This window comes from Vigna umbellata, chromosome 4, assembly GCF_029865625.1.
Source record: "Vigna umbellata cultivar VRB3 chromosome 4, Vumbellata_1.0, whole genome shotgun sequence".
Lineage (NCBI taxonomy): Eukaryota > Viridiplantae > Streptophyta > Magnoliopsida > Fabales > Fabaceae > Vigna > Vigna umbellata.
The window spans coordinates 52,620,441-52,692,529 of record NC_142168.1 but is presented as its reverse complement, the minus strand read 5'-3'; the positions used below and the strand labels follow the sequence as shown (position 1 = coordinate 52,692,529).

General features: G+C 35.7%; 3 protein-coding genes and 1 pseudogene across 3 annotated transcripts; 2 read left to right on the top strand and 2 right to left on the bottom strand.

The window, feature by feature from the left end:
- Window positions 1–28,360: 28,360 nt before the first annotated feature.
- LOC148200582 (ABC transporter B family member 15-like) lies at window positions 28,361–29,630 on the bottom strand. Its single transcript, XM_088112993.1, has 4 exons — window positions 29,346–29,630; window positions 29,177–29,231; window positions 28,897–29,075; window positions 28,361–28,630 (listed from the first exon to the last, which is right to left on the bottom strand). Exons 1-4 carry the CDS (start codon window positions 29,628–29,630, stop codon window positions 28,361–28,363), a joined length of 789 nt encoding a protein of 262 aa, XP_087969119.1.
- A 2,318-nt stretch (window positions 29,631–31,948) lies between these two features.
- Window positions 31,949–34,856, top strand: LOC148200581 (uncharacterized; the record flags this gene model as incomplete). Its single annotated transcript, XM_088112992.1, has 3 exons — window positions 31,949–34,564; window positions 34,637–34,721; window positions 34,797–34,856. Coding segments are annotated over exons 1-3 (1,053 nt in total), but the record flags the coding sequence as incomplete, so codon positions are not given.
- On the top strand, window positions 34,857–35,579 carry LOC148200580 (uncharacterized; annotated as a pseudogene).
- Window positions 35,580–68,778: 33,199 nt separating this feature from the next.
- Window positions 68,779–70,856, bottom strand: LOC148200579 (sucrose transport protein SUC8-like). Its single transcript, XM_088113295.1, has 4 exons — window positions 69,624–70,856; window positions 69,482–69,545; window positions 69,287–69,330; window positions 68,779–69,160 (listed from the first exon to the last, which is right to left on the bottom strand). The coding sequence occupies exons 1-4, from the start codon at window positions 70,818–70,820 to the stop codon at window positions 68,978–68,980; spliced, it is 1,488 nt and encodes a 495-aa protein (XP_087969421.1). The 5' UTR covers window positions 70,821–70,856; the 3' UTR covers window positions 68,779–68,977.
- Between the last annotated feature and the right edge of the window lie 1,233 nt (window positions 70,857–72,089).

Here is a 72,089-nt window from a genome sequence, read left to right as displayed (position 1 = left end):
GTTTATCATTGATAATTGATATGGTGGTTGTATCTTATGACTGTTGATGGAAGTGCGAGACAGTGGAGAAGGGAAGTTTCACCTTGGCTCTGGCCTGTTGTTGAGTATAGTGCCCGGTGTGCGATTCGTCGTCATTTTTACTTGTAAGTCCGTGAGGAGTAGGGAAACGGGACCTTTACCCATGAGGACGAGACGAATCGAACCACCCTCTTTGAAAGAATATGTATGTGTGGTAGGGTACAAGAGATAGACAATAGTCCTGCATGCTTGGTGATGGTGATGTTATTTAGATGTTTGGTTTGATATGTTATGTTTATTACTGTTCTTACATTTTGAGTTGTTTTAATGGTAGCTTATCGTTGTTTGTTATGTTTGTGTTTGTGAGATGATGGTATGACTGTTTGGTTATACGGGAGTAGATGACATTGTAGATGTTCGTGATGCAGTATAGAGATGTAAGTGGACAAGGAAGACAACACCAACCTTTGTCCAAAAGCTTTAAATAAAGAAACATGGAGAAATAAGAAGGAATCTTTAAAATTATCTAACCAAGAAGGATCGTTTAAGCTACATTTATGAAAGGATTGTTGCCCTACATAGTAGAATTGAGATTGATCAAGCTATCAAAAAAAGCTATGAAGCCTATCTTGAAATCTACTTGTTGTCCAATGATAATCTCTCAAGAAAGTCCATAGAAAGAAGATCACCTAAAAAGATAAGAAGAGTGAAAAGGTGAAAAATAAAAGACAAAAAGTAGGACAGAAAACGAAGAAGAGTATGTTTAAGAAAGATCATCATTTATTTGCTCTACTTCATCTTAAGGCTTATATCATTGGATAATCTTCAACCCAAAAGAAATGATGAAAGCTAGCTCAAGCACTACAAAAATAATATATTATAGTGGAGGTTTTCTTCCGACAATTTTAAAAACCTTGGTTAATTTTCGGTGACTATAAATTAAAACCACAACTATATTTTATTTTATTTTTTTAAAAAAATTTCTGACGATTCATTATAAAAACCGTGACTAAGATTAATTTATTTATTTTTATTTGGAAAAAATTTTCGGTAGTTTTTAATGAAACTGTCAAAGTTGCAAATATTTTTCGCAACTCTACTTCTTCGCGCTTTCAATTCATGTTTTCATCTTCTCCACATTTTCATCTTTTCCACTGCCTTTAGACTTCACTTCGCGCCTCCATAGCTTCATTTCGAGCGTCCATATCTTCGCATCTCAATTACTTCTCTTTGCATCTCAATTTCTCATTTTTCGTAGTGTATGACTTATCCTTCACAACCTTCACTTGAGTTTTCTTCTGGAACGCGCCGAAATAGGGCAGCACAACCGTTATCTCTCTATTTTTCACTGACAACCCTTTTAGAGAAAACTTGCTCCACTTTCTGACTAAACCAACCAAGCTCATATCCCTAACCATGGTGATGCCGAGAATGATGATGTCGGCGACAAGAAGAAGCCTAGAGGAACAAAGAACAAAAGTGAGTCCTTGGAGTAGAAGGAAGCTTCAAGCTCTACCGCTAATCGTAAATCATTGTGCACTTCTAGCTTCGACTTGTAATACCTATTTTTCCAAAACCTAAATAAATCCTCATCTATTTTTCAATTAGGACATCCAATTTGCCGTAAACTTTGTGCCTTTCTTGTTTGTAGTGTCGGTTCACCAACTGTAGTAGTATGACAGGCTCAACGTTCCTGACAATTATTACCGCCAATGAAAAGCCATGGTTGATTGCTTAATGGTCAAAACCAAACCCTCATCTGAAGTCCAAGTTGCCCCCTACTTCTTCCTCATTATGTTATTTTCACCAATTATGTTTATATTATGAGAAACTCTTTAGGTGTTAAATTAATGTCATTTTTTTTCTTTCTGCAATGCTTCATCCACTTATGAATCTAATCTCGATGGTGTTTTTTGGTATGTTATGGGCTTTTTGAGAATTTTTCCTCCAAGTTTAATTTAATGTAAGTGAAAAAGAAAGGAAGAAAAACTCCTTTTAAAATGAGCATGTATATACATGAAGAAATCCAATCTCATATTCCCCTACATTGATATATGTCTAGTAATGGAACAAAAGAATATGAATGATGTCTGGGAAAAAGTGGAAAACATAGGGCAAAAAGAAGGTGATATTATGGGGATATTTTGGCTTCTTTTTAGGTAATCGATGAATTGCTAATATGATGTAATTGGGCTAAATGTCTTGGGTTTAAGGGGAGCTTTATTGAGTTGTGTGTATAGTTGTTGATGTTCATGCTGTTAATTGTTGTGAATCTGTTACCTGTGAGAGTATTATGTTTCATGGAAACTAATTATACTTTCTTTTGTTAATTGATACTATGAAATTGTTATATAAGTGATATGTTCTATGCTTTGGTTGATCATTCATAAAAGAGACTGTTATGTGTGTTAGAATATGACTAAACTATGTATATGTGATGAATTGACTACATGAGTCAAGAAATATATGTGGAAAGTTACTCTACTTTTAAGTGTAGAATTAAGACATTTCATAAATTATGATATGTGTATGGTAGCCTTGAATTGATTAGGAAATGCGTATAATGTCGTAAGCAACATGGTATGAATGGAATGGTATCATGTGTAAATTAGCTACGTAATCAGCTACTGGAATTTTTAGGGGTAACAATGATATTGTTTCTATCAGAGGATCCTGGCATTGTTCATCAACATATACCAGTACACGTTATAATTAAGAAACGATATATTCATGATCCACTACTTCCTCAAGTAAACAACAGGTTCCTGTTGTGTGTATATATAATTTTAACATATATCACATACTTTGATCATCAGTGTACTAGTGGAAAATATACTTTTTATAGCAATTTTTTATACTTGTTAAAATCCACTACATATAGAAAGTGGCGCGGTGGTAGTTTTTGTAAATATGAGAAACCTTTCTACACCGATTATAATAAAAACAGGTATAAAAAGTAATACGATGACAATATTGTAATAAAATACAAATAACTTTATACCTTTTACAATCAGAATAGGTATAGAAAATCCTTTGTTTTATACCTTCACCCTAAAACAAGTATAAATTATTGATCTATATCGATTAAATATTATAATAGATATGGATTACTTTACATATTTAGTTTATTTTTCTCGCATTACTTTCTCTTCTCTTCTGTTGTGAAATTATTTTTTTCGTTCTCCCTCCTTCCTTCTCCTCCATTCTCATTCATTCTCAGAGCCAAACCCTAACCAGTTCCGTTCCGAACTGGAAACCAGAGAGAAACATTGAGATTCATTCAATCACCTTAACTTAAATGCGTGTAGCTACGCATTGCGTCGAGGGAACTTCGATCTTCGTTATCAACAATGGATGCGTGGAATGAAGATTTTGTGGAGAAGGAGATTGGGAACTCTGCGGAATTGTTCCAAAAGTTTTTTCTTTCATAGAGAGATCTCTTTCATAGCCAGATCAATGAGTTGCAGGAAATTCTCGTCACACAATGCAAACTCACTGGCATCAACCTTCTCTCTCAAGAAATGGTGCTTGGAATCATTTGAACTCTTGAAGCGTTCATAGAATTAGTGGTGAACACATTCGGGTTATAATTTTTCTTTTGTAGTAAATTATTTTAAGGCATCGTCATTTAAGTGTCTGATTTTGTGCAAATTTTCGTTTGTTTTTGGTGCAGGTAGCTAGTGCTTTGTCAATAAAATTTGGTAGGTTTTTTTGGTGGTACAAGATTTTTTTTTGCAGGCTGGTACACAATTCTACTCTTTCACTAGTGAAAGAAATAGCATACTATGACGACCTATTATGAGTGGTGAAAACCATTCATCATAATAGGTCACTCATAATAGGTTGACCGGTGGCAGAATTGTAATAAAAGTTAGACATATTATGATGTACTTTTGTACATCAGTCATAATATGAAACGCGGTGGCAAAGTTGTAAATATGTTTAAAATATATTATTATGTAGTTTTGTACATCAGTCATAATATAAAATGCGGTGGCAAACTTGTAAATAAGTTCAAAACTTATTATTATGTAGTTATGGACACCTGTCTTAAGGTTGAAACTTTTTTAACGAAAATCAGTCATAATATCTCTCTCTCTGCCCATTTCCCTCTCATCCCGTTATCTCATGCCCCTAATTTCTCCTCCCTCACTCTCGTTCGCCGTTCTTAGAAACCATTCAACCATTCTTCCTCTATTCCTCTCTTCCTGTCTTCTTCACCCTCCATCATCTGCCATTCACTCCACCATTCACCGTCGTTCTGTCGTTCACTTGCATTGCACTCACTATAAAAGTTTTCTCATTCGCGTACCCTCACAAGAGGTTTTCTCTGGTCTCCATAATTGAAGGCTCTCGCCATAGTTCTCATTCGCCATAGTTCAAGTGGTAAGCATCTTTCATCCTCAATTGCTAGGGTTTCTTCATATCTTCATCTTCTCACCTTTTGACCGATTATTTTGCCTTTTTCTTCATTTTTCACTGATGGAAATCAGTTTCCTCAGTTTTTTTTCTGATCAAGCAATGATTCGACCAGTGGAGGTAGGAGCTAACCTAGCTAGATGTGGTTGATGCTGCAAGTGTAGCTGCGTGTTTGTTCCCCTTTCGAAGCAAGGGTTTTTATTTCGTAATTACTCTCTAAGGTAGGAAACAACTTCTTCTGCCAATAACTTATATGTCTTCTTAATAGCAATGTGTATACACTAGTGCATAAATCACTTTAGACGTCCGTTATTTTGGACTTTTTACGTCTGACCCGTATCAGACTTCTATTTGGGTGACATTGATGGGACGTCCGACGTGATTAGTCGGACATCCATATAGACATCTGAGTGCACAAGTCGGATGTCTAAGACCCTGGAACGAGTTTAGCCTCTATAATTCATTGGACATCTCTGTATACACAGACAAACGTCTATAGACGTTCGATGTGGTATTAACAGACGTCTAGTGGGTATTTTTTTTTTAAATTTATTTATTTTTTCAATAAAACCACACCTGAAAAGAAGAAAATTGTCCCAGAACATTATAATATAATATATCAACTCGTTTGAAGTTAACAAAGTACTAAAAAACAATCCAAAACCTAAACTATTGAAAGTTAAATTTAAACTAAATCTAAATATGTTGAACAACAATAATAAATCTTCCTATCTAAGTCCATCTTTGTAGAAGATAAGTTGTTGTTAACCCTTGGCAATTGTAACCGAATCGTATCAAGAAATAATAAATGGTAAGACCAAGTATCGTTTCCCAAAGGACTCACAGCCTAAACAGTTATGTGATTTGTTGATTAAATAAGTCTTGTAAAACAAATTCATGTAGTTTGAATGCAATTGCCGAAAAGAAAATATGAATGCATGTATTGATCAATTGGATCAAAAGAAGCAAAACATGATTAAAATATATGATGATGATGTTGCTGGGGGTTTTCAATTCATCCTATCCATTCTCATGTATTCAAGAATTCATCTTCTTCATTAATGTTAATGTCACTTTCTAATTTACCTTAAACTCAATGTCTTGGTGAAGAAAGCCTATTTCTAATCACTAGTTTACAATGTCTTGTTTACATTCGCACAAAAGTTTAAAGGGAACCAATCCTCCAATTCCTATGTCTAGGAAATACTACTATTGGGAGAATTTCTTCATGTCTAGCTTTATCTATATGTGTCCACACAAATAAAATCATTGATCATGTAATTGAATGAGTTAAAGAAAGCATGCATAGAGTATAGAAGAAAAACCCTAACAATTAATGAAAGAAAACATATGAATTAAAGAACCAATTCAATACATGAGAGTTTCAAAGGATTACATTGATTCCCCAACAACAATGAAGGTTTAGTTCACCATAATCATGGTGAAACTAGATGAAAAACAATGAAAGAATGTGATGGAAGACCATCTAAGACACACATTGGACCTCTTACTAGAGTCATGGCAAAGAGGATTCAAGAGGAAGAAGGATCACCTACCATTTTGCTTCTATGGAAGGTAATTTACATTAATCCTTCTTCCCATAATTAAAAGCACATTTTTTCTTTGCTTTGTAGGATTAATAAAATTGGAGGGAGCAGCTGCCAGCATAGCATTTGAGCACGTGAAAAGCGAGACTTGGAGGGAGAAGCTTGCTGCCAAAGCTATCAAAAAGCTCATAACCTAGCTAGCCCAGCTTTCACATGTGCTGCTGAGTTGGAATAAGAATTCAGAATTGGTGTTGTTTCACCTCTGCTGCTGAGTTGGAATGAGGCATGTTTGAAGCTGAAGCAAATTGGCGCCTTTTTCATTTGCTTTTGGATTGAATTTCATTTCAGATTTGAGGCTCTTATCTTCCTAAAAATAGGAGACCTCTTCCTTTTGTAGACACTTTTGGAGCTTAGTCTAGTTGCTGCAGAAATGAAATTCCAGCTTACCTTTGCTCTTGAGTCAACCCAATTCTTCACTTTCTTTCTCCTTACCTCTAGCTTCCTTCCAAAGTAAAAGGCCCTCAGAGCTGACAGGTTCTAACCCACTCCATTCTTCACCGAAACCATACCATTCTCTGCATCTATTTCAGAATTCCGCTGCCTTCATTCTGCTCACTGGAACATTTGCTATTTGGCTTCCTGGTTCAATGATTCTCACCCATAGCAAGCTTCCATCAGAATGAAAGATAGAACCCAAGAATTTGAAGAGTGGAGCTTGAGCATCCAAAATCCTCCTCCAAGGGGTGAAGAAAATGTGATTTTACTTCGTTCTGCCAAAAGATATTAACCCTAGGTTTGACTAAAACCTTATATAGACTCTCAGAGATTACAGAAAAGTGGCCCAAGGCCCATTAAAATGCCGCTCAATGGTAATTTCTGCTCAGCGGTAAGCGCGATTCTTTAGTTTGACGCTTAATTTTTGTTTTGCCCCTCAGTCGTGACTGCGAGTCTTCAGAGTGCCGCTCAGCGGTAATTTCCGCTAAGCGGTACTTGCGGCTCTTCTTTTATGCACTTTTTCTTCCTTTTCTGACTCCAACTTATGGCTACTTCACTTCTTCCATTCAATTCATCTTAAAACCTGCAAAAATAAGGGAAACCAAGCATAAAACCCATCCAACTCTCTTATTTCAAAAACATAAGCAAAAGCATGATTCCAAGCTAGTTTCTAAGTCATAAAGGTTGTTTTTGATGTCAAATTTAAGTATAAAAATAACATTTTTTCAACTGTTATCAGTTGTCCACTCCTGTCTTATCTTCTTAATTGTGTACTCTTGAAGCGCTACAAAATGAAGAAAGATACATTATGTACCTATCTTACAACAAAGTTAAGTTGTTACAAACTAAGAATCTAAATAAGTTAAGCATCATTACCTCATTCCAGTCATCTGTAATAATAACTTGAATGATGGTCTTAATCCAGACATGACATAGTAGCCACACTCCCATGAATCTAGCTGCTTTGTATGCTAAAGTGACAAACTAAATAGTCAAGCATTTAGATCATTCAATAACTAGTAAAATAAATTAGAACTATAAATGACTTACAACCTTTGGATACAGGACAGATACTAGATAACCTTGGTTTTTACCCATTACTCTATTTACATTGAAAACACAAGTAATATTAATATAACTATATTTATCATAAAACTTGAAGGTCAAAATGAATTTGAAACATAAAAGGAGAAAACACTTACCCTTGAAGCATGTTTCTCAAGTCATTTTTCATCTTCCTGTGCAGCGAATAAAACCATACAAATTTACATTGTTTGGGAATGATGAGCATCAGCTGCCAATGAGACCTATCATGATTCATAAATAGTTAGTAAACTAATTAAGAAAACTTTAGTGAAATTTTACATAAAGCAAACCCATACCCATCAATGTATGACACAAAGTATATGTCTCTGTTTGGCTCAACCATCCATGTTTCCAAATACTTTTGTTTGCTCTCAATTGTGTTACTAGAAGGTTGGATGATCTGAGGTTCAACAAATTCATACATGGAAGACCGCCTTGGTCCACAATGACTTTGTCCATGTACCTAAAACAACAAAGTTAAGTTGTTAGAAACTAAGAATGTAAATAAGTTTAATATTCAACATTAACTATGTTACATGCACCATAGTTTAAGGATGGAAATATTCAACATCCTGTTTCCTCCAATGATCTTCAGTGCATCATTGAATGTGATATATACTACGACATGGGGGGATGCCAAATACTTTATTATCCTAGTACACTTCTACTGGTCCTCTGTTCAACCTGGGTAATTTTGTCATGAGTTTTGCTAAAGGATCATCCTTCACTTCATCCAGGTCATCATCTTCATCTATGAGTGACTTATTGTTAACACTTCGGCAAGTGTATCGAATCATATCCAGTAATAATAATTGGTAAGACTAAGTATTGTTTCCCTAGAGACTCACGACCTAAACATTCATATGGTTTCTTGATTAATTAGGACTTGTAAACGAAATCATTGTGTTTATATTGCGGAAAATAAATATGAATGCAAGTGTTGATCAATTGGATTGAAAGATGCAAAGGTGATTGGTATAAAATATGGAATGATTATGTTGTTGGGGTTTCCGACTTATCCTATCCACTCTCATGTATTTATGAATTCATCTTCTTCATTAATGTTAATGTCACTTTCTAATTTACCGGTGAAGAAAGTCTACTCCTAATTACTATTTTACAATGTCTTGTCTCCCAAAAAGTTGAAGATCGGAGTTTCCGCATCCAAAATCTGCCTTTGAGGGTTGAAAATAGTGTAATTTCATCTCTTTCTGTCCAAAGATATGAACCCTAGAACATCCAAAACCTTAAATAGTTTGTTAAAAATACAGAAAAATGGCCCAAGCCCAAGTCATCAGCGCTCAGCTCCTCAAAATGGCGCTCAACGGTAGCTGCAACACTCTTTTGACCCTCAGCGGTGGTGCCCAAGCTTGAAATAGTGTTGTCAAAATCAAACTAGCACTCAGAAGTAGCGCCCAGGCGTCAAGCAGTGGTTGCACTTCCATACTGGCGCTCAGCGATGGCGCCCAGGCATGAAACAATAATTCTTCTATGTGCCACTTTCCAACCTTTCATGACTCAAGCTCCTTGCTACTTCAACTTCTTCATGCAATTCATCTTAATTCTTGTCAAAACAAGGAAAAATAAGTATAAAACTCATTCAACTCTCTTATTCTCACAACTTAAGCAAAAACATGATTTCAAGCTAGTTTCTAAGTCATAAAGGGTGTTTTTAATATCAAAATTAAGTATAAAAATAATGGTTTTTCAACTGTTATCACTCTTGCATCGGCTGCTTGTGGGGATGTATGAACTGAACATAAAAATTTCAAAGTTATCAATAAATATTTTTAAATTTAACATATAAAGACTAATAATAAAAATATTATACCTGTGGTGTAGCAATGTGTGACATGATCAATGCTTTAGGCCAGGCTATAAATGTTCCTATGGCCTTCCCCAAAAAATGAATTTCTAAAGTGGGTATAGCCACCTGAGCTTGGGGACCCCAAACCTGGTCAACAGTATAAGTTCTCATTATGCCAAACATGAATAGATGGTCACGCATATTGCGTAAGTCTTGGAGTGTTTGATTAAGACAACAAACACAAGGACAAAAATATGTTTTGTTCACAGACTTAACATTTTGTTCAACATATTGCAAGAACTTCGAAACAACCTTCTGATACTCTTCATTGGTGCGACGTTCTTTCATCCAGCTTCGATCCATACTATGTTCGTAATATACTTCATCAGTTTCAATTTTTTAACTCTCACAAGGTTAGGCCCTACCCATTCAGAAAAATTATTTTTCATAATTTGCTAAGACACATGCAAAGAAGTCTACATCATAAATTTGATAAGATTTCAGCAACATTTCGCATTAGTCTCCGATATACACGAAATGAGAGTAGTCAAGGATGACCACAATCAAATATGCATCCGGAGAACAATATAAATATTGAACCAAAATTTTATCAATTTTATCCATAAACTCCAACGTACATGTTATAGCAAATTATGAAAAATAATTTTCCCAAACTGTCAAATTGGACAATTCAAACGTTTGTGTTAAATTTCAAACGGGAACTAATTTTCACTCAAGTGATACTAATAATCTAACATACCAATCATAAAAACACAACAAAACTTTATCACATGCATATTCAAAAGCCAATAACATGCATATGCAAAAGCCAAAAACATGCATACACACAAGTCAATAACATGTATATATCCAAAAGCCAACAACATGCAAATCCAAAAGCCAACAACATGCAAATTCGACGGTTAATCATGCATATTCGAAAGCTAATAACATGCATATCCAAATGCCAAAAACATGCATACCGAAAAGCCAATAACATGCATAGGCAAAAACTTTTAAACAAGAATGCTAATTTTCTTAACCGATTACAAACGTAGTGGAGGAATTGGAGGAGTGGAAAACGCAAAAAAAATGTGTTGCCCAAAACGCAAGAAATCATCGCCCAAGGAAACGAGCAAAACTACACCAAAACACATCGAAAACTCATTTTAATCAGTTCAAATGGAAGATAATTCATCAAAGACTCATTTAATCGGACTAAAAGTAAGTTTAAACGGTCCAAAAGAGAGAAAACTTACCTGAAAATGCGAAGTCGCGAGAGAAAACGCGAGAGGAAGTTGATGAATAGTGCGCGTAACTGCCCCGAGTTCGCGCAAAGTGTAATAAAACAGCCTTAGACGTCGGGGCCCACCCCCATCGGACGTCTATAGAGACATCAGACGTCCAACATATGGGTTCGGACGTCTGTACGAACATCTAAAGCAATGGAACATGGCAACTTTTCACCTACTTGTCAGGTCATTAGGCGTCCGACATAGGGGCCCAGACATCTAAAGCAATGGAACATGACAACTTTTCACCTACTTGTCAGGTCATTAGGCGTCCGACATAGGGGCCTGGACGTCTACACTGCGAAATAAAATGACTTTTGGTATTCTTTGCCACCATCATACGTCCGATTTAAGGGCCCAGACGTCTAAAGCAATGGAATAGGGCAACTTTCACCTACCTGCCAGGTCCTTAGGCGTCCGACATAGGGGTCCGGACGTTTATAAAGAAATCAGACATCCGACATAGGGGCCTGGACGTCTACACTGCGAAATAAAATGACTTTTGGTATTTTTGCCCCCATCAGACATCAGGGACCATCTAGGTCGGACGTCTACGTGCCACCAGTCATTTTTTACGTGAAATATTCGAGGATCGGATGTCTAAAGGATGACGTTAAAGACCTTTTCTGCACTAGTGATACACACTTCATTTATACATACACAGGCACAAATTAATGTTTTGCATTAATTCTCCTCTTGATATTGTTATATATGGTTAAAGGAATGCTAAATGAAACATCAAATTGGGTAGCTAAGTAGAGGTTGTGGATTATTCTGTTCGTTAGTGACCGTGGTATCCCCACATTACATAAAATATGTTTTGTAAAATGATTAATATGGAGTATTGTTTTTACCATAATGTTATGTTGTAGCTGATTATGTTATTGATGGGCATTAAGATTTGGCTTGGAACAGATTCTGAACTTTCATATTGATTTTTGGGTTTTCACAAATGTTTTGATAGCTTTATTTTTCAATCAAACTGTTCTTTTATATATGTTTTCTGTTTTTTTATCCTATATTTTATTGGTTTACTTTGAACAGAAAATTATATTACTTTTAAGGATATTATAAATTAATTCTATTTCTATTTAGATGTGAGATTTTCAATGCAGAACCAAGTCTAAAATGAACTTTCTGGTTTCCAATTTTGCTGTTTTGCACTGTTAGAATGCTTGCATATATGAAATTTGCATTGCACCAACTTTGTTCTTATATCTTACTATGTTCATTAGTGCTCAAAGGAATTCTAGCATGTTATCATGAGCTCACAAACTATTTATGTAACTACTTGGATCTATTTTTTGCTGTATTTATCTTCTGTACAGTGCTCTAATGATAACCAGAAATGTTGGTCTGATAATCAAAGACCATTTTTGATCCTAAGATAACATTGTTTACTTTGCTCACTGTTATTTTCTCTTTCTTTTAATGTTTTTCTGTTTGTAAGCAAAGCTTTTTGATTTTTCCTCATTATTGTCTATGCTATATCTACTATTACTCATTGCATATTGGTCAGGAAAATAGGGTAGATATCACAGCAAATTCTCTTCATCCAGGAGAAATTATAACCAATATTTATAAGCTAGCGATTAGTGGCGCTGTGCCAACATGTACTTAACACATTGAACCATTCATAGATGAATTTATGGTTTTTCTAGAATTCATGCATATCTTGAATTTTGGGTTCAAAAATAAAGTATTTTCCATAATCTACCATATTCCTTCTATGAGTCTTCAGCAAATTTACAATGTAATGAGATCCAGTTCCTCTTTTATAGTTTAAGTTCAATAGCTAAGCCCCTTCGAATACTAATTCAGACATTCTCAACAGCGTCAAACTTTTAACAATGATTATGAATAATGTCTTGGAAGTTACAACCACTTCAATGCTTTTGATGTATTTGCTTCAAACTAAAAAAAGAATATTTCTTAGTAAAATAATTATTTTTTAACAGTTTTCATAACATAAACTTAATTTTAAAAGGCAGAAAAAAATTTGCAGTAAAAGAGAAGAAAAAAGTTGAAAAACACAAAAAACAATTGTTTAATATCTTTTCGGGTAAAAATGTTCATATAGAAATTTGCAGTAAAGCTAATTTTTTGTGTTTAGAAAGCGATGTATAGCCCGTGGGAGCCTTTTCTGAATAACTTCACCTTTTTTTACCTTTTCTATTGAAGATAAGCCAGGAATAGAGTCCATAATTCAACTGATTTTGTGTGGAAATCTTTTGGGGTTTGACTATATCTGGATCTGGAATTGGCTGGCTTGTTCTCAATGCAAACATCTCATAATCATCTCAATGCATTTTATATACAGTTCTTGAGTAATCATGTTCATGAGCATTGTATGTGTTGATTTGTGTGGTACTATAATCACTCTGTTTCTTTTCATGTCATATGCAGTCAAGGGGTTCAACTCGGGATGGTACTGGAGTTCACGACAGCATAGTAAATCAGCTTCTGACTAGGGCCAGTAAAGTTTTTGAATGCTTTTATTGATAGAAGAGATATTGTTTCTATAATATATATAGTCACTGTTGCTATAGTATTCATATCAATATTATTTAGTTTAAAATAAGAAACCACTTCCAAGTGTTTATTTGTTTTTGTCATCATCATTACTACTCCAATTGTCCAATAGATCCTAATCTAGATCACTCCCCCTTTACCTGTGTGTCCTTGTCAAATAAAATTAAAAATCCCAAGCCAAAGGAACTTGCCATGCTATCTGCCCTGTTTTCTAGCACCTAAGTGAGATGATGAAATATTAGGAAGGATAAATATGTTGATGACTTATTTCGACTTTAACTTATTAAAATGTCAAGACTATCTTGGGAATTCAAGTTTCCTATTGGTTGTCCAGATTACTCTTCTCATTGGATATACAACATGTTTTACTTGTTTTTATTTGTAGGGTAGTACTGTGATATTGTCTATAAAGTTTGGGATATTGTTTTCATTTCTTATCATAAACTAGAACGGTAAGATTAAGTGTATTTTACAATTGTAATAAATTTTTCTTACTTATATTTTACAATTTTAATAAATTTCTCTGGCCGGTAGTCTTGAGTTCATTTGGGATAGAGTAGCATTTTAATCTTTTTAGCTTCTTTATAGTGTTCCAATTTAGGGCAGCGTTTTTGTTATATCTTTAATGTGACTAATTGTGTTGTTGGTTTTGTGAAATTTGGTTTAGCAAAATTGATCAAAGTTACATTGTGCAAATGTTACCTAGAGTATAATATGATATTATGTGACTATAATTTGAATGAGTCTTGATTAGTTGTATTTAATTTGCAGTGTCGACGTCAATTGGGCAACTATGAGTGTGAGTATTATGTAATGAAACACATGCATACCATTATTTGTACAAACATTACTGAATCATGGAATAAGGTATTAAAAAACTATTCATTTGTTTTAACTCTATTTAATGATTCATCTCCCATGGAAGCTGCAAACATTGAGACATTAGACGGAACTAGGCTTCTTTTATTTTAAGTGTTACTAGAAACTTGGATACAATTCAATAGTGTATGTACATTAATGTAATATTTAGATTTAATATATCGTTTCATGTATAAATGATGTATTAAATATTATTAGACAATTTAATGTTTGAAATGAATTATATTTTGTTAGTTCCATTGAATTTGTTTATTTGAAGTTATATTGATTATAAATTGATTGGAATTTACATTTTATTAGAGTTGTCTTGTCTGTAATTTACATTTTTTTTTCGAATCTAGGAAGATTTTCTTGTAATATATAATAATAATTATTATAATCACTGTAGGCCACTATGAAGTACCATGATGTTGGAAGACGCCGCCTACAATTTGAGGAAGGTGTTTTCAGTGCTATTGGAAGTAACAATTCCCATGAAAAACTGAATGCAACTTCAAACAACGAGAAAACGATTAAGTTGGTTGAGTTTGTTAATTCCACCATGTATCCTAAGCAAGGTTGTGGAAACTTACCTTTACTAGATAATTCACCAGGGATGCACATGAAGAGATTCAAACTTTCGTATAACGTCAATGGAGAATCATCTACTGTATATTGGTAACATTTCCTAATAACTTAGAGTTGTTGGTTGTATGAAAAAAAAAGGCTGCTAGTATACAAATTAAAGATGAGTTTAATGATATATCACACAAAGGATTTTTATCCTGGTCCGAATCAATAGATTCTATTGTTGGAAGTTCCACATCGACTAGAGATAAGGCCAAATTATAATATATAAGTGGGGTGCAAACCTCACCATAATGTCCAGTTTTGTGGGGTTGATCTAGGCTTAAAGTCCACTTCTTAATATGGTATCAGAGCGATGGTTTGAGTCTTTCCTAGCGAGATCTATGTGGGCATTCTGTTCCACCCGTTGTCGGGCCACTATCGGATCACCCATTAATTTTACTCTCACACTTGAGATGTCTATACCTCGGCGTGAAGAGGGTGTGTTGGGAGTCGCACAACGACTAGAGATAAGACCAAATTATAATATATATATATATATATATATATATATATATATATATATATATATATATATATATAAGTGGGGTGCAAAGTTCACAATACAAGCTGGTTTGGTGGAGTTGAGTTAGGCCTAAAGTTCACTTCTTAATATCTACGTCGATTCGTTAAGCTATCATCACATCTAGCCTTCTACTTATCTCCAAACCTACAACGTCTAATGGTTCTAGAATGAAAGGAAGAGAAGAAGAAAAGAGAATAGGAAAAGAGAAGAGAAAAAAGAAGAAAAAGAAAAGAGAAGAGGAAAAGATGAGAAAAGAAGAGAGAAAGAACTTCATGAGCTTATGTCGTCTAATGCTCTTTAACATAAGAGAAGAAACCCCATGAGTTCATATATTATTAATTCTCTCAATGAGAGTTTACAATCTTTATTTGTAATCAAACACCAAGTGTTTTTGTTTTAAAACACTCATGTTATTCTTGTACTAGTCAGGTTAGACTAGAGAACTAGGAGTAGTTCACTATACCTAAGATTCATTTATAACTTCTTTATGTTTCCAACTATTTTTAAAATCATACGTACAAAATTTCTTATGCAAAACTATTTGTAAGAAATCGTTCTTAATATTTACATATTTTAATGCATAAATGATAATTATATTTTTATTTATGGGAATAAAACTTTGAAGTAAAAAAAAAAAGGTTTAAACCTTCGGATGGTCCTCTTATTTATATGGGAATCTCAAGTGGGTCCTCATATTTGCAAATGTCTCAACTGGGTCTATATATTTGCAAAATATCTCAATTGGGTCCAAATATTTGTAAAATTGAGCCAATTTTATCCTAACCGTTAAGTTGTTCCAAACGGCGTTAAATTGAGCTGAGCTGTATTTTTTGTTTTGATGGCATGGCATTGTGCATTAAATTAATCAAATCCACGTGACGACGGTGCTTCTTCTTCCCTCAAACCACTTATCACCATTCACCTCTTCCGCTCCTCCGTCCAAGCTGCTTCTTTCCCACTCCCACCCTCAAACCCTCACTCCCCAGACACACACCCTTTCTCCCTCTCAAACTAAAAAACGCCGTCGTCGGGGCCATGACAAACGTGCCCAGAACAAAACACCAAATATTCAAAATTTTTCCCCTTTTGCCAACAACGTCATTAGGACTACCAGTCACTTAAAAATATGTGATATTGTGCTCTTCAAAAGTGGCATAACAAACTATAATTGTTAGGAATAACGAAAATCCAACGATGAACCCGGCATAAACTGGGTCGTCCACAGTAACACCATTTAACTTACAGATAAAACAAACCCCTCAAAACAAAACGTTTCCACATATAACTTGCCTTCAACAAACAGGCTTAAGTATTACAAAAAAATCCATTTTAGCACTCTGATTTCATACTCATAGCTCCTTCAAAGCTACACCAGTAACCATCTCATGTTTCATGTTTACTCTGCCTGTTACATAAACTGAAAAACACGAAGAGGGTGAATAATCGATCCACATATTGAATGACACAAAAAAAATACATTTAATCTGATTCAGGAACCCCGAAGAAGAAAAATAATGAAAAAAGAAAAAAAAATAATAAAACAGAGCAAGGTAGAAGATGAAAGAAGTGGATCAAATTGATCAGATTGAACATAAACGAAACTGAAATCCGAAAACCCACAAGAGCAAAACCAAAAAAAAAAAAAAAACTTACCACAAAATAGCGGAATAAAGGAAACCAATAGAAAAGAAAGGGGGTTGAGGCATAGATAAAGGCTTTGAAAAAGTGGTATTTAAGATTAATTAATTCATCAACTTCTTCAAGTAGTTTTTTTCTGGGTCTGTGAAGAATAATTGATTGTGTTAGAAGGTGAAATGGTTTGCGTCTCAGCGCTAATGTCTCTACGGCGACGAGGATTTTCGTCCTCCGGCGTTTCAAGGCTCTCAGTTTCGATTGGGGATTTTTGGGATTGTTCATGTAAGGTTCTCTACAGGTTAGGGATATGATATTGGATGGTCTGTTGTTGTGTTTGGATGATGCAAGGATTGATTGCAAACTGTGGTTGAAGAGATGGTGAAAATGGTGACCATCGGCGGGTGGCGGTCATGATGGACCCTATAATTTGAAGATAAGTAAAACCCTTTTGTCATGTCATAATGTCTTAAATTAAATAAAAATTCTACGTAATCAAATACTTTGAAATCAGCGTGCAACACGTCATCCGCTATTAACGCCGTCTGTGAAGATTTGACGGAGAGGACTTAATTGGCTCAATTTTACAAATATTTGGACCAATTAGCTTAATTTTACAAATATTATGACCCAATTGAGATAGTTGCAAATATGAGGACCCACTTGAGATTTCCATATAAATAAATAAGAGGATCATCCGAGAGTTTAAACAAAAAAAACTAAATATTGTAAATTATTTATTATAAAACCTTTTGTAGATATAAACTTAGATAATACTAATAAATGATAAAAATTATATTTTCTCATATCACTACTAGAAAAATCCGTCTTACCTACAAATTTTCCCGAAAATGTTATCCATAAAAATTTTGCATCTTTATACAAATATTTTTGGTAAAAAAAAAATATTTACTTGAGTTTTTGTGTAAAATTATTTGTAGAAAATTGATTTTAATACTTGTAGGTTTTGTTGTACATTATTTAAAAAGTATTTATAATATCTCAAATTTTCTTAAAAGCAATTATTCATATAAAATTAGTTAGTTGAGAGGTGCCTAATGATGTGAAATTGAATGAGAAAAAGATGAGGCAAGTCGCGCCATTGATTGATGAAGAGGAAGATAGTATGTTACGTTGGGCCGGGCTACTTTTTGCTCATCCCCTAGTTTGGCTTCTCAGATCCCCATGTTTACGCGCTACACCTCACGACAGTAGCACTTTATGACTGTTTGCAGCCACGTTTTTGCAACTTGCATCCGATTGCACTTTCTTTGATTAGAGCTTTTATTTTAGGTTTATAACCCTCATCTTACTTTTCATATCTCCACCCTTTTTTACTATTTGGAATCCCAAGTTTTCATATACGCACCAGTTTTCTAAAAATTAAAAACATATATAAAAATGTAAAAATACTTTTTTCTTTTACTCTTTGGTGTTTCTACTGCAGTTCGCATTGTCTAATCCTTTTCAAACAATTTAAAAATAAAAAAAATATAAAATTTTCAAAATTAAAAATATCAAAACACAAACAGTTTTTTAAGGATTATATAATCTTTAGTTAACATAAGCTTAACTTAGCATTACAAGTTTAACCTTTTTAGATTATGAGTTATGAAAATAGAATATCAATTAATATATTGAAATAAATAAATTAGATGTGGTATTTTAGATGCCATATGGTCAATATGATGAGTTGAAGTGCATGTATCAATTGATCAATTCATAACTCATCATTTAATAAATATAACTTGTATTATATATAGTTTGTCTCTTCTGGATATGTATAGTCTAATCAGTGTAATTTAAACTCTTTCATCATTTTATAATCTAATTTTATATAAAATTTTATAATATGATCGTTGTAATTTCCATCATCTTATAAGATTTAGGCACTATAGATTCGTTTTCAAATAGAGCATAAAACTATTATGCAAAACCATAACAATAGCTAACAAATTATTACCTTCATCTAGTGTATTTGATTTTTAATGTATTTGATTTTGAACCAATTGATTCATTGAGGAAATTTTTTACCATATTCACATCATCATTTTGCCACAAAGAAGGTGGCAAATTTTGATTAAATGCACTCCCAAAATTATGCATATCATCCAAATTAATTTGTTTTGTGCAAATTGATTTGCCCATGCATCCTACACATTAGAATCTTGAATCAAAGGTTTATTAAATTGTGAAGAATTTTCTTAGTTTCATCCTTGCATAGTTCTTGTTTGTATCAACATCTTTACCAGATAAATTTTGTACACAACATTAACCTACTAATTAAAACATAAAGGAACATAAATTTGTTTAACATTGTTTCCCCCTTAGATTTAACATAATCAAATTTGATGTCTTTTCCCTTCAATAGTTTCCAAGAACATGCCCAACCATCTTACAAGAAGAACAAAATGGGCAATTTTTAATATTATAACTCTATTATAAAGACATAACAAGGTCTTTCCATTAAAATTTGATGAGGTAATTCAATCAACATACCTATATCAACCAAAATCTTAGTAAAAAAAAACTCTTGATTTATTCATAGTATTATCATCTAAAGTAAGGGAATACCAATTTTCCTAACAATATGCAAATGGTAAACTATATATCCTCACCCAACATTAGTTAGTTTAAACAAAATCTTGTCCAAACAAAAACTCTTAAAACCACATTGTTCAAATTCCAAAAACCAATTAACCTCTAATACCTTATGCATGTCTTCAAAAGAGACAAACTCAAACTCAAAAAAATATTTTCCTAAAGGAATAACTTTCCAAGGTTCTTAAGACAATATAAGTATGTGGTTTATCTCCATATAAGATACAATGTCTAGCTTCTTACATACTCCATATATAAGTATGTGGTTTATCTCCCTTTGAGAGAATAGTTCTACCATGAGGATGACTTCTATATTCTTCCAAAATTGAAAAGATAAACCTGTTGAGAGATTTGTACCAAAACCCTCCTTTATTACATAGTGAAGACAATTGAGATAAAGGAATATCATAAGAATTGTTTAGAAGATGTGTAAAATTTTTTCTTTGTACCGAAATAGTCAACGAAGACTTTGAGGAGGGAATCACTTCATAATCATTAAGATACTTCCCATGAGTATGAAACTCATAGTCAATAACATGAGTATGAGAACATGTGTCATGCATTCATGTATAAAATCACATATATAACACAGTGAAATGCAATGAACAACACAACAATCAACACAATCATGTTCTCATATACTCATATACTCATATAACATATGTAAGCATAGAACATGTAACACAAAATACACATGTGTTATTAATTATGTGTTGTCATCATCAAAAACTCAGATATTACTGAGATTGTGGGTTCAGCTAAACCAGTGCTCCCCCTATCAACAATCTCAATACCTAGATTCCATCACGAACATCACATACCTAGATCAACTATCTATCCATTCATCAACACTGTCAGAGCGGCTGCAACGGAATGGTTAGCGTGGGATAACAAACCAAGAGGGTTTTTAATACGAACGTGTGCCTTTTAATTTCTATTCAATTTAAACTTACCAAGCAATTAATAAAGAGTAGGGTTGAGAGAAATTTGCACAGATGATTTTATCCTGGTTCGAATCTTACCAATCCTACGTCGAGTCGCTTATCTCAAAACAAGATAAACAATTTACTACTCACAAAACAATTACAAATTACAATCACAAAGAAATAATTTATAAAAGTTTAGAAACCACCTCTCTTAATACCACAAGAGATGAACCTACACCTCCTTTGAGTCTTCACAAAGGATGAACACTTCCTCCGAATACTTCACGAAGGATGAACTTCCTCTTCTGAACACCTCCTCAGACACACCAAGGATGAACCGACTATTTCCTCTGTCACCGTAGCAGCACTTCACCAGCTCCACAAACACGAGTTTCACAAGCCGAACAAGAAAACACAAGTCTCAATGATTTCTGAGTACTATAGCACAAGGGAATAGTTACTGTTGATGGAAAATGAGAGCCTATTTATAGACTTACGCAAATACTCTTCCGTTCTTCGTTTCTAGCCATTTAACGCTTTTAATCGATTAATACACGTGTTAATCGATTAAAATGAGTACAACGACTAGTTTTCAAAAGTCAGAAAACTTCAACGGTCACCTTTAATAGATTATTTTAAGGATTAATCGATTAACTAATCGATTAAAATAGATATTAATCGATTATTTCTGTGCCAATTGAGTTTTTAGCACCTGCAACGTTTTAATCAATTAATACTTGATTTAATCGATTAAAATCGTGTGCTTTTGATTTTGAACAGCAAATACAAAGTATGAAAGTACAAGAATCAAAACCTACTACAAATCTAAGTCCTAAACATTAAACTACAATTATTACAAAATCTTTTAATAGCAAAACAAATCTTCAAAGGATGTTCTTGAATCTCAATATATCTTGACTTGATTTGGACATCATCAAAACTTCATCTTCATCATTTTGCTAACATTCTCCCCCTTTTTGATGATGATCCAAAACCATTTTGATTTAAAGCTTTTAGTAATAATCTGGATAGAAACACAACTTATGGAAGAAAAACGCATTAGTGAATAAACACAAATAAGCAAATAAGCTATAAACATTTTCTCCCCCTTTTTTATCATAATTAAAAAGTTGTGTTTAATGTTCTCCCCCTTAATAAAAGCATGTATGCATATGAGCTAAATATATTTCAAATTTAGATCCTGTAGGTTGTTTCCACATTTTGTTTAGATCTTCATCTTGAGGATTGTCATCATTCTTCGCTTCATTTGTTGTCTTCTACAAGTCTTCATCATTACCTGCATTTGATTCAATTGACTCAAGAGGTTTTGCCTTGAGGTCTACAATTTCATCAAAGACAACATGCACAAATTCTTCTATTTCAAATGTTTTCCGATTGAAAACTATATATGTTTTGTATGTTAGTAGATATCCAAAAAAAAAAATTGTTTCATCGGCCTTGGAATAAAATTTTCTTAAATTTTGTTTTAAAAATAAATTCTTAAAAATTAACAATAGGTACACAACTACTTGTATGGGTCCTTTGGGTTAGATTTAGAAAATTATTTTGCAATCCAAACATATCTACCACTTAAAATGCCATAATGCTTAATTTTACATTTGTTTGAAGTATGACCCTTTTTCATACAATAGAAGCATGATACCACATTTGTGTTTCTATAAGTTGTTCCTTTTTCTATCCACATTCTATGGGTTCTATTGCTATGTTTATTTTTAATTTTAGGTACGTACTTATTAACAACCTTATTTTCATATTTCTTGCTGCATTCTCCTAAGGTTATGTTATCTAGTAATTTGTTATGATTCACACAAGATGCACACTCATTACTACTAAGATATTTACCTTTTTCATAAAATAAAATTTTATTTTTCAAATTTTTATTCTCTTCACAAATAATTTTAAACTCTGATTTTAAATTTTCATTTTCTTCAGAAAGATTTTCAACATTTAATTTTAAATTTTCATTTTCTTCAAGAACGTTTTTATGATTAAATTTTAAATCTTTAAAATTCTTTTTCAATTTCTTATGAGCTTTATCTAATTTTTCACATTCTTCTATTAAAGCAGCATAAGTTTCATGAAATTCATCTTCACTAAGTTGACTATAATTGTCAGAATGGCTAGATGTACTTACTTGGCTAGTAGTTTTGTCATTTGCCATCAACGGTTAAAGCAGATGAAATAATATTTCGAGCTTTCACATCATTTTGAAGTCTCTTCTTATCTTCAGCAGTCCACTAAACACTGGGTTTTGGTTCCTGCATACTGTTAGTAGGAACAAAAGAGCCAAATGCAATAACTTCCCAAATATCAACATCAATAGACTCAATAAATATTTTCATTCTAACCTTCCAGAATGCATAATTTTCACCTATGAATACGGGTGGTCTATTCATAGAAGCACCCTCTCCAAAAGTTTGATATGATCTTGCCATTTGAATAACTATCAAATCGAGCTTTGATGCCAATTGTCAGAGCGGCTACAGCGGAATGGTTAGCGTGGGATAACAAACCAAGAGGGTTTTTAATACGAACGTGTGCCTTTTAATTTCTACTCAATTTAAACTTACCAAGCAAATAATAAAGCGTAAGGTTGAGAGAAATTTGCACAGATGATTTAATCCTGGTTCGGATCTTACCAATCCTACGTCTAGTCGCTTATCTCAAAACAAGATAAACAGTTTACTACTCACAAAACAATTACAAATTACAATCACAAAGAAACAATTTATAGACTTACGCAAATACTCTTCCATTATTCGTTTCCAACCATTTAACGCTTTTAATCGATTAATACAAGTGTTAATCGATTAAAATGAGTACAACGACTAGTTTTCAAAAGTCAGAAAACTCCAACGGTCACCTTTAATCGATTATTTTAAGGATTAATCGATTAACTAATCGATTCAAATAGGTATTAATCGATTATTTCCGTGGCAATTGGGTTTTCAGCACCTGCAACGTTTTAATCAATTAATACTTGATTTAATCGATTAAAACCGTATGTTTTTTATTTTGAACAGTAAATACAAAGTATGAAAGTACAAAAACCTACTACCAATCTAAGTCCTAAATATTAAACACTAGTGGAAAAACAGCGTCTAACGTCACGCGTTTAACGTCTAACCACTAAATAACCAACGTTAAAAATGACCGGTGGCAATTTTGTAAATAAATGCAATTATTAAACGTCGTTTAGAATTATAATTGGATGTAATAAGACGATATAAAACTCGAATGCTTCAATGTTAGACGTCAAAAGGCCAGTGAATTCAATAAAAATTTGAGCGGGAGATTGAAAATTCATTCACTTTGTCTTAGCGCGTGAGAACCACTTCTCTGCTCAAACTTTTCTCGAACGGAGTTTGACGACCATCAAATGTAATCTTTCTTTCATTTGATACAAATGCATGTTAATTAACTACTTTAGGTATGATTTTCGTTTGTTTTAACTGATTATTTTCGTGTTCTTGTCCTTCATAGGCACATTTTGCTTTCTCTCTCATTGGTAGCACCACTTTATTCCGATGAACCCACCTTTTAAAGGTTAGTTTCCGTTTTCGTTTTGAAGAACTTATTTGTTAAACTTGTTTGTTTTTCTTTGTTCAATTTGTTTGTTGTTGTTTGGTTGAACTTTGATTGAACTTGTTTGTTGTTTATTATTGTTATTTGTTGTTGATCCTATATTACCGTTCATAGTTCTGCTTTTCAGGTTTCATAGAGTTGTTAAAAAGGATTACAATTGATTAAAAAAAATAAAAATTGATTAACGTCGTATATTGACAAAATTCGAAGTTGAATTAACGTCGAATTTTTTAAATTTGACGTCAATTTAAAGTCTCCCGATATGACGTCATTCTCGAATTCGACGTGAAAGACAAAAAATATTCGACGTTGTACGCTGTTTTTGTACTAGTGAAACTACAATTATTGCAAAAGCTTTTAATAGAAAAACAAATCTTCAAAGGATCTTCTTGAATCTCGATATATCTTGACTTGATTTGGACATCATCAAAACTTCATCTTCATCATTTTTCTAACAAACACCTATGCTAACAACATCACCAAATTAAAAATCACTATCATAGCCACACCACTATCACCATGGCATACTAAGGAGCATCTTCAACACCATGATCATCATCATAAATATACCACCGTCATGAATATCGCCATCATGAAAACATCATCATGAATATCCTCATCATGAACAACACCACGAGCATCCACAACCTCATAAACTTTGTCATGAAAAGACTCAGTCGCATTCTTGTACCCTACCTCACACAACTGTAGTCCGCATACAAGGCCGCTTGGTGTCATCCTCCTTTTGCGGTAAAAGGATTTGTTTCCCTATTGCATAAGTACTATGCAAAACATCATTCTCCTAATGAAAAGAAGGTTTAACACTCAAACACTGCTCCCTTTTCGCACACAAGGAAAAAAAGAGTCGTTATCCCATATCTCATGGTAGATAGTCTTAGGATTTACTCGGTACAACAACCAGACACGTCCTTCACGTCTCATGCTCATCGATCAATCACACACCTTTATGCATCCCACCACTTATGCATGCTCCAATGTCAAACAAGAGTCTGTTTTGTCCCAAACTTACCAAATAGTTCAATTCCTTGCACATCAACGCTCCAAGCTGCCACATCTTCATTCAGCCATGCGTGATATTATCTCTCTTGCCACACCTTCATTTCGTTGACACGAGATCATATTCATTTCTCTCTCGAAGCATTCTCTCGAGCCACAACCATTTCACTCTATCGTTCTACTGTTCATCAACCTCTAGCATTCTTTTTCATTATTCTCATTACCGAATCACCTTTCGCGTCTCAAATCCTCCATATTCTAGCCATATCCCCTTCGATCTACCGTTATTCAATCACACTACTAGAAAATTGCAAATTACAGACGGCATATTACCGAAGGCTTTTAAGCCCTTGGTATTGAGATAATTACCGAAGGCTTTTAAGCCGTCGGTAAGGTTCGCGGTAATTTAAGTCTGAATTTGGGGTTTTCGTTCCCCAATTTGATTTTATTCACTTGTACGCTTTCGTCTCTGTCCTGCCTTTCTTCACAAACTTGCCTCTGTTTCTTCACACCCTTCCCTCCATTTTTTGACGCTCCCCACTTTCTCGGTTAGTGACTGGTGATGGTCGTTCACGGTGGTGACTGGCCTCCTTGATCGTGGTTCGTTCACGGTGCGTGGTGGTTTGGGGAGTCTCGGGCTACAGTTTTTAAGCGGGTTAGTCGCTACGTTGAGGGGTGTTGGTTCTGTTTGTTGAGGGACTTTGTTGGAGGGGCCGTAGTGGGCTTCTGTTGTTGTCGTGCTCGTGAAGGGCTATCTCGGTAGAGGTAAGTTCCACAAAATTTCATTCTCATGTTCATATTGTTGAAGCCTAGATAGTGTTGCTGCCTTCATCTACTTTTCATTCACTTGTTAGTATGTGATTGAAGGAACGTGGTTGAGGGATTTCGTTGGAGGGGCCGTTGTGGGCTTGTGTCAGTGTCGTGCTGTACAAAGGTTGCCATCGTCAAGTGCTATCTTGGTTGAGGTAAGTTGTGCGTTTAAAAATTCATTATGAGTTACAATGTTCTGGAATGTGTATGATGTTCTTCTGGAAGCAGTGTATGTGGTTGTTTGATTGAGAAAGTTTAATGTTTTGTAATTGAAATGAGGGGAAAGGCATTGGCATGCCAGTGAAAAGGTTAAAATAGCCTTAGCCGTAGTTTATTGTTCCATTGTATATGCTGTCTGGATTATGGACAGTGAATTGCCAGTCTGGAACATACATTCCATAAAGTAAAGCCAAGTAAACAGCAAGTATGCAAGCCCCCACTAGCCTGAAATATTAACAAATAAATGTTCAAAAGCATATAACATTAGCCATTAACCAGAACCATACTTTCACGGACTAACCAATGCCAATAATACAACTTCAATATTGAGAGTTGGGTGGGTGGATCTTTATCTTGTGCACTTCTTGAAAATATCTCCACAAGTGCCACAACCAAATATGCCAGAGCAATTCTCTATAATGGTTCAAAAACAAGTATTATTCCTTTTGTATCAGACTTATCAGCTAAAATATACTCTAATAGAAAATGAGGTGGAAAAAATTATAAAAATCACCTGAAGGATGCCACACCACCTTATCTGTTTCATGTCAACACCATATGTTAGATTGTCCGGAGCATGAGAGAAACCACCTTCATCATTGAGGTCATCCATCATATCAAAACAAGGCATGCCCTAGACTGTTACCAGAATTAGATTTGGTAAAATGAAATCTAGAATCAATTATTATTGCAAATTATAGAAGAATAACTTTCACAAGACCGAGTATATTTCAGCAGGGAGTAATGCTGAGTGAAGTGTACATAACATAAAATAAGAAGTTCCTGATTCCTTTTCTCACCCCCTCTTGAACAGGGGAACTCTTTAGTTATGCTGAAAAAAGAGGGCAAAAGGAAATGTGTGAGAAAAACTAACCTTGCAAGAGCAATCCCCAAAAGAGGAGTTTGAGTGATCGAACCAGAACCTTTTTTACAGCTACAAGTCTATTTGGTATTCTCTGTAGAGAAATGGAAGCATCAAAAAGGGCTGGTTTGAATCAAAAAGAAGAAACAAAAGGAACATAGAAAGTAACACTTGAAGCATTCATAGCCACCTATTTTCTCATTCGCAGCTAACCTTGAGAGCCAGAGGAATGGCCATCCCCACAATGAACAAAAAGAAGGGCATGACAAAATCAGCAATGTTAAATATTAAATTTGGTTGAAGTTTATAATATAAGAATCTACTAGGAAAGCCTCAAAGCTTATAATTATATCATACATATAGATGAAAAGCCTTCCATGATATTATGAGACACTTTTCTAGAAAGTTTAAGAGAAACAGAAGAAGATCAAGAAAACATACTTGGAAGATCCCAAGGATCGTATTTGTAAATATCAATTTGGTTGATGAGGTCGATGCTGATGGGTTTCTTGTGAAGCTTCCTTTGTAGATAGAAACTAACAAGCTCTTCATCTGTGGGATGGAATCGAAATCCAGGAAGTGGGATTTCATCGTCATCCACACACCCATGATGATCATGATTGTTGTTGAAATTTTCGTTCACACCCATCTTATGTAATTTTTACTAGAATGCAAAATTTGTTATTGAAAACAAGTTGGAGATATCATATACTGGAATATTATTTCTTGATAGACAATTTTCAAAGATTTGAAAATCACTTTTGAATTGTGTTGAGAAGGAAAGGTGGATAGAAGATTTTGTGTTGATTGGTACGTGATGGGGAAGAGGAACATAATATAAATATATAAGTAAAATACAAAGTTCCCCTTATAAAGTAATATGTGAAACCTAATTGGAAGGGTTTGTTTATGAATTATGGGTGTAAAAAGAAAGAGAGAAGATGAAAATTGGAATTAAGAATGACAGTTATGGGTAACAGATTGGGAATGTTTGGTGTGTGTGTGCGTAGTGGAGACATTGGCTTAGGCCAATCTGTCACAGTGTCACCTTTCCATATTGGGCTTGGTTTAGTGGAACATCAAATTTTTCTTTATTTTATCAACACCTAATCATAACTCTTGTCTAAGATACTATATTCCATGTTTTTAATAATTGTAATCAAACCTGTATTTGTTTTCCAACAAAGGTTTGATTATTTTATGTAGTTGGAACATGTTTAATATCTTCTTTCCTGTGTTTCTGTCCAAAAACTTCTTACCATCAAACCTGTCACCAATAAGACCATTTGGGGAGGGAAGAAAAATAATTAATATTTGAAAACCTCATGATGACAGCTTGCAAGTCCGGAAAAAAACAATGCTGCCATTTAAAATATATGATATGAAAGCCCATATAGCAAACACAACACCATTGCTTCCGATAACTATGCCTTTTGCCAAGCCTTGTCTGAGTCCTAACTTTACTGAACCTTGTAGAGCATCAAAGAAAGCATCTATGGTTTTGCTTTCCCCCCACAAAGGAGTAAACTGTTTTGATGGAAGATATTGCTTGTTCTGCCACTGTACCAGCCTTGTCGTATTCTTCTCTCATCTTGCTGGCCAACCCCATTAGTGTCCTCCCATACATAAAACCAGGGATCACAAGTAGAACCACGAAAGGGAACCCCACAAGGGTCAATCTCCATAATAATGCAAAACTCATTATGTAGCTCGCCACAAACATAGAGGCATTCATAAAAAATTTTGGAACCTATAGTTTTCAAATTTGGGAGAAACTGTTAAATCAAATGATGTGACCACACACACATAAGACATAAATGAGTAGATATCAACCACATCATCTGTGAATTCTTGTTAAGATGAAAATTTATTAAAAGTTTTACAGTAGTAGCATGTTACATCAGCTTAAAGTAGTAAAACACTTTGTTTACGACAGTGAAGTAAAACACTTTGTTTAGTATCAAAATTGAAAGGTCAAGAAAAATACAAGTTACTGGTTTTGATTTTTCTGCACACCTTTTCACTAAGAACATCCTGAATTACGAGGCTGTCATTAGAGAAACTGGTGATGACCTCGGATGTGCTACTGACATGCAAATCAAAGTATGCGACTTCTTGCCTCAACACTGCCTTGAGGTACCTCACTCTCATTTTAGCAGGTTGTCTTTCGCCGGTTCTTGTCCAACAATAACCCTCTGAAATCCCCCATAGTAAGAGCAGCACAATGTTAAAGCCTTAGCATCATGAAAAATGAAGATATACAAGTTGGTCAAGTAAAAACCAAAATCATACTCACCTAGAAAACAAGCAACAAAAGACCCACAAGCCAAGTATAACAAAACCAGAGCATTCTGCATCACAAAGGTAATAAATTCGTTGATGAAATAATAATTAAGCTATTTTCTGATATTGTTCCATGTGTGTTGAACTGGTAGTGAGAGAAAAGAAGATAAAACAAACAATACCTTATTGATGCTGTCGAGGAAAGTGCTATCTATTCCACCAGAAAAATTTCCAATATTATTCATCATTTTGCTGGTGATAAACAACACCAAAGGGGTGCATAAGCCATCACCAATGGCTCCAATCAATCCGAAAATCATGAGAAACATGTCCAGCCCATCAACATGCATAAAAGTGGACCGAATAGAGCCATTCTTCTTGTTCTTAACAACCATGGAAATAGAATTGTTATGGTCACCATCACCACTATCACCACTATCTCCACTATCACCACTGCCACCACCCATTTGCTGCAACCCTTTGCTGTAACCCTTTGGTTACTAATTTGGTCAGAAACAAGCAACAGTAAGATTCTCTGACAACTACTGTTGCTACTTCATCTTCTTCTGTCTTGCTTTAAAGAGCCTCTAAGTGGCCTTATTATTTTCAATATTGTTGCTGCAACGTTATGATGGAATTTATAGGCCCAAGAGAGTGGTGAGAGGGAGTTGGAATGTGGAGTGGTGGGGGCCAAAAGCAGCAGAAAAAAAAAGTGAGGGTTGTGTTATTCTTGGTAACATGTCTGTGGAGAGACTTATGGGGAGGGTGGAGAAGAGTGACATTATATTTGGGAAATCAATTGATGGTTTAATATACTATTTTGCACTAAGAACATTATATTAGTAATTGAATTGTGCTAGCAACTTTTAAAGATCACTTTAGACTTGCTTAAACTATGACACAGCATACAAAGGGTAGACTTTGAAATTTGACTTTGATATGGCCAAAAATGTAGAAAAATCACTCCATCACACCACCAAAACTGAGTTTATAACATTGAATGAAGTAGGCAATGTTAAAAGTGAGTGTAGAATGTTTAACTACACCACACCAACCTGGAAAACAGCAGCAAGGTAGACATAAACAGAAATTAGACTCACTGTACAAGGACAGCATGGTCCAAAGTACACTAAATTAGAATGCACTAGAATGGTAAAATTTTTCTAACTATAGTGAAGTAGCAGAAGAAACTACAACGAAACTGTCCTAAGAATTATACAATCATAAAACATGGGTAACTACAAACTCACACTACAAAAACATCCTCCAGCTCAAGTTATGGTAACCCTAGAACCTAAAAAGTGTACTAAATAGGTGACAATTTCGAAATTCACCTGAGTTAACCTAAGAATGAATAATGTTGTTATCCTAACAAGTTTAAAGTACTTAAATAAAGTTTTATTGTTTGACCAAAAAACACATAATACTAGTAGCCTAAGAAACTCCAAAGACACTGTTCTAACAAGTTTAGAATGATGATGTGCAATCTGTAAAAGACGCCTAAAAGCGTCTACAGAAGTTGTTACGTCCTAGAAATGACTAAGAATGGACTCAAGAATTGATTCCTAACACACTTTCTTGAAATCACTACTAAAACCTCAAAAGGTCTACTAGAAATGCACTAGAATGGTCAAATTTTGATGACTGCACTAAAGTAGCCTAACAAACTTCAAACAAACTGTCCTAACAAGTTTAGGATGGTAAAACAATGCTAATTAGAAAGTCACACTACAAAAACAACTTAGAACTCAAAATATGACACCCTAGAACCTAAAACTAGTTAGTAGAATACACTAAAAGTGGTCATAATGCATAGTGTATTAAAGTAGTAACCAAAACAGTAAAACAACTATCTACACAAGTTTTAAAACATAAAAGAAAGATAGAAATGAGGGCACATCCCAACAATACAAAGTGTACAAAATCGAACAGGTCTAAAAATGAAAACTGCATCAGAAAAATGACTTTAAAAGTGTGCTTTAAAACCCAAAAATGATTGGCAGTGTTTGTTCAGCTGAAGTGATGATTAAAGCAACCTTATATCGTCAATTTAAAGGTACAACTCAAATTTTTAGTAGTTGGAAGCTATAAATGTGTGCTTAAAAGGTAAGAATTTGCAACCAGACCTAATGTACACTTATTTTAAGTAATGTGAACATCCTACCATGTCTAAACTAGTGGAGTGAAGCTAGGAAACTTGTCAAAAGCAAAGAATTACCTCAAACTCAAAGTTTGAGTATTTAGAACCTAAAAAGTTTGAGTATTTTAACTAATGTGATTGTCTGAAGGATACTTTTATAGCTATTTGATTGCCTAAATTATGTTAATATGTATTATATATCCATGCTTTTATAGATATTTGATTGCCTAAATTATGTTGATGTCTATTTTGTATGTTCATGTATATTGTCTTTCATTTATTAGGCTACAACTTGATTAAGTTAAGTAGTCATTTAAAATCCTATGGTCACTACACACATTCTCACTGCAATGAGAAGGGTGAAAATACTGTAAACACTTAGAACCTACAAAATATTTGGAAGTACTCTAGACAAGAGAACTTCAGTAGTAATAAGTTGTCTCCTCCAACTTTAATACACAGCCCCTTAGTATGTGTAAGGCATTTCAATACTGAGGACTTCTCTTTGCATGCCCTTATTGAATGCCTATGACAATAGTGTTCAATTTTCCTTCCATGTTCGACTTGAGTAGTAATAGGTTTATTACTTATGTCACATGGAGTATTGTTGTTTTGGCTAAGTTTTTATTTGTTTGGCTTGTCACAGAACATGGCCCATTTTCCCAACCATCGTGGATGGATGTACGACCGTTGTTATAGTGGAAGGAGAGGTTTGAAGGAATCTTTTGTCATCGGAGTTGAAGAGTTCGTGGAGACGGCCCGACGATATCAATATTATGCCCTTGATGGAGGGATTCGATGTCCATGCATCAAGTGCGAATGTACAAGGATTTTGAAAGATGAAGTCGTCAAAGTTCACCTTTACCAAAAAGGGTTCATGCCTAATTACACGGTTTGGACATTTCATGGTGAAGAAATTCCTTCGACCTCCACTACAGCTGATAAACGACTTGCATCAGGTTCGAATACTATTGTACATACATCTGAGATAGATCAATTTGCCTATATGCAAGAGATGGTCGACAATGCTCTTCGTCACCATGCTAAAGAAACAGACGATAGTCGTGATGAAGAGCATCCAAATGAAACGACGCAGAGGTTTTACAATTTACTTACAAAGGCAAATCTACCTGTATTTGAAGGTTCATCTGAGTCAAAATTATCAGTGTGCATTAGACTCATGGCTGGAAAATCTAATTGGAACGTTCCCATTCAAGCAGTGGACTTCTATACAAAATTGATGTTAGATTTGACACAACCAAACAATTTCATGCCGAAGAATTATTACCAAGCCAAAAAATGTGTTTCAAAGTTGGGATTGGATGTCAAGAAGATTGATTGTTGTGTTAATGGATGTATGTTATTCTATGACAATGACAGTGGCAAAAATGATGCATTATTGGTTGAATGTAAGTTTTGTGGCTCACCTCGATATCATACAATGCATGGTGGACGGAGGCAAAAAAAACCAATTCCCTTAAAGTCCATGTTCTACTTGCCTATAATTCCAAGATTACAAAGATTGTTTACTTCAATGCAAACATCAGAACACATGACATGGCATGATGGTAACAAAACTCTGGGATTTTTGCGTCATCCTTTTGATGGTGAAGCTTGGAAGCACTTCAATCGTAAACATCCATCATTTGGTAGTGAACCACGTAACGTCAGACTTGGTCTATGCTCTGATGGGTTTACTCCATGCATTCAGGCGTCTGCATCACCATATTCATGCTGGCCCATGATAGTTACCCCATACAATCTACCACCTGAGATGTGTATGACAAAGCCTTACATGTTTTTATCGTGTATAATACCAGGTTCATCTAATCCCAAATCATTGATTGATGTATATTTGGAGCCTTTGATTGATGATTTGAAGAAGTTATGGAATGGTGTTTGGACGTATGACGTTTCAAGGAAGCAAAATTTCCTTATGAGGGCAGCCTTGATGTGGACTATTAATGACTTCCCAGCGTACGGTATGTTATCTGGTTGGAGCACGCATGGTCAATTAGCTTGTCCACATTGCGTGGAACATACAAAGTCATTCCAATTGACTTATGGCCGGAAAAGTAGTTGGTTTGACTGCCATCGACGGTTCTTGCCCATTGATCACCCCTTTAGAAGAAACAAAAAGGCATTTCGCAAAGGGCAAGTTGAAACGGATATGCCCCCGCCAAAGTTGACTGGATCACACGTCTGGAGAAGAGTGAAAGACTATCCAAAAGTCACTGAATGTGGTCAGAATAGGATATAAGGGTTTGGAGAATGGCATAATTGGACTAAAAGAAGCATATTCTGGGAACTTCCCTATTGGAAGGACAACTTGCTAAGACACAACCTGGATGTCATGCACACAGAAAAAAATTTCTTTGACAATGTCTTCAACACAGTTATGAATGTTATTGGTAAGACAAAAGATAATGAGAAAGCAAGAAAAGATTTACCTTTGTATTGTGGACGAAAAAACTTAGAGTTGAAGGTGCAAGGTAACGGCCGATTATTTAAACCGAAAGCAAATTACACCATGTCAAAATACGAGGCAAGAATAGTGTGTGGATGGATCAAGGAGCTTAGAATGCCAGATGGATATGCTTCTAACTTGTCCAGATGTGCCAATGTTCAGAATGGTACTATTCAAGGGTTGAAGAGTCATGATTGTCATGTATTCATGGAGACTTTCATCCCTCTTGCGTTCAGTTGTTTGCCAATGCACGTGTTAAATCCACTGATAGAAATTAGTAACTTCTTTAAAGATTTGTGTTGCACGACACTAAAGGAGAATTCCCTTAAAAAGATGGATGAAAATATCCCAATTATTCTCTGCAAATTGGAAAGAATATTCCCTCCTGCATTCTTTGATTCAATGGAGCATATTCCAATTCATCTAGCATATGAAGCTTGGCTTGGGGGACCGGTGCAGTACAGGTGGATGTATCCATTTGAAAGGTTTATGGGAGAATCCAAACGTTCAGTTAAAAATAAAGCTAGAGTAGAAGGCTCAATTTGTGTAGCTTACTTGCACAGAGAGACGACGTATTTTTGTTCACATTATTTCAAAAACTTCATGTTATCCCCCATTCATGTCACAAATGAAATGCAATGGAAATTTGAACCATGTGAAGGTGCATTATCAGTTTTCCGACAATCAGGCCGTCACGTAGGGAAAGAACTCACACATTGGTTAACTGATGCTGAATTCAATTTTGCTCATGTCCATGTCTTAATTAATTGCAGTGAAGTTAAGCCGTACCTTGAGTATGTCATCATCCATCTGTTATCTTTCCAACAACACAATTGTTATACACTAATGAACTTCATTTGTACCAGCTCATTTCTTGTTGCTGAGCAAGTCGCAGAAGGAAATACTTCTGCTAGAATACACTCTGAGTTTCCCCATTGGTTTAGAAATCAGGTCTGTAGTTTTTCCTACCTTTAGAAATCGGTTATTTTGACTCTTGCTTTTATAATTTTTTTAGTGTCTTTGTAGGTTTTTAATCAGGCATTAACTCGCACAGTTCAAGAGTTAAGACATCTCTCGAATTGGCCAATGAGATGTGTCAAACAATGACACACTTACTTCACCAATGGTTACAAATTCCATACACATGAATGGTCTAAAGGAAAGAAAACATCTAATTGTGGTGTGTATGTCAAGGGCCTAACAGAGGGTTGTTATGATGATTTCTACGGTATCATTCATAAAATATATGAGCTAGAGTACAACAGCACTACTTCTCCAAACAGAGTAGTACTTTTTTATTGTGAATGGTTTGATCCTTCGAGAGTTGGTACTAGAGTTGATCCACGGTATAATATTGTTGAACTCAACCAGAGATTAAGATATAGACCGTTTGATCCTTTCATTCTACCAACTAATGTCAGACAGGTTTATTATGTGCCATATCCACCATTCCGCAATATTGACAAGCGTAGTTGGGTCGTAGCAATACAAACCAAGCCTAGAGGTCGCATTGACTCAAATGAGGTTGAGGAAGATGTTTCCTACCAACTTGACCAAATGTCACAACCACAAGAAATTATTGAAGTTGAACGTATAACCGCATTGGTCGACCCTGATGGTGATGAAGATGACTTAGAAGCAACAATACAAGGTGATGAAGAAGAAGAGGAAGAAGAAGAAGAAGAAGAAGAAGAAGAAGAAGATGATGATGATGATGATGATGACGACGAAGAAGAAGAAGATGATGATGATAATGACGATGATGATGAAGAAGAAGATGAAGATGACGATCACGATGACGACGACTGAATGTTGGACATCTATTGTAGCAAATTGAACTATCATTTCAATAGAGTTATCTAAAATACCAGCTTAAAAGTTGTATGTAATTATTTATACATTGACTTTAAAAACCATTGATCCTTCGTTAATCATTTCTATTTTTTCGCTTTATTTGTAACCATTTCAATGCAGTAATGACAGGACAAGGTTCAGAACGTCCTGATAAAGGAAAGGGGGTAGCAAGGCCTAGAAAGAGGCAACGGCAGGCACCAAAGTATGTACTTAGGGTGCCTGCTAGACTACCTACCACTATTGCTGGTAGTACATCATCTGTGGGGCCTCCTCCTACCCCTACTATACAGCCTCCTACCCCTGCAGTAGACCCTACTCCTACCTCTGCAATGGACCCTCATTCTACCCCTACAGTACACCCTTCTACTACCCCTGCAGTAGACCCTCTTCCTCCTCCTGTGATTATAAGCCTCACTCCTCCCCCTGTGGTTATTACCCTCACTCCTCTCCCTGACCCTACTTCTATACCTTCCTCATCTGTTATATCGCCTTCTGAGACTGTCACACCATCTGTTGATCCAGATTCAAGTGGTGATGGTGAAGGTCTTGACCCGCCCCTCCATGATCGACCATGGATTGAGTCGTATGCTAAAGGGTAAGTTTTTAATCTCTTGATAAAATTTGATGTTTAAACCCTATTGTAATTCAAATGACTTTTATTATGCAGGTTTATTCCATCTAGGGTTGCTTCCAAGGCCATCACACGTTCAATTAAGCAACAGTTTTTAAGTCCATGGCCTACTTGGGGAGCAATACCTGATGACCACAAAAAGCCATTCTGGGAGCGCTTTCAGGTGAACAATCAATTAAACTAATTGTCCCTCTTATTTTTAGTATGTTCTGTAATCAATGTTTGTTCTCTTTAATGTTATAGATGAAGGTGCAGTGGAAACCTGAACATGAAAGTCATATACACAGAAATTTCCACATGAAAGCATCTCATCGGCTGTCAAAGATGTTTAGAGATGCCCGCAATTCAGGACAGCGCCCTTACTGGCTGGGTGATCAAATTTGGAACTCTTTATTGGCTCATTGGAATACAGTAGAGTTTCGTAATAAGTGTGCCAAAGCCCAGAGGAACAGAGCATCTGAAAGGGGTGGCACCCTGCATACTGGTGGGTCGATCACCATTCATGAGCATGCCATTCGTATGGTATAATTTCATTACTGCACTTTTTCTTTCATATATAAGTTATGTATTTTCTATTTCATATGTGCATTTCTAATTCTAAATTGTTACAAGCACAAGCTCTGGGTCGGGCGGTCCATGTTGATGAGGTCTTTGCACAGACTCATGTAAGGAAGGGCACTAATCAATTCGTTGATGAAAGATCTCGGAAGACTCATGTAAGCAAATAACACTGTTACTATTACTAATTTTTCATTTATGTTATTCTATCATTCCCTAACATTGCTTTTAATGTTTCAACAGGAAGAATTTTCTACGAGACTTTCACAGGTTAGATCTGAACATGAGTCAGCTCCTACACCGGATGATGCCAGTAATGTAGAAGATGACATCCGTAGGACACAGTGCTGGATCGACATCGTTGGTGGGAAGAAAAAGGGACGAGTGTATGGTGTAGCACAACTTGCTGCAAACTATACAGCATTGAGAGGAGGTACTCTGAAGCACCAACCTTCTTCTTCCACCACTATTCCTGACGAGGTCGTTCTTCGCCTCACGCAGGCACTGCAGCAACGTGACCAGGAAATCACTGATTTGAGAGCAGAGTTTACAAACTTTAAGGCCCTGGTCATGAGAGTGTTGCCTGGTACTTCACAGGATGAATTCAATATCCCTCCGACCCAGCCACAACCCTCCTCGTCACCCGTTGTCCCTCAGCAGCCCACATCAGTCCAACCCACACCAGTCCAACCATCTATAGAGGAGCAGGATGATGAAGATGGCTCTGATGATAACTATGTACAATATTAGTTTCATTTTGTTATTAGTTGTTATAGAAACAATTGGATATTACAACATTTGGAGTTTACATCATTTGGATGTTAGATCAGTTGGATGATTTGGATTTTAGAACATCATTATGTTACATTGTTATATGTTATTAATATGAATACATGTTCTATGGATTAATGGATGTTCTATGGATATTATTGATCAATGATTGCATCTTTGAGATGCACATTATGCAGGTGTGTATGTGCTTGAAAATTGTTATGCAGGTCTGTTTGTGTATGAAAATTGCTATGCAGGTCATTTGTTGGTTTCATAATAAATACAAATGTCTCTGACATCTCCCTCGAACTTACCAAAGGCTTTTGCCCTTCGGTAAATACCCACGTTCGCTGATTATCGAAGGCTTTTTCCCTTCGGTACTTACCGAGGGCCTCTGCCCTTCGGAAATTACTGAAGGCTTCTGCCCTTCAGTAATTACCGAAGGCTTTCGCCCTTCGGAAATTACCAAAGGCTTATGCCCTTCGGTAATTACCGAAGGCTTCTGCCCTTCGGTAAATGTTAGCGACAAGGGTATTACCGAGGGCTTTTTGGCCGTCGATAAGCCGTCTGTAAATGTCTTCTACGGACGGTTTTGGGCTTTTTCCGAGGGCTTTTGGCCTTCGATAATGCCCTACTTTTTTGTAGTGTCACTTTCATCGAAGATCTTCGTCCTCCGCTAGGGTTTCTCCCTTCCTTTCACTTTTTCCTCCATTTTTTACCGATTAAGCCATTCACACCGATCATTCTTCACTTTCCCCGATTAAACCACCATTCCCACCGATTAATCGGTCAATTTAGTGATTCCTCACCATTTTAGGGTTTTCCATCTTTTAACCTTAGTTCCTTGAGTTCTTCTCTGATTCTGCCCTCAATATAGATCTTCGTCTCATTATTTCACCACGTTTTCTCTAGAGGAAGCCTTGAAGAGGAACTTGCTTCACACTTTCCTCCTCTTCCTTAGAGCCTTTTCCATCAATATTGGAGTGTCTTGGGATACCAAGAGTGGGTGAAACTCGATTCTAGTAAGAGTAACAGGGTTACTTTGATTGAGTGGGTGATATTAGAAGGGGTGCGAATAATCGGTTCTAATCTTGTTGAAGATTCTAGTGGAACCCTCTAAGAGGTCTTAGAGGAGAACTAAAAATAACTCGGTGGAGTGAACCACTATAAAAATAACTGTGTTTATTACTTCAACTTGTTAAACACCTTTCTTACAAATCCTATAGTAGGTTATTATCTTAACCAGTTATAATAGCTCTTATGACCAAAGCTTATTTTTATCAAAGAGCTATCTTTATCAAAATGCTGCAACAGATTTGACTAGATGATTGAAAAATATTTATTTGTCAAACTGTAGTTTGAATAGAACATTCAAGTCAACCGTTTAACAACTCATATAAATATTTTAATCCTTGACAAGGTTATTAAAATATCTCTTTGGAAAAGGTTTTTCTATAACACTATTCAACCCCCCTTCTAGTGTTTTTCAGGGACTTTAGAGGGGGTTAATAGTGTTTGTATGACTTTTCGTAAATGGCGTCTAATGAGTTTTCAAAGGAATAAAAAACAAAGATATGTTTAGATGGTGATGTTTCTAAAGGATTAGTAAAAGGCTTTAGAGAAAAAAGGCACTAAAGCACAAATTTTATACTAGTTCACTTAACCTGAGCTACATCCAGTTCTCCCTTAGAAAATCTAAAGGGATTCCACTAACCTTATCAAAAATTACAATAAGTTTAACCTCTCCAAGTTTACAACAAGTATTAGCACCACTCCTAGTTCACCTAGTCAAAGCGACTCGTCCAAGTATTATAAACCACTCTCGGTTTCCCTAGTCAATCCTAACTGGTTTGAGTTTACCCACTCTTGGTTGTTGAGTATTTTGACCACTCCTGGTTCCTAGGTATTATCAACTACTCTTGGTTCCCTAGTCTAACCTAATGATGGACAAATTTATGAACACCAAAATATGATGTCACAAACTTGTTTTTCAATCGGCAAGTATGACCGAATCGTTCAAGTAATAAACTTGGTTAGACCAAGTATTGTTCTTCCCAAAGGACTCACGGCCTAGTTTAGTTATGTGGTTTCTTGATTAACTAAGACTTACAAACGAAATATTTGGAGTTTAATATGCAAGACAGAAAATAAACATGTATGCATGAATTTTGATCAATGGCAAAAAGCAAAAGATAAACACTTTCAATGAAATATAGATATGAATATGTTGTTGGGGGTCAATTTCATCTTATCCACTCTCATATATTTTAGGAATTCAACATTCAAATCATCATTGTTAATGCCACTCTCTAAAGTACCTTTCTAGAAGGCTTCTCCCTAATCACGAGTTCATACAATTCCTAGCATTCCTAATGATCAGTTCATAAGTGCAGGAGCTTAACGACAACCAATATCATATTGGGAGAAATTCCCCGGATCTAGACTTCCCCGTACGTGCCCGTATCGACAAAACCAATAATCATGCATCGAATGAGTTAAACAATGCAAGCATTAAGCGAAGAGGAAAAACCCTAACTAATGATGAAAAGAAAGCATAAGTCTTAATTAAAAGATGTAAAAACAGATTCCATATATGAGAGTTTCACAAGATTACATTGATTCCCCAACAAACATACAGAGTTTAGTTCACCATATTCATGGTGAACCTAGATGAATTACAATGAAAGAATGAAAGAATAAACCCTAAAAAGGTGAAGAGGAAGCCTCAACATCCAAGATCCTCCTTTAAAGGGGTGGAGGAGAGAGTGTTTGCTTCGTTCCAGCCAAAGATGCCTAACCCTAGGAAACCCTAAAGCTTATATATCATTCGTAAATTACAAAAAGTCAAGTCCAAGCCCATTAAAGTGCCGCTCAGCGGTAAAATACCGCTCAGCGGTGAGTGCGTGACTTGTTTGCTCCCCTCAGCGGCCATTTTGCCCCTCAGCGGACCTCCCGCAAGCTCCTGAGTGCCGCTCAGCGGTAAACTGCCGCTGAGCGGTGACTTCGGCTTCTCCTTTTGCACTTTTTATTGTCTTTTCTGATTTCATCTCTCTCCTTCTTCACTTCTTTCACCAAATTCACCTTAAAACCTGCACAAAAACACTGAAATCAAGCATAAACCTGTCCAGCTCTCTTATTTCTAAAAATATGAAGAAAAGCATGATTTCAAGCTAGTTTCTAAGTGTAAAGGTTGCTTTTAGTGTCAATTTTAATCATGAAAATAACAGTTTTTCAACTGTTATCACAACCCCAAACTTAGAACTTTGCTTGTCCTCAAGCAAACAAGATGTAACTCAATCTCCAACCAATTCATATGATGGTTCACTCATTCTAAAGATCCTCTTTTCAAGATAAGTAAAAACATCAATCAAACTTATGATCAAGATTTCAATCAAGATGTGCACATGCTTTAGTGTTTCACAAAATCAGTTAATACCCAACAAATGCTCTTTTTCATGAATGACCAATCAATTAAGCATGGATGTTCATATGTTCATGGAATATTTCCTCACTAGGTAAAGTGTTTCACTCACACACAAGTGTATACAAGGTAATCACTCATTCACTCTACTATCACAATGTCACATGAATCAACTTTGCCTTTCATTTTACCACAATCAAAAACATTCACAAGCATGCATCATCACAAGGACTTTTCAATGGCTTATAATGTGGCTGGGCTAACAAGAAAATTGGTTTTTTTGGATCACAAAATCCTTGAGTTAATAGAATCATAACAACACACTCATCTTATTCATTCCCAACTTTCTTTTTCCTTTGCATTGAGCTTTGCTTCTTTTTCTTTTCTTTTCTTTTTCTTTCATATTTTTACTTTTTAGCTCTTAGCTCAATGCTTTTCATATTTTCCCAACAACCCCAAACTTGAACATTTAACAATACCACACAAGATCTTCTACTTAACTCAAGGTAAAGATTTTTCAATCAAAGGTTTCAGTGTATATTCAAGGCTAAGGGTTCAAAGGATAGAACACAAAGTGTTCTCTTTTAGTGGGCTAATTTTACGAATTTGGCCAATAAAAAGGGTTTCAACAAACGGCCTTGATCATATGATGCAAAACAAGCAATTGATTCAATCATAGAAAACCTGGGCAAAACCATTCATGCTTTCAAAGTAATAGCATTCAACAATAACAACTCTGGAGCTCAAAATCTCACATATAAGCTCATTCACATTTGACATACACATCCTGCTTAATTTCACAATCACAATCATTATATCCTGCATTTGTTCACAAAGCTTGTGAATCACCTGTATAAGCATTTTAATGTGCACATCATCTCAACATCAATCAATCATAAGCATCATTCAGAATTACTTATCACAAAATCAAAGTTAATAGCAAACCATCATAACAAACCAGATGTTCAATAGAGTACATCAAACCCTAATCTAACAACAAAAACAAATAAGTTCAGAAAACTTAAACCACAAAACATAAGCACATGATAGCATTCATCAGTAAATGCTATCTCAGCTCCTCATCAATCTGAGTTGTCCTCTGTATCTTCCTCTTCCTCCTCATGTTCATCATCTTCAAATGCATCATCCTCATCAGCTTCATCTTCTTCCATATCTCTAGCTGAAGCTTCAGTTGCTTCAGCTCCTCCTCCATGCACTGGTTCCTCTGGCCATGCTACCACATTATGGAATTCATCCATAGTCCACCTGTGGGCTGGAGGTGTATCATACATCCCCACAATCATCTCACCAGTGGCCACCTGCCCTCTGTGAATGGACTGCAACTGAGCACCTATAAGAGACATATACATGTCCCTCATCTGGAATGGTTCTGCTTCATGTGTATCAGCAGATGTCTGGCTCTGTGCTGGCCCTCTCTCTCTACGAGCCCGGCGTGGTGGAACTGGCTGAGCTGCATCCTCACCTCCACAGTACTGTCTGTAATAGGCCTCATCAATAGCTTTTCTTGGCCTCTCAAAAGGTGGAGCAGAAGTGTCCACCCCAGCTATTTTGCAAAGGTGCGTGATCAAAGAAGGATGTCCTAGTGGTGCTTTGTTGTTTGAAGTATTGGCGCACACACTAATCTCATCAGCTATCACCTGCCCAATATTAACATTCAAGTTTCTGATAGCGCAGTAGATGAATAGTGCCCTGCTGAGAGTAATATCTGACACATGTGAACATGGCTGAATGTTGGCATGAGAAAACGCCATCCAATACTTTGCAAGAGGAGTCAAATCTGTCCTCCTAATGTTAACCACTGAGCCAGATCTATTCCTTTGGAAGTGTCCTCCAGGTATAGACAGTACTCTCTCCACATCCTCATAATCAGCACCTGATAGCATGGCCTCTGACATAGCCCAAATAATTCTCAGCTGGATAATCACCAATCTTCTTTGCATTGGTGTAAAATTCCTTAACCACAGCTATGTTGGCAGGTGCAGGATAAGTGGCTAGCTTTCCCCAGTCATTCCCTAAAACTTGCTCTCCAAATTGAGGAGCAAAGTTAGGTATCATTCCAACCTTTCTCTCCATCAGAAGTCTCCTGTCCTGAACCACCCTAAAGTGCTTCTCATGTTTTCTAGAGAGGAACCTGCTAGATTGGGGTTGCTCTGGTTCCTTTTCCTTTCTCTTGGTTGCCATGGTTTTCAATCTTTTTCCTGATGAGGATGCCATTCCTACATTCAAAACACAAACAAAACCACAGAACATGATGTTAATCATTAGTAAAACACAGAACACAACTCCTTTTGAAGCTAAACCACCGCTGAGGGCCAGAATTCCCCCTCAGCGCCACCAGTACCACATTCCAGATCACACAAAACCAGAAAAATCAAATCTGGCAGAGTGCCGCTCAGCGGCAGTTTACCCCTCAGCGGTAACTCTGCAGATTTTTGAAAAACCTATTTTAAAGCTTTCCTAACTCCACCCAAATGCAATTTTCAGTTTTCCAGTTCATAATCATGCATTTTAATCGGTTCAAACATCAAATATATCATCAAATCATGCCAAGAAATCAAAACCCCTAAATCTTCATGCTTTGACCATCATATTCAAAATCAAAACCCTAGAATGAACAAAATGCATTTTACTTACTTGGGTGGAGATACTAGATGCAATGAGAATGCTTCCAAGCTAGAATGCTCTCTTCCAACCCCAAACTTTGATGGCACACTAGTGAAAAAGTGAGTAGAAGAGAAATTTTCTTAAGAGGTAAGAGTGAAAAAATGTGGAAAACCTTGGAGAAGGTATGTGGAAGTGTTTATGCAAAGAAAAGCCTGAAAGTATAAAAGAATACGCAGCTTAGGGTTTAAAAATACCCTAATGGGCTCAGGTCCCGCTAAGGGGAACTAAAACCCATTCTGCGAGAGTACCGCTCAGCGGTAAAGTACCGCTCAGCGGCACTTTCATGATGTGTTCTTCTCCTTCTTTTCTTAACCTACGTGCCTCCCATACATGCCCCTCACTGATTCCCTGTAATTCAATGTTTAAAATGCTTATGCAAACCCTAACTAAAATAAACAAACAGAAATATTCAATCAACTGGGTTGCCTCCCAGGTAGCGCTTGTTTAACGTCACGAGCCTGACCCAAAATCCACCAACACCCTTCAGTAGGTGCAAAATTTTCTTACCAACACCCATCAGTAGGTGTTACATCCATAGTATCCTTCAGTAGATACTTAACCACCTAGCATCCTTCAGTAGATGCTATCTCCAACAAAATAATTACAAAAATAATGTTCACAAATTAAAAATTACAAAACCAAATCAAAAGTTTTTAAATTCACTGGGTTGCCTCCCAGCAAGCGCTCTTTTAATGTCATTAGCTTGACCCAATAAAGTTCAAGTTCCATCTTCTTTATAGTTGATGTTGTCATTCCACCAACTCCTCAGCTGTTTCCTTTAAACTGTTTTGGTTCTTCTAGAATATGGAGACTCTATCTCTATCATCTCCTTCTCTTTAAAGCCCTTCACAACCCACAACTTGTTCTTGATTCTAACAGGTGTGCCAAGTTGGAGTCTTCTTTTCTTCTAGTCTCTAGGAATTTCTTCTCCTCTTCCCATCTCTTCTTCCTGGGGTACCTGAAACAACAAACAATGGTTACCTGAAACCTCAAGATTTTCTTCTTTACAGCTAGTCATGGGTGCATCTCGAAATGCAGCTTTATAACTAGCTTCTTCCTCCTTTGCTTGCATCTCATCTTTGAAGACATCTACCACCACTCTCTCCTCTCTATCCTGGAGCACCACTATCCCTTCATTTACATCTATGATAGCCCTGGCCGTTTTCATAAACGGTCTTCCAAGTATGATAGGTATCTTCTCGGTCTCCATCTTCATCACCACAAAGTCTGCCAAGAACTGAAGTTTGCCAACACAAACTATAATGTCCTCTACAATCCCACATGGCTCCTTTGAAGATCCATCGGCCATTACTATTTTAACCTTTGCAGGTTTCATTTTAACATTGCCGATTTGCTCCAGTAAAGAATAAGGTATCAAGTTAACACTTGAACCTAAATCAAGAAGAGCTTTCTTTACCTTTTTCTTCCCTATAGTACAAGGGATAGAAAAACTGCCTGGATCTGATGCTTTAGGAGGGAATGACTCTTTTTTAACAGTTATACACTCTTTTACCTCATCATCTCTACGTCTCTTCTTTGTAGAGATTTCTTCATCAGATTTTGTGTAAACTGCAATTTTCTGTAGAATCTGTTCCCAAGGTGCTTCATTATCCACCATTCTGAATAATTCTGTGAAGTCCATTTGTTTCTCTTGATTTATTGGAAAAGGAAAATTGTTTTTGCTCTCTATTTCTCTTCTTTCTTCTGTTTCTCCTTCTTCTAACTCAATTATCTCTTCATTCACACTCTTTACCACTTTGCACTCTTCTCTAGGGTTAACCTCAGTATTGGCCCCAAAATTTCTATTTGGCCTTTCTTCCAATTGCTTGGTAATCTGACCCATTTGAATCTCCAAATTCTTTATAGCAGCTTCAGTGCTCTTTTGAGAAGATTCGGTTTTCTTTATGAATTGCTTAAGAGTTTCTTCCAACCTTGTTGATCTTTCATTAAGCATAGATAACTGTTGCCAAAAGGTTGGTTGCTGCTGCTGCTTATTATATTGATTTGCTTGCCCAGTTTGTCCTTGACCAATGCTTGGATGTGGTTTCCACCCTTGATTGTAATTCCCTTGAAGGTATGGAAATTGATTAGCCATGAAATTAACATCCTCCAAGGCTTCCACTGGAAAAGCACATTGACCATTGATATGATCACCTCCACATAATTCGCACAACTGGGTTGTACCTGTGCAGCAGTTTTCAACTCTTTAGGTAATTGTGCAAGAGTTTTAGTCAGAGTCTCCAGCTGTTGAGTTAGAATTTTATTTTGAGCTAGCAAGGCATCATGTGTCTGTAATTGGAGAACCCCTTTTTGTTGCATAGGAGCTCCTCTTTCACTGTTGAGCTCATTATCACTAGTAGCCATGTTGTCAATGATTTCTATAGCTTCCTCTGGAGTTTTCCATTTAATATTGCCTCTTGCTGAGGCATCAAGCATCATCTTGGTTTGTGAACCAAGCCCTCCAAGGAAAGTTAAGACTACTTCCTGTTCTTCAAAGCCATGCGTGGGTGTTTTTCTTAGCAGACTTTTGTATCTATCCCATGCATGCCCCAGTGATTCTTCCATGCCCTGCTTAAATGAAGATATCTCTTGCTTGCCTTTTGTCACCTTTGATTGTGGAAAGTACTTGTTCAAAAACTTTGTTACCACTGCTTCCCACTCTGTGAAACTTCCTTCTGGAAAAGAGTTCAACCAAAGCTTAGCATTGCCTCCCAATGAGAAAGGAAACAAACTAAGTTTGATTGCTTCGTCTGGCACCCCATTGATTTTTACTGTGTTGCAAATTTCATTAAATGTAGTAAGGTGCTCATATGGGCTTTCATGAGATAACCCATTAAATTGATTGCTCTTTACCAGTTGGATCAGTGCTGGTTTGACCTCCATATTGGCTGCATTGACTCTAGGTCTAGCTATGCTGTTAAAGTGTTGAGGTCCAGCTATATTGGTGTAATCAGCAAGAGTTCTTCTGATATTATTATTCTCCATATTTTCTGTGCTATTGTCAGAACCTTGTGGTGATGGTTGCAACAGAGTTTCCGGAGGAGGGAAAAGTTCTCTAGATGTTCTGATTCTTCTCCTCCGTCTACTGTCTTCTAATCCTTCAAGCAGAGGTTCTGTTGTTTTCTTGCTCCTAGTTCGAATTGCCTCCTGCATACACAAGAACACAAAACCCTAGAAAAGATTTGGTTAGCACAAAAAGATATAAGAGAAGATATAAGATTCAGAAAATAAAAACAGAAAACAGAAAAACAGAAAAATAGAAAAATAAAATAAAATAAAATAAAATCCAACAAAATACAAACTAAAAAAATAAAAACAGAAAATAAAATAAAATAAAAAAAAATTCGAAATTTAAATTAAAAATAAAAAAATAAGTCAAAGATAATCAATAATCACACAAATTAACCAGTTAAACCACGAGTCCCCGGCAACGGCGCCAAAAACTTGATGGACAAATTTATGAACACAAAAATATGATGTCACAAACTTGTTTTTCAATCGGCAAGTATGACCGAATCGTTCAAGTAATAAACTTGGTTAGACCAAGTATCGTTCTTCCCAAAGGACTCACGGCCTAGTTTAGTTATGTGGTTTCTTGATTAACTAAGACTTAGAAACGAAATATTTGGAGTTTAATATGCAAGACAGAAAATAAACATGTATGCATGAATTTTGATCAATGGCAAAAAGCAAAAGATAAACACTTTCAATGAAATATAGATATGAATATGTTGTTGGGGGTCAATTTCATCTTATCCACTCTCATATATTTTAGGAATTCAACATTCAAATCATCATTGTTAATGCCACTCTCTAAAGTACCTTTCTAGAAGGCTTCTCCCTAATCACGAGTTCATACAATTCCTAGCATTCCTAATGATCAGTTCATAAGTGCAGGAGCTTAACGACAACCAATATCATATTGGGAGAAATTCCCCGGATCTAGACTTCCCCGTACGTGCCCGTATCGACAAAACCAATAATCATGCATCGAATGAGTTAAACAATCCAAGCATTAAGCGAAGAGGAAAAACCCTAACTAATGATGAAAAGAAAGCATAAGTCTTAATTAAAAGATGTAAAAACAGATTCCATATATGAGAGTTTCACAAGATTACATTGATTCCCCAACAAACATACAGAGTTTAGTTCACCATATTCATGGTGAACCTAGATGAATTACAATGAAAGAATGAAAGAATAAACCCTAAAAAGGTGAAGAGGAAGCCTCAGCATCCAAGATCCTCCTTCAAAGGGGTGGAGGAGAGAGTGTTTGCTTCGTTCCAGCCAAAGATGCCTAACCCTAGGAAACCCTAAAGCTTATATATCATTCGTAAATTACAAAAAGTCAAGTCCAAGCCCATTAAAGTGCCGCTCAGCGGTAAAATACCGCTCAGCGGTGAGTGCGTGACTTGTTTGCTCCCCTCAGCGGCCATTTTGCCCCTCAGCGGACCTCCCGCAAGCTCCTGAGTGCCGCTCAGCGGTAAACTGCCGCTGAGCGGTGACTTCGGCTTCTCCTTTTGCACTTTTTATTGTCTTTTCTGATTTCATCTCTCTCCTTCTTCACTTCTTTCACCAAATTCACCTTAAAACCTGCACAAAAACACTGAAATCAAGCATAAACCTGTCCAGTTCTCTTATTTCTAAAAATATGAAGAAAAGCATGATTTCAAGCTAGTTTCTAAGTGTAAAGGTTGCTTTTAGTGTCAATTTTAATCATGAAAATAACAGTTTTTCAACTGTTATCACCTAACTAGAATAAGAATAATATGAGTTTTTTAATACAAAAACACTTGGTTTTTGATAATAAATACAGATTGAGTAAACTCTCATAAAGAGAATTAATAAAATATAATACAATATGTGAACTCATATGGTTTCTTCTCTTATGTTAAAGAGCATTAGAAGATATAAGCTCATAAAGTTCTTTCTCTCTTTTCTTCTCTTTTTTTCTCTTTTTTTCCTATTCTTTTTTTTTTCTTTTTTCTTTTCCTCTTCTATTTTCCTCTTCTTTTTTTCCTCTTTTCTTTTCGTCTTCTCTTTTCTTCTTCTCTTCCTTTCATTTTGGAAGCATTAGATGTTGTAGGCTTGGAGATAAAGTAGAAGGCTAGATGTGATGATAACTTTCTCTTCACCTTTTCTCTTGCTTCACTAAAAAAATATTAAATTTTATTAGTTTTTTTTTTAACATTTTCGGCGATTTTAACCCCTGGAAAATACAGTTCCTGCTGTTACAAAAATTGTTGGGAAAAAAAGCATCGTTAACTATTATCGGCGGTTTTTTTTTCTAACCACAGCTATTTCCAAGGGTTTTTGAGAAATTGTCGGTATTTGCAAAGGTTTTGATGAACCGTCAATATATGCAGAGGTTTTGAAAATCGCTGGAACTAACTAGGGTTTCGAAAACCGCTAGAACTTACCGGGCTTTCAAAAACTATCGAAACTTATAGGGTTTAAAAAACCATCGAAACCTACTAGGGTTTTAAAATCGCCGAAAATTCGATGCAAATAGTTTATTTTATTATGATAAAGACTCTTTAATATATCAATCACACAATCAAATAGTTTGAAATAATGCATTACATTTATACTTAACTACACCTTCTAATAAACTAATATATAAATTCATAAAGTTCTCTTTAAAACCTATGATCCAATAGGAACCTTATATAGTGACTGAAAAATTCCCACTAAAATTTTCTAATTTCTAACAATCTAGCAGAGTTGTTGGGTGAGCCCTTCTATTACGTTTGACATTATCTCTTTTTCTTCTTTGATGACCAGTGGTATCCTTGTAGGTAACCTTAAAACAATATAAACAAATATTAAGGATCAAAATTTAGTACCTTAAAACATAGCACATAATCTAGAAAACAAATGCCTAGTGAAAAATCGAACCTTACACCCAAAACTCCAACTTCTCGTTATTTGTTTCGGCATCCAAAGCTTCAATCGAAGGATCATCTTTCTCATCCAATTATTGATGGAAAGTAACACTGGAGTTAGTTTTCTTTTGAAATGATCGAGGACTATAATACTTAACTGTCAAATATGTTTAGACAATAACCAAAATCTAAGAGTAAATAAGAACTAAAATCATATATATGTTAATAATAGTTATGTAGGAAGAAGGACATGTAATAAGCACTTCAATAGTTATCTCTTCGTTTAGTTGAGCACACACCTAATATTGTTCTTATTTTTTCTCAACTAAAGTATAAATCTAAAATATTAGAATCTCCAAATCAAATTTAAAATAACACTAAATTAACACAAATATAAAAATGCACCAGAGGAAATATAAAAATAGGGTAATAATATAACTAAAATACTTTAGGAATCCAAATATCATCCAAAAATCATAGTATTACATTGTCAAATATAAGTTTCTTATCATAGTCAAAACAACAATTACGTTAGTAGAAATAAAATAATGTAACCGAAAAATAAAATACGGTTAATACCATTATTGGTCCTAATTTTTGTTAGCTTTGTTCGAAATGGTCCTAATTTTTTTTTATGTTCAATGTAGTCCTAATGATTGTAATTTGTGTTCAATTTAGTCCTTTTTGCAAACGCTAATTAAATCGTTAACGACCAAATGTCCAACTGTGTAATCAGTGAATGACATGTCATTTAATGGCTGAGTGGACACATTAAGGCACAATGACATGAATTTTTGTTTTTTAGAAGTGATTTTCTTATATTAGGTTTTTTATCCAATTAAAGTCCTTGTGGGTGGCTACGTCAACATCCTCAACGCCGACTCTCTCTTATTCCTTCACAAGTAGCAAAACCCTTTCGCTCTCCTTCAAGTTTGAGACCACCATCCATCATGGCGCCATGGCCAGAGACACCTTCTATGTGCTGTGTTAGGTGTGACTCTTGGGGTACTTTGGTGGTTGGTGGATAAAGTCCAATAAGATGTTAAACTATGGTTTTTTTTTCATTTTTCAGATGAGGGATGCGGCAAGACAATGTTTATGACGCTGAAGTTGGTTCTTTTTTAGAAGAAAGAAAGATCGAGCAAAACCAAGAACCCAAGAGTGGAAGGTCCTTTTTAGAGCAATTTTTTCTATTGACAATTCTAAGATAGAGAGAAAGAAAAGTTAAACTAGTATAAAGTAGATTTTCTTGTACCTGTGACATATTGCTCCTCTCTCAATTTATTGAAAAAGGTGAAGTTAATTCTAGCAATTGGTTTTGGATTTGCATTTCATGGATGAAATGTGATAATCATATTAGCTTGAACCAGACTACTAACACAAATAACATGGAAAAACATATATTCGAATACACAACAGTAAATTAGACTAGCAAGCTTCATTGGGTTCACATGGTCATCCCATCATTCACGGACCACAACTCTAACCTTCCTGCACAAATTATTCTCCCAAATCCCTATTATCCATCATCGTTCCAGCAAAGAGAAACCAAAATAGGTTCTCCTCTTCCGATCCTTCCATTCTTTGTCTACACCGATAACCTATATCCACCCATCACCATCATCTTCAACAAAACTCCATCCCTTACCGCAACAATTAAAACCCTAACCAAAAATTCAAACCAATTTTGGTGGCAGGTGTAGCGGTTGAGCTTCAGCGAAGCTCGGAATGATACATCAACGCCTTTCTACGGCTTGTGATGAAATAAAAAAATAGAGGGAGATGAGGAGTGAATTCCGACAACGAGGAGTGGCAGTCATCGAAGGGCGGCGACACTTCTGGCGTCAGTAACGTGTCCGGCGACACTCTTGGCCAGGCAGGGAGACCTACGATGATCCTGTTTGGACCCGAGGGGGTTGCTATCAATTTAAAAAAAGCCCTAATATAAGAAAATCACTCCAAAAAACAAAAATCCATGTCACTATGTCTTAAAGTGTCCACGCCGGCGTTAAATGACATCTTATTCACTAATTGCATAGTTGGATGATAACAGTTGAAAATACCGTTATCTGTGATGAGATTTTGATACTAGATGCACCTTTTTCTACTTAGAAACTTGCTTGAAATCATGTTTTTCTATTAAGTTGTGTGAATAAGAGAGTTAAGGTTGAACTTGATGATTTTATGACTAAATTCCCTTGTTTTGGTAGGAAATGAGATAATATGGAAGCAGAGCTGAAGTGCCAAGGAGATGGAGCTCAGAAAGATTTGAAAAAGCACTAGAAAGTAGGAACTCCCGAAGCTTGAGCGCCCTTTTTGGAGCCCTCAGCCCCAAAGCCTATCGCACACTGCCTGGGCGCCTTTTTTGAGGCGCTGAGCACCACTTTTCCTGAAGAACCACGGCTGCTTGCCCTCCGAGTGAAGCGGAGCGCCAGTTTTAGTATCGCAGCACGCCCGGGAGCCTTAAGTGTGGCGCTGAGCGCCTGCAAGATGGGTCTGAGCTTTGTTTCTATTGTGATTCTGCTCTATTTAAAGGACCCAGACGCCCTAGGTTTTGTATCTTTTGCAGAGGATGTAACACCCCAAATAATTTAAAGGGTATTACTGGTAGTAAAGACTAAATTAATTTGATATCTGATATAAACAATCAAACTTTATTTCAATTCTTCCAAAGTATAATTCCAAACTTACAAACTTTAAACAATATAGTCTTCACCACTTAACATAAATTCGAAATTAAACTTATAAGTCTTACACAACATTTTTTTTTCCAATGCAAATTTATTCTTTTTACAAAAATCCCTGAAATTTTTTTCCCGCATCTCTCTCATCATCTCTAAGCATTTTCAACCGCATCTGCAACATTATCTGCTCACATATAACATGAGTTATATGATCATAGCATAAATAAATAAGGGTAAGCCAACCATATCATACAATCATTAAACTTACTTATAATATAAATGTTTCAATCATGTATTTCTGCAATCCACTATCCCGATGTCATTAATTCATATTTTTTTCTTCACTTCTTCAAAATCATCTTTCTCATTTTCATAAACCTTACAAGTATACCATGCTTACTCATGAAGCCTTATGGTCAGACCGCTCTCTGCCTGCTTCCTTAAGCCTTACCTGTATATTATGTCTTACTTTCTGAAGCCTTATAGTCAGACCTCTCTCTGCCTGCTTCCTTAAGCCTTACCTGTATACCATGTCTTACTTTCTGAAGCCTTATGGTGAGACCTCTCTCTACCTGCTTCCTTAAGCCTTACCTGTATACCATGTCTTACTTTCTGAAGCCTTATGGTCAGACCTCTCTCTGCCTGCTTCATAAACTAGGGATTCTTTACGGCAATAATCGATTATCACGTTCCAAAACAGAAAAGGGTGGTCGCCACAATAATCGATTATCACAGGGGATAATTAATTATCACTACAAGATTAATATTGTCCAAGGTTCAGAAATAATTGACTATCACTAAGGATAATCGATTATCATATTTTCTAAAAACCTATAACGGCCTAAAATAATCGATTAGCACTTATGATAATCGATTATTATTGGCAGTTGGGAGCATTCTTTTCATTTTCTGAATCCTAGCCTATATATACAACCTTCCTAAACCTTTAAGAGGTTACCTAAACTACTTGCGAGCACATATTAGTTTTGAGGAAGTTCTCTGAGTTTAAGTGTGAGTCCAATCAAGTCTTGTGAAAAGGAGAAGCTTGTGTTTAGTTCGTCGAAGGTTCAAACGATTCTCTTAAAGTTGATGGAGTTGGTTTCTTTCCATCGTGTGTCGAAGGAGGGTGTATTCTTTTCCTAATCTTTGTATTATTCTGATTGTAATCTGAAACTGAATTATAGTTAAAAGGTTAATCACTCTTTATAGTGATTAACGACTAAACGTAGAATCTGTTGATTTGAACCAGGATCAAAATCTTTTATATGATTTTCTCTTTTCTTATACTCTTTGTTTACAAATTGATCTATAAAATTACTGAAAAATAATTATATATTTTAAAAGAACCAATTCACCCCTCCCCTTTTGGTTATTGACTGATTTCACGCTTTCGAAACATTTCGTTGCGCGATACAAATCTCAACATAGAACATTGTGACGAGTGTTCGTAAAGTATTGAAGAGCTTTTGCAGTTGTCTCCTCTATTCCCTTTATCTCTATCATCAACAATGTGGAATTGCTCCATGGCATGTATTTGGCCATAATTCCAGCCTGCAAACAAAAACTATTTCAATCATTTCTTCACATTTACAATCAATGCACATGTCTAGTTTACATTTTTTTAACGTAAAAGATATTTCTCAACCAAAACCTCTGCATTGTATTGCATTTGGGTGTAAAACTCATAATAACTTTAGTGCGATCAATGATCAATTACATATCAACAATCACTTTTCTCAACATACAATATTCTAATCTAAACACAAAGGCAAATACATACCAGAATGCATGATATATCAATATTATAATCTTCAATTTGTATACTAGCACCTTTTCCTTCATACAACCAACAACTATAAGTGATTAGGAAATGTTACCAATATACAGTGAAGTTAATTCCAGTAGATGATTCCCCATTGACATTAGACGAAAGTATGGATCTCTTCATGTTCATCCCTGGTAATGGTAAGTTTCCACAACCTTGCATTTATTTTTTCATGGGAATTGTTACTTCCAATAGCACTGAAAGCACCTTCCTCAAATTGTAAGCGGCGTCTTCCAACATCATGGTACTTCATAGTGGCCTACAGTGATTGTAGTAATTATTATTACATATCACAACAAAATCTTCATAGACTCGAAAAAAAAATGTAACTTCCAGACAAGAAAACCTAAGTACATCTCTTATGATTGATTGATTGCTTAATGCTGAAAATCAAACCCTCGTCTGAAGTCCAGGTTGCCCCCTACTTCTTCCTTATTGTCTTATTTTCACCAATTGTGTTTATATTATGAGAAACTCTTTAGGTGTTAAATTCATGTCATTTTTTTTCATTGGCGGGAATAATTGCCAGGAACGTTGAGCCTGTCATACTACTATATTTGGTGAATTGGCGCTGCAAACAAGAAAGGCACAAAGTTTACGGCAAATTGGATGACCTAATTGAAAAATAGATGAGGATTTATTTAGGTTTTGAGAAAATAGGTATTACAAGTCAAAGCTAGAAGTGCACGATACTTTACTATTAGGGGTGGAGCTTGAAGCTTCCTTTTACTCTAAGGACTCACTTTTGCTCTTTGTTCCTCTAGGCTTCTTCTTGTCGCCGACATCATCGTTCTCGGTGTCACCATGGTTAGGGATGTGAGATGCAAAGAGAAGTAATTGAGATGCGAAGCTATGGACGCTTGAAGTGAAGCTACGGAGGCGCGAATTGAAGTCTAAGGGCAGTGGAAAAGATGAAAATGTGGAGAAGATGAAAACATGAATTCAAATCACGAAGAAGTAGGGTTGCAAAAATTATTTGCAATTCTGACGGTTTCATTAAAAAATTGCAAGAAAATTTTTCCAAATAAAAAAATAAATTAATCTTAGTTGCGATTTTTATGATGAATCACCGGAAATTTTTTTAAAAAAGGAAAAATAAAATATAGTTGTGGTTTTTATTTAAAGTCACAGAAAATTGCCCATGGTTTTTAATATCGTCGGAAAAAAACCTCCACTATAATAAATTATTTTTGTAGTGCCTGAGCTAGCTTTCATAATTTCTTTTGGGTTGAAGACAATTGGACGATATAAGCATTGAGATGAAGTAGAGCTGATGATGATCTTTCTTAAACATATTCTTCTTCGTTTTCTTCCTACTTTCTCTCTTTTATATTTCACCTTTTCACTCTTCTTATCTTTTTAGTTGATCTTCTTTGTATAGACTTTCTTGAGAGATTATCATTGAGCAGCGAGTAGATTTCAAGAAAGGATTCATAGCTCTTTTTGATAGCTTGATCAAACTTAAGTCTAATATGTAGGGCAACAGTCCCTTCATAAATGTAGCTTGTACGATCCTTCTTGGTTAGATGCTTTTAAAGACTCCTTCTTATTTCTCCATGTTTCTTTATTTAAAGCTTTTGGACAAAGCTTGGTGTTGTCTTCCTCATCCACTTGCATCTCTATAATGCATCAGGAACACCTACAATGTCATATACTCCCGTATAACCAAAGAGTCATACGATCATCTCACAAACACAAACATAACAAACAACAGTAAGCTACCATTAAAGCAACTCAAAATGTAAAAACAGTAATAAATATAACATATCAATCCAAACATCTGAACAACATTACCATCACTAAGCATGTAGGACTATTGTTTATCTCTTGTACCCTACCACACCTACATATTCTTTCAAATAGGATGGTTCGATTCGTCTCGTCCTCACGTGTAAAGGACCCGTTTCCCTACTCCTCATGGACTTAAAAGTAAAAATGATGACAGATTGCACATTGGGCACTATAGTCAACAACAGGCCAGAGTCAAGGTACCATACAACCACCATAGTAATCATCAATGATAAACGAGAGTCATCCAAAACAAACACAAAACATGGAAAATAGCTCAGCACAGCTTGACACACCACCCAAGTGCTCTGCCACCAAGTCCATCAGCTTGACCAACGAAGCCCCTCTATTAATCGATTGAAAATACTCGTAATCGATTACACTCCTATTTTTTATAAATAAATTCTCCTGATAATCAATTAAAGGCAACTTGTAATCAATTTACAGCTACAGGTAACACGAATAAAACTCCTTTGTAATTGGTTATCATCACTATTTAATCGATTGCAAAACTTGGAAATTGAAAGTCGTTTTACATTCCAACGACTTCAACGTTACATAATTGATTACCATTTCTCGTAACCAATTACCACTACAAAAAAGAAGGGCATTACCGAAGGCCAGAAGCCCTCGGAAACAGCCCAAAACCGTCGGTAAAAGGTAATTACAGACGGCTTATCGACGGTCAAAGAGCCCTCGGTAAATCTCTTGTCGCTAACTTTTACCGAGGGCTTCCGCCCTTCGGTAATTACCGAGGGCCAAAAGCCTTCGATAATTACCGAGGGCCAAAAGCCTTCGGTAATTACCGAGGGCCAAAAGCCTTCAGTAATTACCGAGGGCCAAAAGCCTTCGGTAATTACCGAAGGGCGAAAGCCTTCGGTAATAACCTAACGTGGGTAGTTACCGAAGGCCAAAAGCCTTCGGTAAGTGATGGACAAATTTATGATCACCAAAATATGATGTCACAAACTTGTTGAACAATCGGCAAGTATGACCGAATCGTTTCAAGTAATAAACTCGGTAAGACCAAGTATCGTTCTCCCAAAGGACTCACGGCCTAGTTTAGTTATATGATTTGTTGATTAGCTAAGACTTAAGAACAAAATAATTGGATTTTACTATGCAAAAGACGAAAATAAACATGTATGCATGAGGTTTTGATCAATGGCAAAAGCAAAAGACAAGCACTTTCAATGAAATATATGGATGAATATGTTGTTGGGGGTCAATTTCATCTCATCCACTCTCATATATTTTAAGAATTCAACATTCAAATCATCATTGTTAATGCCACTCTCTAAATTACCTTGTCAAGAAGGCCTATCCCTAATTACGAGTTCATACGATTCCTAGCATTCCTAATAATTAGTTCTCTTAGCACAGGAGCTTAACGACAACCAATATAATATTGGGAGAGATTCCCCGGATCCAGACTTCCCCGTACGTTCCCGTATCAACAAAATCAATAATCATGCATTGAATGAGTTAAACAAAGCAAGCATTAAGCAAAGAGGAAAAACCCTAACTAATGATGAAAGAAAGCATAAATCTTAGATTAAGATGCAAGCACAAATTCCATATATGAGAGCTTCAAAAGATTACATTGATTCCCCAACAAACATACAAGGTTTAGTTCACCATATTCATGGTGAGCCTAGATGAACAATAATGAAAGAATGAAAGATAAAACCCTAGAAAGGTGAAGAGGTAGCTTGAGCATCCAAGATCCTCCTTCAAAGGGGTGGAAGAGAGAGTGTTTGCTTCGTTTCTGCCAAAGATACCAAACCCTAAGACATCTAGGTCTTTAAATAGGACATAAAAATAATAGAAAACGGGTCCAGGCCCAAATAGATCATAAAATCGCATAAAACTGGCCCAAAACTCGTTTGGTTGACTTTTTTCGTATTCTGGTTGACTGGTTGACTTTTTGGTTGACTGGTTGACTTTTCTGGTTGACTGGTTGACTTTTCTGGTTTCTGGTTGACTTTTCTGATTCCATCTCTCTCCTTCTTCACTTCTTTCACTAAATTCACCTTAAAACCTGCACAAAAACACTGAAATCAAGCATAAACCTGTCCAGCTCTCTTATTTATGAAAATATGGATAAAAGCATGATTTCAAGCTAGTTTCTAAGTGTAAAGGTTGCTTTTTGTGTCAATTTCAGGCATGAAAATAACAGTTTTTCAACTGTTATCACAACCCCAAACTTAGAACTTTGCTTGTCCTCAAGCAAACAAGATGTAACTCAATCTTCAACCAATTCATATGATGGTTCACTCATTCAAAAATCCTCTTTTTCAAGATAAGTAACAACTTCACTCAAACTTATGACCAAGAGTTCAATCAAGATGTGCACATGCTTTAGTGTTCACAAAGTCATTTAATTTCCAACAAATGCTATTTTTCATGAATGATGAATCAATTAAGCATGGATGTTCATGTGCTTATGGAATATTTCCTCACTAGGTAAAGTGTTTCACTCACACACAAGTGTATAAGAGGTAATCACTCATTCACTCTACTATCACAATGTCACATGAATCAACTTTGCCTTTCATTTTACCACAATCAAAAACATTCACAAACATGCATCATCACAAGGACTTTTCAATGGCTTATAATGTGGCTGGGTTAACAAGAAAATTGGTTTTTCTGGATCACAAAATCCTTGAGTTAAGAGAATCATAACAACACAATTATGCTTATTCTTCCCAACTTGCCTTTGCATTTGCATTGAGCTTTGCTTCTTTTTCTTTTCTTTTCTTTTTCTTTTTTTTTCTTTGCATATTCTTACCTTTTAGCTCTTAGCTCAATGCTTTTCCTTTTTCATGTTTTCCCAACAACCCCAAACTTGAACATTTAACAATACCACACAAGATCTTCTACTTAACTCAAGGTAAAGATTTTCAATCAAGGGTTTCAGTGTATGTTCAAGGCTAAGGGTTCAAAGGATAGAACACAAAGTGTTCTCTTTTAGTGAGCTAACTTTATGAATTTGGCCAATAAAAAGGGTTCCAACAAACGGCCTTGATCACATGATGCAAAACAAGCAATTGATTCAATCATAGAAAACCTGGGCAAAGTCATTCATGCTTTCAAAGTAATAGCAGTCAATCATACCAAAAACTCTGGAGCTCAAAACCTCACATATAAGCTCATTCACATTTGACATACACATCCTGCTTAATTTCACAATCACAATCATGATATCCTGCATTTGTTCACAAAGCTTGTGAATCACCTGTATAAGCATTTTAATGTGCACATCTATCTCAACATCAATCAATCAATAAGCATCATTCAGCATTACTTATCACAAAATCACAGTTAATAGCAAACCATCATCAAACCAGGTGTCCAATAGAGTACATCAAACCCTAATCTAAAACAAAAACAAATAGGTTCAGAAAACTTAAACCACAAAAGCATAAGCATATGATAGCATTCATCAGTAAATGCTATCTCAGCGCCTCATCAATCTGAGCTGTCCTCTGTATCTTCCTCTTCTTCCTCATCTTCTTCTTGGATCCTATAATCTTGATCCTTTTTGTCCGATGAGGAGGCCATCCCTGCATCAAACATAATTCACAAAACCACAAGATACATTGTTAAGCATTAGTAAACCACAATGAAGAAATCAACCCCTTCAATGATGCTCTCTCCCAACCCTAAACTTAGATGGAAAACTAGTGAGCAAGTGAGTGGAAGGGAGATTTTCTAAAGAGGGATGAGGGAAAAGTTGTAGAGAACCTTTGAAAAGGTATGTAGGAGTGTGTGTGCAAAGAAGAGCCTGAACATATGAGCAAATGCGCAGCCTAGGGTATAAAAATACCCTAATGGGCTCGGATCCCGCTAAGGGGAAACTAAAGCCCATCTGCGAGAGTACCGCTCAGCGGTAAGTTACCGCTCAGCGGCACTTTTCTTAACCTACTTGCCTCCTAGACATGCCCCTCACTGGTTCCCTGTAATTCAATGTTCATAATACTTATGCAAACCCTATTGTGCAACTAAAATGAAACAAACAAAAACAATCAGTCCACTGGGTTGCCTCCCAGGTAGCGCTTGTTTAACGTCACGAGCCTGACCCAAAATCCACCAACACCCATCAATAGGTGTTACCATACTTACCTACACCCATCAGTAGGTGTTACAAACTTACCAGCACCCATCAGTAGGTGCAAAATTTTCTCACCAACACCCATCAGTAGGTGCTTCAAACTTAGCATCCTACAGTAGATGCTATGTCAAACTAGCATCCTTCAGTAGATGCTATCTCCAAAAATAATGACAAAGTAATGTTCAACAAATTAAAAATTTACAAACCAAAGAAAAATTAAAAAGTTCTTAAATCCACTGGGTTGCCTCCCAGCAAGTGCTCTTTTAACGTCATTAGCTTGACCCAATAAAGCTCATGTTCCATCTTCTTTTTCTTCTTTCTACTGAACTTCTTCATAAATTTGATCAAACCGGGAACCTGTTGCAGTGTCTCAATCATAGGAACTTCAATCTCCAATTTCTTGAAGATTTCCATAAAGCGCTCAAATTCCTTCTTCCTATGATACTTCTTTGGATGAGGAAGAGGTTTTTCATATGATTCTTTCTTTTTTTCTCTCGTCCTCTTTTTCTTTTCTCTCACTTTCTTTTTTTCTTTTCTTTTTCTACTCACTTTCTCAATCTTCACACAAATTTTCTCTTCTCTCTCTTTTCTCTCTTCTTTTTCCAACTCAACTTTTTCAACATTTACACTCACTAGCACTTCACACTCTTCTCTGGGGTTAACCTCAGTATTAGCCCCAAAATTTCTATGTGGCCTTTCTTCCACCTGTTTGGTGATCTGCCCCATCTGAGTCTCCAAATTTTTGATAGCAGCTTCAGTGCGCTTTTGGGTAGACTCAGTTTTCTGTATGAAATTGTTGAGAGTTTCCTCCATCCTCATGGACCTTTCATTAAGCATAGATAACTGTTGCCATAAGGTGGGTTGCTGCTGCTGCTTATTATATTGACCAGCTTGCCCAGTTTGCCCTTGACCAATACTTGGGTGAGGTTTCCACCCCTGATTGTAGCTTCCTTGACGGTACTGATTGGTCATGTAGTTTACATCCTCTACGGCTTCAACTGGAAAGGCACATTGACCATTGATATGGTCGCCTCCACACAATTCGCACAACTGGGTTTGTACCTGTGCAGCAGTTTTCAACTCTTTGGGTAATTGTGCAAGAGTTTTAGTCAGAGTCTCCAGCTGTTGAGTTAGAATTTTGTTTTGAGCTAGCAGGGCATCATGTGTCTGTAATTGGAGGATTCCTTTTTGCATAGGAGTTCCTCTCTCACTGTGTAGCTCATTATCACTAGTAGCCATGTTTTCTATAATCTCTGTTGCTTCCTCTGGAGTTTTCCATTTAATATTGCCTCGTGCTGAGGCGTCCAGCATCATCTTGGTTTGTCAACCAAGCCCTCCAAGGAAAGTTAAGACTACTTCCTGATCTTCAAAGCCATGCGTGGGTGTTTTTCTTAGCAAGCTTTTGTATCTGTCCCATGCATGCCCCAGTGATTCTTCCATACCCTGCTTAAATGAAAAAATCTCTTGCTTGCCTTTTGTCACCTTAGATTGTGGGAAGTACTTGTTTAAAAATTTTGTGACCACTGCTTCCCACTCTGTGAAACTTTCTTCTGGGAAAGAATTCAACCAAAGCTTAGCATTGCCTCCCAATGAGAAAGGAAACAAGCTAAGTTTGATAGCTTCGTCTGGCACCCCATTAATTTTGACTGTGTTGCAAATCTCATTGAAGGTAGTGAGGTGCTCATATGGGCTTTCATGAGATAACCCATTAAATTGGTTGCTTTTCACCAGTTGAATCAGTGCTGGTTTGACCTCCATATTAGCTGCATTGACTCTAGGTCTAACTATACTGTTAAAGTGCTGAGGTCCAGCTATATTGGTGTAGTCAGCAAGAGTTCTTCTAACATTGTTGTTCTCCATATTTTCTGTTCTATGAACAGAACCTTGTGGTGGTGATTGTAAGAGAGTTTCTGGAGAAGGGAAAAGTTCTCTAGATGTTCGGATTCTTCTCCTCCGTTTACTCTCGTCTAGACCTTCAAGCAGAGGTTTTGTTGTTTTCTTCCTCCTTGTTCTAATTGCTTCCTGCATGCACAAGAAAACAAAACCCAAGAAAAGATTTGTTAGCACAAAAAGATATAGGAGAAGATATAGATTCAGAAGATAAAAGATTCAGGGGATAAGATAAAATAATATAAAATAAAATAAAATAAAATAAAATCTAATCTAATCAAATCAAATAAAATAAAATAAAATCTAATCTAATCAAATCAAATCAAATAAAATCTAATCTAATCAAATCAAATAAAATAAAATAAAATCTAATATAATCAAATCAAATAATATCTAATCTAATCAAATAAAATCAAATCAAATCAAATCAAATAAGATAAAATAAAATAAAATAAAATAAAATCAAATAAAATAAAATCAAATAAAATCAAATAAAATAAAACCAAATCAAATAAAAATCGAAAAAATAAAAACAGAAAATAAAAACAGAAATTCAAAATTAAAGTCAAAGATAATCAATAATCACACAAATTAACCAGTTAAACCAGAGTCCCCGGCAACGGCGTCAAAAACTTGATGGGCAAATTTATGATCACCAAAATATGATGTCACAAACTTGTTGAACAATCGGCAAGTATGACCGAATCGTTTCAAGTAATAAACTCGGTAAGACCAAGTATCGTTCTCCCAAAGGACTCATGGCCTAGTTTAGTTATATGATTTGTTGATTAGCTAAGACTTAAGAACAAAATAATTGGATTTTACTATGCAAAAGACGAAAATAAACATGTATGCATGAGGTTTTGATCAATGGCAAAAGCAAAAGACAAGCACTTTCAATGAAATATATGGATGAATATGTTGTTCGGGGTCAATTTCATCTCATCCACTCTCATATATTTTAGGAATTCAACATTTAAATCATCATTGTTAATGTCACTCTCTAAATTACCTTGTCAAGAAGGTCTATCCCTAATTACGAGTTCATACGATTCCTAGCATTCCTAATAATTAGTTCTCTTAGCACAGGAGCTTAACGACAACCAATATAATATTGGGAGAGATGCCCCGGATCTAGACTTCCCCGCACGTTCCCGTATCGACAAAATCAATAATCATGCATTGAATGAGTTAAACGAAGCAAGCATTAAGCAAAGAGGAAAAATCCTAACTAATGATGAAAGAAAGCATAAATCTTAGATTAAGATGCAAGCACAAATTCCATATATGAGAGCTTCAAAAGATTACATTGATTCCCCAACAAACATACAAGGTTTAGTTCACCATATTCATGGTGAACCTAGATGAACAATAATGAACGAATGAAAGATAAAACCCTAGAAAGGTGAAGAGGTAGCCTGAGCATCCAAGATCCTCCTTCAAAGGGGTGGAAGAGAGAGTGTTTGCTTCGTTTCTGCCAAAGATACCAAACCCTAAGACATCTAGGTCTTTAAATAGGACATAAAAATAATAGAAAACGGGTCCAGGCCCAAACAGATCATAAAATCGCATAAAACTGGCCCAAAACTCGTCTGGTTGACTTTTTTCGTATTCTGGTTGACTGGTTGACTTTTTGGTTGACTGGTTGACTTTTCTGGTTGACTGGTTGACTTTTCTGGTTTCTGGTTGACTTTTCTGATTCCATCCCTTCTTCACTTCTTTCACTAAATTCACCTTAAAACCTGCACAAAAACACTAAAATCAAGCATAAACCTGTCCAGCTCTCTTATTTCTGAAAATATGGATAAAAGCATGATTTCAAGCTAGTTTCTAAGTGTAAAGGTTGCTTTTTATGTCAATTTTAGGCATGAAAATAACAGTTTTTCAACTGTTATCAGTAAGTTGGAGGCAGATCTAATTCACAGTTGTATTTCTTATGAAACCAAACTGTTCACAACACAAACAAACCTGCATAACAGTTTTCAAGCACATACAGACCTGCATAATGTGCATCTGAATAATGCAATCATTGATCAAAATCCATAGAACATCCATTAATCCATAGAACATCCATTAATATTTAAAACATATAACAATGTAACATAATGATGTTCTAACATCCAAATCATCCAATTGATCTAACATCCAAATGATGTAAACTCCAAATGTTGTAATATCCAAATGTTTCTATAACAACTAATAACAAAATAAAACTAATAATGTACATAGTTATCATCAAAATGATCCTCATCATCCTGCTCCTCTATAGATGGCTGGACTGGTGTGGGTTGGACTGATGAGGGTTGGACTGCGTGAGGCGGAGAACGACCTCGTCAGGAGTAGTGATGGAAGAAGAAGGTTGGTGCTTCAGAGTACCTCCTCTCGATGTTGTATAGTTTGCAGCAAGTTGTCCTGGATGGAAGAAGAAGGTTAGGCATCACTTTGCAAACCAAATCAATGCACTGGAACAAGTACTAGTTTAAATTAACAGACACAGCTGAAAGATTCTAAGAATCTTGTTCATGTGAGTATTACTTTCAACTTACAAGAAAATGAATTGTTTCAAAGTGAGCAACATATTTAATTTAGTATCTTGTTTTCCTAACCAGAATGAATTGTGTTATGTCAACATGGTTGATTCTTTTATTTTTGGATAATAATTTTGGTTGTATGTACATAAAGAGAACTCTTTTTACTTGAATGACTTCTTTAATCTATATGTCTTATGATTATATATATATATATATATATATATATATATATCTTTTTGAATGAAAAAAAATTATGATTAAATCGTAATGGTTTTCTAGTACTTACTTGCTTAGTGATTACCATAATAATTTGGAAGCAAAGAAGAACATGGTAGGGGAAAATTAATATAAATTTAACATATAAAATGAGGAAAAGAATTTTAGAACAAGTTTAATGTTAAACCCTCATTTCCTAAAGTGATGTTTGATAGAATCAATTGATTAATTATTTAAAAATTAAAACTAATTTTACAAAAGTTACACAAATAAACAAATGTCTGCTTCTCAATATTTACATGTTGGTAATATAAAAATTTTGCACTCTTAATCAACCACAAATTAATTGTCACTGATAACGACTTCACAAAATTTAATATTAGAAAACTATATAAACAAATTAATTTTCTTAATTTCTTCAATCAAACCTACCTGTACTTAGCTAGCTATAGCTTTTTCCTTCTTTTATTTGGAAACTTTGCCTTATAAATTATAGTCTTCATCAGAAGGTTGAATCTGGTTTTTTGAATTTTTGTGAAAGGTACAACATGCATATATATTTATATATTCTGGGTGATTGATTGGTGTAGCATCCAATACAAAAGCTACTTGGTTGGTGTACCTTTTTCACTTTTAATTCAGCTATACACACATATATAAAAGGCTACACCGACACAGTTAGAGACATTAAATTTGCAGGAAAGAGACAGGTTAATTAAGGAACATATATATATGTAGAGAATTTCATGCATATATATATCTATATATATATATATATATATATATATATATCATATTTTATATATGTTTTTGTTGATTTCTTTTTGTTTCATACTTCTGTGCAAAAAAAGGACATCTTAATCTCTGAGTACTGAGAATCTGTGAATAGTATAGAACTCAGTTTGAAAGAAGACTTTGCCACAAAAAGTTAATGAAAAAAGTTCAAAAAATGGTAAAGGTGGGGCCAAATTCGTTGTCATGAACTAGTAATCTACTAACATTAACAGTAAAACAGACCCAAAGTAATAATGAATGATCAAACTATATATGACTATGACAAGGCCTTTCCACTCAGAATAGACCCTGCCATCCACCCAAAATGTTCTTCATTTCTTTTAGCCTATGTTTGGTACATTCTAGTTTTAATTTAAAACAGATTAATTAAGATTAATAGTAGTGCTCAATTATATTCAACACAACACAGATATACCTGGCAGCTTTCCAGGTTTGCATAAAGGAATAAACTTGGCACCAATGCCTAACGCAATTGAGGAACCAAAAATGAATCCCCTAACTTGAAGTTGAAGCAGAACAAAGTTACTCTCACTCAGTTCTTACCCAAAATAAAGCTTAAACAGTCATTCCCCTTACAATGACTAAGAAAAACAGTTCAACATATATATAATGAGGACTAAGATACAGTGATGTGTACAGTTTGGGCGTTGTACTTCTTGAGATGTTAACAGGGATGGAACCAAATGATAACAGTATTCCAGAGGGTGCCCACATTGTCACATGGGTTAGCAATGAAATCAAAGAGAAAAGAAGGGAATTTACATTTATCCTTGATCAGCAACTAGTATTGCAGAGTGGAAAAAGAACCTGAGATGCTTCAAATTCTAGGAGTGGCTCTCCTCTGCGTGAATCCATCACCACAAACATAGCCATGGTTGTGAATCCAAAAGCAACAGTTCACTGTTCAAGTTTTTCCATATCATGTGAACCTTTAATAATAGAATCAACATCTTCTTCTTCTTCTTAGCCATCAATTTCATTACTAGATTTGTTAATTTTTTTTTCAACCCACAAATTATTTGTATAGATTAGTATTATATGGATTTCGATCCTTATCTTTAGGAGATATGATCTTGTTAGAAAGAGAAAGGCACAAAAATAATTGGTGGATTCTGCTTGTGTTGCACTAAAATCCATGAAGAAATGCTCCAGGACTAGTCCCACTGACACAATCTAACAACCTGCTTTATTTATGTTTTTTTTTCATCCTTTGTGTCTGTCTTTGACTCTCTGCTCTTCCTCTCTGTTCATTTTTTTTCCTCTACAAATTAACACCCTTTGTTCCCTTTCTCCCTCACTTCCTCATCCCTAAACTCACCCTTCCAATTAAAGGAACTGAACTATTGTACAAAGGCCTCACAACAACTAAAATTGCTAACTTAGAATTAAGGCACGTTGGAAATAACTCAATCAGCAAAAAGACATTGGTTCTTAGCAACTAAATAATTGAAATTGGTTCTTATAGCAACTGGAACACTGGTCTGAACAATCTGACTAGGGCAACCTACGTTGTAAACATATTCTGGTACAAGGTGATTATTCCAGTGTTACTTAATCAATGTACTTTGTTAAGTGGTCCTATATTTTTTAAACTTATTTTATTCCAGTCCAGATGTATTACGAGCTTAACTAAGGGACACCGCTTGCTAGAGAGTCAAACATTCAAATTTATTGTCAATCCGGTAATATTTGAGATATGACTCTAATGGGACTGTTGAACATCCATACACTTCAACGTATAATCTGTTTCTCCACGAGTACTATCAAATGCAGGTTAATCAACGCCTAACTAAGATAACTATACTATTAGAAACAGGTTTTAGAATTAATGTTGAAACCAAAAAGGTAAGGAATTAGAGTTGCTCAACAAAGCCAGTTATAACTCTCGCTTTTACGACTCAATATTAGGAAATTAAGCAAGAGACCGAATCTTGCGACTAAAATTATTGTTGAGTTCTTCAATTCACCCGTAGAACAGAAAAAGATGCCAATATCTGAAGACAAAAATATTTTGCCAGACTTGCATTAGATACAAAACAGATTCGGATGGCCAGAGAAGTAAACGTCTACGTTTTCGAAAAGATGGGGTTCCATATCTGTGTAAGTACCTTGTCCTTACAGAAATATCAACAATGCAAACAAGTTCACGCATATTGGTAAGCATAGGGCAACAACCAATTACATGGACACATTGCACACAACTAGGGAAGAACAAGGCAATCAGTTTATTCAAGTAGCGTTTTAAAACAGAGAACTTACCTCGCACTTCAGAACACCCAATTCAATGGAAGCCAAGCCACACCGCGAGCTCTTAACCCAACAACCAACCTTGGGCTTCACCACAACGACCTCCTGACGCTAATCACCACGAATCACCACCCCACTCGTCGCACAAGCCTGACGCGCACGACCACGAACCACCACCCCACCCACAAGACCCACAATGACACGACGAACCGTACGCACACAATGCCACCGGACAGAACAGATAGGGAGAGGGATAGGGAGAGAATGAACGAAAGCAAGCGAAAGGGAATGCAGACGGAGTGAATGGGAAGGTCGATGGGAAGGGAGGGCCGAAATCGCAGCTCTTACCGGCAGAGGGGAAGGAGGGTTTTGTTTGAAAAAATTGGGGACGAACCCCAATCATTGATTTTAATTGCTCGACGCTCTTACCGAAGGTTTCAAAACCCTCGCTAAGGTCTTTTTGACCGTCGGAAATGTGATTTCGTCTAGGCCGTCGGTGATTCACCTTTTGCCCCTCGGTAAAGCACTTTTACCTACGGTAGACAAGCCTTCGGAAAAATACCTTCGGTAATTCGCGCTTTTCTTGTAATGTACATCGTGATAAAGTCGTGAAAAGACATGACGATTTCAACTTTTCAAATATTACAGAAGTAAAATCATCTTTAAAATACATGATATCTTCGTATACAAATTTCCTATTCTTATAATTCTTTTAAAATCTGTATGTAATATATGAAACAAATTTGTTTATTCTATATAAAAAGACCGCAACCTATATGATGAATATTTAAAAACGTGATTATTTACAAAAATATATATAGTATTTTAAGGATAATGTATTTTATAACAAAAAATGTGAAATAGATAAGTATTAATATCATTTTTATAAAATATTCAAATTTATACAAAATTAACGTACATAGATTATTTTTTAATTATTATGATTTTTTTGGAGAGATTATTATAATTTAATTTAGGTAGCATATGAGACGAGAGATTTTTTTTAAAACAAATTGAGGTATTAACTTGTGAAATAAGTAAAGAAAAAGAAAAACAATACGCCGAATACAATTTTAATATTTGAATTCTAGTAATAAAAAAAATCTCGTTTATTGATTGAAGTTGATGATGTTTTCCCTACAAAATTTTGTGATTCTCACACCTAAGTACATAAAGAACATGGATAACTTGAATAAGCTATGATAACTATGGAAACCTTTCAAGGATCTAAAAGCTAATTTCCTGAGCACATGCACCATCTTCAAATCCAAATACTCTTCCTCTTGTTTCCCATGTCGAGATCTAACCATTAATGAAAACTACCCATGTTGAGGCTGGAAATCTTTGCTTCATCTTCCTTTGTGGGGTTTGGAAGTAGAACAATTGCAAGTACGGCACTTATGGCGGCTGCTGCGGCGCCCAACACGAATGCGGGCAAGTTGCCACCACCAAACAAAGCATCCCATGGTCCACTAATTGCTGATACAATCATCTGTGCAAATAAAATATATAATCTTTATTAGATGATGATGTATGAAGTAAATGGATTGTTGTATATGTTGTATTCTATAATACTTGAAATAGTTATGACAGAATGTAATTAGATGAGAATTGTAACCTGAGGAATCACAATTGAAACATTCAGAAGACCCAAAGATAATCCTGAAAGTTTTGAAGCAAACAAAAAGGTTACACATTTTTTATTTAGGCTTAAACATTTACTCACCGCTTCTTTTGGTTCACCTTAAAATAAAAATTTAAAGTTAAATATCAAAAAAATAAGAAAATAAGAAAATGGTAATTTTGTATATACCTTGTCCTGCACCTGAGTTGTTAGAATAGATAGAGGCCAGAGCAAAGGGAACACTATACGTAACCTGGAGACAGAAAGAGTATTAATAGTTGTAATTCGACAAAAAACCCTTAAAAGTTGTTTGAAAAGATAGAAAGCTTACCGCAAGAGGAATACCAAGGACGCAGAAGAAAGCTAAGGATCCAACTTTCACATCCATGGAAGGGTTTCCAATGAGAGCAGGGTTATTGGCACGTTGTCGCTCAGCGACTCTTGTGATGAGCACGGTCGTTGCTAAGCAAACTGCGAGAATAACATTAACGATTGCCCACAACCACTTGACTCCACCAACCAAGCGACCCAATGGTTCTACACCCAAAGACGCCACAGCCAACACCACTGAATTCAACATGAGCCCCAAAGAACCAGCGTGCACACCAGCATCGTATGCCTTCTGACCCACATCACCGCCGTACACCTCACGACCCATCCAGTCAGTGTCGAACAACACATAAGGGAACCACGCAATCCATGTGATAGCTGTCACTAGCATCAACATCCACATTGGCTTCTCCAGTCCTTTGAATGCAACACAACACTCTCCGTAGAAGCACGAAACTTGTGTCTTCCCATCTTCTACCTTCACGTCCTTTGGTGCCGGTGTGAACTTAGGGTCGTTCACGCAAGTCAGAACGATAATGCACAAAACAAGAAGAAGAACGATTGAGAAGAAGAAGCAACTCTTTAGGTTTGCACAGAATATGTTGCATGCCTCGGTTTCAGTGAAAGGGAAGATCTTGTGGAGATCGTTATAGGATCCTGCGGCATAGCCCAGGACGTTGCCCACAGCCATGAAAAATGAGAAGAATGCGTTGGCGGTTCTCGTTTTTTTGGGATCGCCGGCAGCCAAGTCACCAAGGAAGGCGCGACATGGTCCCTGGAGCATGTTGTTGGCAACATCTAAGATCCAAAAGCCGACAACGAAGATGGCAACGGCCCGTGGACGAGTTTTCTTTGTGATGTCATCGCCGGCCATGTGTCCTATATCGGAAGCATAGCCAATAAGGATAATGGCGATTGCGACAGCTATTGCGCCGGCGAGGATAAATGGACGGCGACGGCCAAAGGAAGATTGGCAATGGTCACTGCTGTAGCCTACAATAGGCTGAACTAGGAGGCCAGAGATGGGGCCACAAAGCCATATGAAGGAAGCCCAAACGTGTGGAACTCCTAGGGTTTGTACATATGGTGTGAGGAGGGAGAGCTGTAGAGCCCATCCAAATTGGATTCCGGCGGCAATGGATGACACTGCCACCATTTTTCTCAGAGGACTCGGTTCTTGTTTTAGTTGCTCCTCCATTATTACAACTTTATTAAAGTATTTTATTACTTTAAATTACAATGCAACTTTGCTCAACAAACATCAGTAACTATCACATTTATATACTTCTTGCTACTTTCAATTTTAGAACTACAAAAACAATTATAAAAAAAATTACTTTTCTTGTTACCTAAAGCATAGCTTTAGGTCTTTCTAATCTTGAAAGAGTCTCCTTTTCTATTTTTGTTTTTCAAAGGGATAGATAAAATAACATTTTATGTTCACGACCATTCTATCTTGATGATTGTATGCAAATATTCTATTTATTATATATTGATTTGTTTCTAATTTTTTTTTTTTTGGAATTATTACAATTATAACAACCCAAATTAAAATTTTACTTTTCTTTCAACCAATAAAATTACCTAATGCATAGCTTTAGGTCTTTCTAATCTTGACCCAGTCTCTTTCCCTATTTTTGTTTTTCGATGGGTAGAAAGGACAACATCTATGTTCAGGAGCACAATATCTTCATTGCTGTATGTAAAAGTTCTACTTATTATATATTATTTGTTGCCGGAACATAATGGTGCCCATCATTCTTATAATTTAATTTTCCATGACAACCAAGATATAACATAATCTCACAAATCATAACACTTTGAAAAGCAAAGATCTTATCATAATACAACTCACGCACCTTATACAATATTTATTACATTGCTACAATTGAGTTTTCTCATTTTACATCTTATTATAAAACATAAAACTTAAATTTATAATATTATCATTTAACAATATAACAACGTACATACATTAATATTTTTGAATTAATATTTTTGAGTTCACCTCAAAAAGTTTTATTTCAACAATGTAACAACATACATTAATATTATCATTTAAATATCATTATTAATATTTAATCAAATAAACCATTTAAACAATAATAATAATATTACTATTATTATTTAAACATATTTGAAGTAAACAACCTCAAATAAAGTTATACACGAATTTGACAACATCAAAGAAAGTCATGTTCAAGACATCAAAGAAAGATGGCAACATCAAAAGTAAAATTTGTTTGAAGATAACAGCACCTAGGCAAATATTGTCCAAAGTTAACAGTGGCAAAAAAATGTTTGCCTAAAGACGGTGGCACCAAGGCAACACAAGTCAGAAAGACTATTCTGAAGCAGCGAATAACCAAATTATCTAAGAGACCTCAGTCATATTAGTCACTAACAGAGCTCAACCAAATGGCCAAATTATCTAAGAGCTCAACTGGATTAAATGTTAAAGGAGTTA

What these genes read in the sequence shown, in the direction of transcription:
- LOC148200582 (XM_088112993.1), bottom strand. Translation starts at nt 29,630, where the DNA reads ATGGGTGGTGGCAGTGGTGATAGTGGAGATAGTGGTGATAGTGGTGAT. An exon ending in TTTTGTTGCTTGTTTTCTAG is followed by an intron (nt 29,076 to 29,176) that starts GTGAGTATGATT and finishes GGGGGATTTCAG; the next exon opens with AGGGTTATTGTTGGACAAGA. An exon ending in AGGATGTTCTTAGTGAAAAG is followed by an intron (nt 28,631 to 28,896) that starts GTGTGCAGAAAA and finishes TGAAAACTATAG; the next exon opens with GTTCCAAAATTTTTTATGAA.
- LOC148200579 (XM_088113295.1), bottom strand. Translation starts at nt 70,820, where the DNA reads ATGGAGGAGCAACTAAAACAAGAACCGAGTCCTCTGAGAAAAATGGTG. An exon ending in TCCTTGGTATTCCTCTTGCG is followed by an intron (nt 69,546 to 69,623) that starts GTAAGCTTTCTA and finishes TTCTGTCTCCAG; the next exon opens with GTTACGTATAGTGTTCCCTT. An exon ending in TTTCAATTGTGATTCCTCAG is followed by an intron (nt 69,161 to 69,286) that starts GTTACAATTCTC and finishes TTATTTGCACAG; the next exon opens with ATGATTGTATCAGCAATTAG.